Raw genomic sequence first — 72,089 nt, 5'->3', positions numbered from 1 at the left:
CTCCTATTGGTGAAACTGAAACTTAGGAAGTGCGTCTCCTGTGGGTACAATAAACTTAGGAAGTGCGTCTCCTATGGGTACAATAAACTTAGGAAGTGCGTCTCCTATTGGGGATAATTGTTCTTAGGAAGTGTGTCTCCTACTGGGTGAAACTATTCTTAGGAAGTGCGTCTCCTATTGGTACAATGGATCTAGGAAGTGCGTCTCCTATTGGTAAAACTTAGCTTAGGAAGTGCGTCTCCTATTGGTGAAATCAACTTAGGAAGTGCGTCTCCTATTGGTGAACCTATTCTTAGGAAGTGCGTCTCCTAATGGTAAAACTGAACTTAGGAAGTGCGTCTCCTATTGGTAGAACTAAACTTAGGAAGTGCGTCTCCTATGGGTGAAATGAACTTAGGAAGTGCGTCTCCTATGGTGAAACTGAACTTTAGGAAGTGCGTCTCCTATGGTGAAACTGACTTAGGAAGTGCGTCTCCTATTGATGAAACTTGCTTAGGAAGTGCGTCTCCTATGGTGAAACTGAACTTTAGGAAGTGCGTCTCCTATGGTAAAACTGAACTTAGGAAGTGCGTCTCCTATGATAAACTGAACTTAGGAAGTGCATCTCCTATGGTAAAACTGAATTTTAGGAAGTGCGTCTCTTATTGGTACAATGGATCTAGGAAGTGCGTCTCCTATTGGTAAACTTAGGAAGTGCGTCTCCTATTGGGAAAAACTGAACTTTAGGAAGTGCGTCTCCTATGGTGAAACATATCTTAGGAAGTGCGTCTCCTATTGGTGAAACTGAAACTTAGGAAGTGCGTCTTCTGTGGGTACAATAAACTTAGGAAGTGCGTCTCCTATTGGGGATAACTGTTCTTAGGAAGTGCGTCTCCTACTGGGTGAAACTATTCTTAGGAAGTGCGTCTCCTATTGGTACAATGGATCTAGGAAGTGCGTCTCCTATTGGTAAAACTTAGCTTAGGAAGTGCGTCTCCTATTGGTGAAATCAACTTAGGAAGTGCGTCTCCTATTGGTGAACCTATTCTTAGGAAGTGCGTCTCCTAATGGTAAAACTGAACTTAGGAAGTGCGTCTCCTATTGGTAGAACTAAACTTAGGAAGTGCGTCTCCTATGGGTGAAATGAACTTAGGAAGTGCGTCTCCTATGGTGAAACTGAACTTTAGGAAGTGCGTCTCCTATGGTGAAACTGACTTAGGAAGTGCGTCTCCTATTGATGAAACTTGCTTAGGAAGTGCGTCTCCTATGGTAAAACTGAACTTAGGAAGTGCGTCTCCTATGGTAAAACTGAACTTAGGAAGTGCGTCTCCTATGATAAACTGAACTTAGGAAGTGCGTCTCCTATGGTAAAACTGAATTTTAGGAAGTGCGTCTCCTATTGGTACAATGGATCTAGGAAGTGCGTCTCCTATTGGTAAACTTAGGAAGTGCGTCTCCTATTGGGAAAAACTGTTCTTAGGAAGTGCGTCTCCTACTGGGTGAAACTATTCTTAGGAAGCGCGTCTCCTATTGGTGAAGCTGAACTTAGGAAGTGCGTCTCCTATTGGTGAAATAAACTTAGGAAGTGCGTCTCCTATTGGTGAAGCTGAACTTAGGAAGTGCGTCTCCTCAGGAAGTGCGTCTCCTATGGTAAAACTGAATTTTAGGAGGAAATGCATCTTCTATGGGTAAAAATAAACTTTAGGAGGAAATACATCTCCTATAGGTAAAGACGTGGAATGTATGCCTCTGTTATCTGGGCGGGCTCCCAACTTCAACACTTAAAAGTAAAGACTGAATGTATTCCTCTCGTTATTCAGGTGGGTGCCTGTCCAAACTAAAACATAAAAGTATTCCTCTCGTTATTCAGGTGGGTGCCTGTCCAAACTAAAACATAAAAGTATTCCTCTCGTTATTCAGGTGGGTGCCTGTCCAAACTAAAACATAAAAGTATTCCTCTCGTTATTCAGGTGGGCGCCTGGTCTCAACAACAATTTAGAAAATAAAATCCTATTCGAGGGCGGATGAACCCAAAGTATCCTATTCGAGGGCGGATGAACCCAAAATATCCTATTCGAGGGCGGATGAACCCAAAATATCCTATTCGAGGGCGGATGAACCCAAAATATCCTATTCGAGGGCGGATGAACCCAAAATATCCTATTCGAGGGCGGATGAACCCAAAATATCCTATTCGAGGGTGGATGAACCCAAAATATCCTACTCGAGGGCGGATGAACCCAAAATATCCTACTCGAGGGCGGATGAACCCAAAATGTCCCATTCGAGGGCGGATGAACCCAAAATATCCTATTCGAGGGCGGCTGAACCCAAAATATCCTATTCGAGGGCGGATGAACCCATCTTCAAAAGCTTGGAATTGTCTTACCTCCGACTGTCTTTCTTAGAATCGTGTTGTCTTGCTATCTCTTAAAACTTGAATTGATTTCCTCGTTCCTTCGAGAAAATTTTCGACAAATGGCAGGAAATTTTCTGCCCCAATTTTGGTGCTTTTCCTTGTGGCATGTTTTTCGCCATTAACAAGATTTCCTTTTCCTGCTTCAAATCAAAGAAAATTTGTTAGTTTTAACACATTGTGAGTGGTCGTGCCACTCCTGCTGGGGATGGTTTCTCCCTTTCTCTCTTCCTTGCTCTGTGCTCCACAACTTGTTGGGGATGATATTATGCGCTGGGGATAATCCCTTCCTGCTGGGGATATCCCTCTTCTTTTGTGGCATAGCTCGGAAACTGGCATTTTCCCGACCTTTTAGTCTAGTATGGATTTCGCCAAATCATGCTCACTGCTCTCCTTGCTCTGTTCATGGGCCTTGGCCTTTGAGGTTTATAACCTTGGTTTTGGGAAGGATATCTCTCTTGACGCTCGTCAATCCTTTTGTCAATTCCCTTTGCTGGGGATATCTTTTTTGACACTGGCCTCGCGCTTGTTTCTCGCTGACTATACCATTTGGATATACTGGTCAGATCTCACCTTGGAAAGCTGATGGCATATTTTGAAGTCATTTCATACTTGTTCTGACCGGACAGACTCTATTGGGGAAATTTTTATGAAAGGAGAAAAATAACAGAAACAAAATAAAAGACAAAGGAAACGATGACTCTTTTACAAAAGAAACTATAAATAAAAACCTATCAAACGCAGATACCGACTCTAATGGCCATGACATGCATATGGGGCCTATCCTTTACCGTCAATCATCTTTCAAGATCCTCAATTGGTGATTCCCCATCTGATTCTTAATCTTATTCGACTTGCAGTGCCCGAAGGGTTTTCACTATCAAGTCTCTCTCATTTTTGGCTTTTCTCTCAGCTTTCATCGCCTTATGGTGCCTGTGAAGGTTTTCACCGATAAGACTCTCTCATTTGTATCACTTTCCAGCTGGGGATTTGGAGTGTCGCCGGTATGACTCTTTCTGCTGGAGATTAGAGTCCTTTCTGCTGTGGAACAGAATGTTGTGTTCGCCGGTAAGACTCTTCATTTGTCTGACTTGGCATCTTTTGAAGACTGATCAGAAGGTCTTTCTTTGGACCGTAATGTGGGTATTGGATAGGCTAGAAAGAAAGGGTATAAAAGGCTCAAAAATACATTAATTTTTGTGTTATTAGTTACAACCTTCGGAATTAGATTTATTTACAACGACCGCAACCTCTGCCCCAGTTTCTTGCTTGGGGATATCTTAATTGTTTTTTTTTCATTTTTCAAAACTATGACCGAGCCGTGAAGCGCCTACGTATCCTCTTTGAGGAATCAGGTCAAACGTAGTTCCCAATTCCTCTTCTCCATTTGACTTTCTTTTTTCTTTTTTTTTTGAATCACTTTGCTTTTCTTTTCTCTTTTCTTTTCTCATTTCTCCTTTCTTTTTGTCGTTTTTTTTCTTTCTCTCTTTTTCTTTTATTCTTCTTTTTCCATTTTGTTGTTTTCTTTTCTTTCTTTTCTCTTACCCGCCATGCTTGCGTATTTTATTCGTTGCTGCTAATTCCGAACGAGGGGTATGAAAGAAAATAAATAAGGCTCAAAAGGGGTAACGAAGGATAAAGTGTTTGGGTAGCAGAACAAAATGCCTTCGTCATTCCAGTCTTCCAAACATGCCAAGTGCAAACAACACAATTTAAATTTGTACTCTCTTTTGAGGGTGCTGGACTTGACAATTATATTCAACATTTGCTTTTTCATTGGTCCTTTCTAAAGCACCGTTGGGCGATACTCTCATTATCATGAACGCCCCTCATGCCAATTTGGCGAATCTTGCTTTTAACGGTTTTTCTTCATATTTTACTTGCCCCGGTTCCATATGACTCGAGCTCTGAATAATCTCAACCGTCCTTATTTCCTTTAAATGGTCTGATCACCTTTTCGGGGTTTTATAATTTAAGATTAGGCCCAAACTGGGTGCGCATGTCATGTCCCTAGAATCGGCATCGAACAAAAATGGTAAAAGGACTAAACAAAAGGATGACTGGAAATAATAAAAGACCGGACTTTGTATTAGACTACCGGTGAAATGGTTTAAATAACAAAACAAACAAAACAATCCAGAACAAAATCCTAAAAACAAACTGGACAAGACAACATCCGACTCATAACCCTAATAATCCGAACAACAGAAATGACAGCAAAATGAGCCACCACAAGCTTCTCTCTTGCTGACCAAGGAACAAAACGTCCTCCCACTTTATCAAAATTGGCATTTTAGCCACTGAGCTTTGCATCAATACTGCCGAGACCATTACCAGCTTCAACCTCATCAACCTCCGTCGGCAAATTCTCGAGGAGGTTCGAGTGCTCCATGTCACTGTTATTAATCGCAACCCGCCCTTCTCGGATCATTTTCTCTACTTCCCTTCTCCAGCTATGACAGCTCTCAATGTTGTGCCCTATGACATTGGAGTGGTAGGCGCATCGTGCTGCCGGATCAAAGCTCCTTGCAAGCGGATTTATAGTACATGCGGGGAGTGGCTCAATCAGTCCTGAAAGCTTTAGATTTTCAAACAAACTTGCGTAGGACTCCCCAATTGGCGTGAAATTGTTTCCTTGCCTTTGTTTTCCCCCATACCCCTGTTTTCTAGGGTCGTTGGGTGCTTGGAAACGTTGTGAAGGCAAGAATGCATTACGTGGTGCTGGCTCTCGCCAGCGGGGGTGACCTGATGGTTGACCCTGCGACCGGACCTTGTTCGGAGGATAATATTGAGGCGGATTATATGGAGCTCGGGGGCAGGCTTGGGCATGATGGTCTGAAAAGAGTGGCTCTGATGGTGGATAGTAGGGTTGTGGAAGGTTGTATGGAGTGTGGGGCCTGGGCTGGTAGTGAGGGGAAGGACCTCTGAATTTGGACCCAGTACCTGCTTCGACTGATGCGACCTCGAGCACACCTCCCGCGCCGCTCTGAATAGCTTGGGTCGTTGCCTTGAGCGCTGAGTAATTTAGGATTTTGTCAGACCTTAGGCCCTCCTCTATCATGACCCCTATCTTTACCACTTCATTGAAGGATTTCCCAACCGTTGTCACCAAGTGACCAAAGTAAGTTGGATCAAGTGTTTGCAAGAAGTAGTCCACCATTTCTCCCTCTTTCATGGGAGGATCAACTCTGGCCGCTTGTTCTCTCCAGCGGAAACCAAACTCACGAAAACTTTCCCCAGGCTTCTTTCCAGTCCTCAGCAATGTGAGACGGTCAGGGACTATCTCGAGATTGTACTGGAAATGACCTGTGAAAGCCTGCGCCAGATCATCCCAAGTATACCACCTACTGGAATCCTGCCTGGTATACCATTCTAGTGCAGATCCGCTCAGACTCTGGCCGAAATAAGCTATTAGCAGCTCATCCTTGCCGCCTGCCCCTCTCATTTTGCTACAGAATCCCCGCAAATGTGCCATGGGATCACCGTGCCCTTCATATAAATCAAACTTAGGCATCTTGAACCCAGCCGGGAGTTGGACGTCTGGGAAAGGGCATAGATCTTTGTATGCTACGCTGACCTGGTTGCCCAAACCGTGCAGGTTCCTGAAGGACTGCTCCAGGCTTTTGAACTTTCTCAACACCTCATCCTGTTCAGGGGCTTTAACCGGCTTTTCGATCTCTGCCGGTACCTCCAAGTGTGGATTGTAAGCATGTGGTTCGGGGGCATGGACTGTAGGCTCAGGGGGATAGTATTGCGTATCGTGAGCCTGAAACAATGGCTCACTGGTCGTTCTGTGCAAGGGGGCTGATGTGGGTCCCACAAAAGTGGGAATATCGGGTGTGGGGAGAGGTTGATGGGGTGGTGGAGCCTGGGAATCATGAGGGCTTCTTTCTTGATGGTAACGGGGATTTGGGAGGCTTGTTGAAGGGCCGGAGTGAGGGTATTCCGGCATGTGCCCCAATGGCTCAGGGCTCTTTTGTGCTTTGGCTAGAGCTAGCTGCATTGCATTCATCTCTAGTCCCATCCTTTCTATCTTTCCCATCGCTTCCTTTAACAACTGGCTCATCGGCCTTTCTTCCTCGGTACTATTCTCTGAAGTAGTCATGCTTGTTGTTATCGGTCCTTTGGATCTAGTTTGGTAAGGGTGTGTTGCCAGAATTCTTTAACAACTAACTGTTTGAGATTCGGAAAACAACAAACTTGTTAGCGTTTAGAGTTTAAAAGATTTGATAACAACACATTGAGGATGCAATGCCCCTAGGCAGTTAACGGTTCCTAACATGCTTTGCTTCAAACAACATGCGTCATCCCGGCTTGCTTATTTGCCCCTTTGAAGTACTTTGGGAACCCCTGTATTTTATTATATTTTGTATTTTCTTTATCTTTAGATTTTTCATTTTTTTTTCTTTTCTCTTTTTTTCTCTTTTTTCAAAATTTTTTTTCTTATTTTTTTATTTTTTGTTGTGGTCGAATCTTATGGAGATTGCCTACGTATCATGACCCCGCATGAATCAGACCTTGCGTAGTTCGTGCCAATAAAAGATAAACAATAATGAACATTTTTCTTTTCACTTTTCATATTAAAACAAACTGGGTTTCAAAGGTTTAAAGATGACCTACCAACTTGAAAATCAAACAAACCGTATATTCTAGTCAAACTATTTATAAACCTCAAAACAAATGGCCAACTTCCTTCCTCCGTTTGCTAATTTTAACCAAATGGTTATTTTTGCAAATGTGGCCCCTTCCAATTTTCACATGAATTTTGAGGTCGGGGAGGATTATTTTGACACTTTACAAACTTGTCCATTCTTTTACGAAAATAACCTTTCGACAACTGAAAGATACTCTAAGGCTATTTCGGCAAGAACGGTTTAAGACGCGGCCGAAGCTGGCTCGGCTTATTATGACAAATTTTGAACGGTATTCACTTGACCGTCGACTCTTTGTTTTTTTTTTATAATAAAAACTTGGTATTGCAAAACACGGCCCTTCAGCGTCTCGGGGACGAAGCTTTTTAAGGCTGTGTGGGTCCATATCTCAAAATGACCCAAAGGTAGCTGTTTATGCCAAGTCAGCCTTCCGGCGTCCCTTTCGGGAACATTCGGCTATTTATGACAAAACAGCATCACCTGACTTATTTATAACTCTTTTTTTCATCGTTTTTCAAATTAGAAAAGTCAATATTGCAAACACGGCCTTTCAACGTCTCGGGGACGAAGATTTTTAGGCTGTGGGGGTCAACTGGACCAAGTCTTAAAAATGACCCAAAAGTGGCTGTTTATGCAAAGTCAGCCTTCCGGCGTCCCTTTCGGGAACATTCGGCTATGTCTTGATAAAACAGCGTCACCCGACTTCTTTATGAAATTTGACATATATTTTTGCTATTTTTTGTAAAAGGGGAAGTTGGACATCACCCGACTTATTTATGAGAAAAAAAAAATCTTGACCTGTTTTTCATTATTTGTTTGGTTTTGGCTTTTTTAGCAAAAGGTGGGGTTGGACCCGATGAGGGTTGCCTACGTATCTCACATCCGGTGAGAATCAAACCCGCGTAGTTCGGGCAAATAAACTATTTTTGAGAAGACCCTTTTCCATTTTCTATTTTTATTATTATTCTTTTTTTTCACAACAATCAAATAGACTATTATTTTTCACTCATAACAAACAAACAAATTAACGAAAAACATAAAACATTCCTTCTTTTTTGAGAGGGTGGGGTTGGACCCGATGAGGGTTGCCTACGTATCTCACATCCGGTGAGAATCAAACCCGCGTAGTTCGGGCAATCAAGGATAAGTAGATGAACTACTTATTATTATCTTTGTGAAAGAACTACTTTAAAAGAAGAAAGGAAGTATTGATTTTCTTTTTAAAAGAAAGACTTCTAAGATATATTTTTTTTTAATTTTCATTTGTTTTTTCTTATTCTAAAAAGAAAATATTTTTGGAATTCTACTTTTAATAAAAGAAATGCTTCTAAAAAATATTTTTGAATTTTGAATTTTCTTTTCAATATTTAAAGAAGAGGGAAAATATTTTCGGATTTTTTTTTATCATATATATACGTTTTTTTTTAATAATTAAAAAAAACCTTTCTAAAGAAGCCAATAAAGGAAAATATTTTTGGATTTTTGTTTTGAAAACTGGGAGTCTAAAAAAAACTTTTCTAGACTTTGCAAGACAAATATTTTTGCAACAAATAAAGATATATATACATTTTTGGAAATAAAGAAAACTTTTGGATTTTTATATATGTATATTTGCAACAAATAATAAAACCGCTTGCAAAACAAACTATTTTTTTTTTAAACAAACTATTTTATTTATATTTTTTTTGAACAACCAAGACAGAACCACGATTTTTTTTCCTTCTATTTTTCCTTTGCTTTTAATAAAACAAACTAATAAGACGTTCTTTTTTTTATTATTATTTTCTCAAAATATCGGCAGAGTTTTGACAGTATTTGGGTATTAGATTTTTTCAAAAATAAACAATCAATTCCCTACCCGCTATTTCTTTTCTTTTTTTTCAATGTCACAATATTCATAATATTCAAACACCGGTCAGTGAGACAAAATAAATGCACGAAAAACAAATAGGATGCATCAGGATGGTCTTTTTATATCAGGTTGCTAGTCCTAGACGGACCCAACCCCTGTGTTGAGTCCCCTAAGTCAAATGCACATGATGCAAATAAGCGTTCCTACTAGGGATCCGGCATGAAGTTATGTTATACTAAGCTGTAAAACCTAGGTGTTTGTTCTAGACCTGGCTTACCCAAGCGGACAACTCGAGCCAAGGATGGGAGCTGTGTACCGGTAACCAAAAGGCCATCCGATTTTGCAACTCCTCCGAATCCTCGTTCTATTTTGGCATATGACACTAACAGAAAGAAGCCACGACCAGCGTGCACTCCTCAAGAGAGAGAAGAGAGGGGTTTCGGCACAGTTTTATATTTACAGTTCAAATAATATCAAAGCGGTAAAAGCAGCATTTAGCACATTAGGCTCAAAACATGTAATAATCAGATAATAAATAAAGCCAAATAATAACAATTATTCTAAGCTCGAATTCTTAACCCTGAACCAGTGGTTCTGGGTCATGTCCCCAGCAGAGTCGCCAGAGCTGTCACACCTCCTTTTTCCGCACCCGATGGGGCGCAAGGGGAGTTTTTTCCAATTAAAGGACAATCGAAACGGGATTTGTTTATTTATTTCAGAGTCGCCACTTGGGAGATTTAGGGTGTCCCAAGTCACCAATTTTAATCCCGAATCGAGGAAAATAATGACTCTATATTAAAGTCTGCGTACCAGAAATCCGGATAAGGAATTCTGTTAACCCGGGAGAAGGTGTTAGGCATTCCCGAGTTCCGTGGTTCTAGCACGGTCGCTCAACTGTTATATTCGGCTTGATTATCTGATTTTATACAAATGTGAACGTCGCTTAAAACATATCTTTGGACTGTGTCACATGAAATGCACCCACAATCCGAAACATATTTTATTTGATGTTTTAGGATTTGGATTTGGGTCGCATGAAATGCACACCCGAATTTAAGAAAGTAGTTTAATTAAGTCGCGTCTAAAGAGGCTAACGTGTTATTATTTTGGGAAGGCCACGAAATTCGCTAAGCGGCCCTCCTGAATTCTAAGCAAATTTAAAACAAGTATTTACTGAGGGCCCCGTAATTTATATTTTTTATTCGACGAGGCTCATCTCATTTATTATTAAAAGGAATTTACAACGTCGTGGAAATGTATCTCGGGCCACACCATAATCAATATACCCGTGATTAGAGACACATTTCGATTTCGTTGAGATTTGGATTTGGGTCACATAAATGTGCACCCGAGTTTAGGGAGATAACATTATTAAAGGCGCGCCTAAAGCAACTAGCACATTATTATGTTGGGTAGGGCCGTGAATTTTGCTAAACGGCTCATCCCGGAATCTAAGTATTTAATACATGTATTTTGTGAGGGCTCCGCAATCTGTACATTTTTATTTTTTGGCGAAGCTAGTCTCGTTTTTTTTCTTTTTTGTTTATTTATTTATTTGTTTTTTATTTACTTTTTTTTTATTTTAATTTTTTTTTAAAAGGATACCATTTTTACGCCTTTAAGAATACTAAACCTTATAGCCTATTTACAACTGAAATCTCATAACTCGTTACAAATTTAATAAAAGGAATCTAGCAAAATGAGTGTTTTGGAAGTAATAACAACAAGTAATGCTAGTTTTGTCCGAATGAACTAAGCACGGGAAAGGACGAACAAATTGACGTTAAACTGTGTCATAGAACAACTAACCCTACTTAATTAAATGATATCAAATAAACAAAAATACATAACACCACAAATGAACAAAACGCATATGGTGAAAACATAGGCAAGAAATTATCATACCAATTTCTATATTGCATTTTTTTTGAACTTTTGACATAACATCTCCTTATTTAATGCTTGAGGTTTACTAACCTTTGAACCTCGGCAAATTTAGGACGACAAACACGACCCCGACGGAATTCAAGCCAGACCTCACTGGATGCGAAACAACGACGAAACCTCGGACAAACACCTCGACGAACCAAAGACGATCTTGATGGAAGGCTTGGACCCCACAACTGTCGACGCCCCAAGATTGTTGGTTGCTGCTGTATCTCCGACGCAGCAACTGGTACGAGGAGATGGGCAGAAGGGATCGTTTGGACGTGAGGATGGCTGCCTGTTGGTGGCAGTGGGTCGACTGGGCAGCGCGACGCCGGGAAAGGTAACAGCAGTCGCTGCTCGACGGAGGCTGGACACGGTGGTGGTGTTTGGTGGGGGTGACGACAGGATGCGAGGATGGTTTTACGTGAGGGAGATGGTGGTTTTGGGTGTAGGGTTGCTGGTGGTTCTGAGACAGCAGTTTTACGGAGGGAGCTGATGGCGGGCTTTGTTAATGGTGGTCGACGATGGTTATGGCGTTTGGACAGTGGTCGGCGATGGAGGATTTGGGTGGTCGTTCATGGAGGACCTGCAGGCAGTAGGTGGTTTCGTGGGGTGTTGATGGTGGTTTTGGGCGGTGGGGGAGTTAGTCGCGACGACGACGGAGGGAGCTAGTTGGTTGCGGACGTAGGTGGTGATGGCTTGGAGGGGTGACGACGGGGAAGGCGACGGGGTGGTCTACTGGAGGTTTTTGTTCGCTTCTTCTTCTTCTAAGAAGAAGATGATGAACAGTATCCAATCTTCCAAAAAAACAAAAGTCCCCCCTTTCCATATTTCTGTCCGTGTTTTTGTAATGGGTTTGCCCAGAAAAATGAGCCCCACGCGTGGTGGGGTTCAAGGTTTATGTCCCCCACGTGTGGTGGGGTTCCCCATGTGTCCTGGACACGGTTTATTATGGGCTAGGTCCGAAAATTAGGCCTAAGACCGGGTAGTTTGAACCCGAATATTATTCTTTTGCCCTGACCCGAGAAATAGGAACACGTTGCTTAACTAGTCCTGTGTAAGCAAAATAACTACCAAAAATAAGACTAGTATTTAAACAAAATTATATCTTTTTAAATATTTTTCAAGATTTAAAATAGCTACAAAATATTAATAAAACTATTTTTGTAATTTTCGTTTTTTTTAAATATTAAGATAAAATATGAAGCAATATTTTTTTTGTATTTTTCAAAGTTAAAATGACTATAAAATATTAATAAACCTATTTTTTGTAATTTTCGTTTTTTAATAAAGACAAAAATATAAAGTAATATTTTTTGTATTTTTCCAAAGTTAAAATGACGATAAAACCTTAATAGAACTATATTTTTTTTTGTAATTTTCGAAATTATATAGAGTACAAAAATAAAGTGTAATTTTTGTATTTTTCAAGTTTATGAGAGATACATAAACTAAAATTTATATATATATTTTTTTTTGAAATTTTTCTTTTTGCAACGAAATAAAGTAAAAATAGTTAAAATGGCTATACTAGTCCTAAATTAGATATTTAAGCTTAAGAACGTAAAAATTCCCGGGGAGGGTCAAAAATCACGTGCTTACAGCTGCCCCTCTTTGACTGGAAACACGAAGAGTTTTCCGACAAAGAACGACTAGACGTGTTTTTGACCCGACCATTACTTGGACGGACTACACTTAAGGAAAGGGAGGGAATGTGACCGAGCCCTGGTATCTGAGCTGCCTACATATCCTTGGTTATACAGGAATCAGGCCACGTGTAGTTCGGGCATGGGAGAGATAGCGAAGTGTACCGAGGTGGAGAGCCGATCGAGGTGCCGTTCCGTTGAGGTTCCGGTCCGCGGTCCTGTCATTACAACAAAAATGAAAACTGAAAAAGACTAACTAAGCCTACCAGCTACTAGTTACAAGGATTCTTATCTCTTAAGTCTTCTGAAACTTGGTCTTGAGTCTTGAATGGTACTTCATACAGACTTTGGATCTGAACCTTGATACTTGCTAGTTGTAGGTGCTAGTTCTTGAGCAGACCACATTTGTTCTCCACTTCCGTAATTTGGGTTCTTTTTCTTTTTTTCCTTTTTTTCTCTTTTTTCTTCTTGTTTTTTTTTTGTTTTTTTTTTGGTGACCAGCTTCTGTTGATCATCCCAGACTGTTGACTTGCATTCTTGGGGCGAGCTTCTTGTTGCTTCTATCTTGGATTGAGTGCTGGGGATTTTTGTTGTAACCTTCTGCTTTCCAGTGGGTCACTGCTTGATCTTGAAAAATGTTTCCCCGTTCTACAGGCGGACTCCTGACTTCTTCTATCTTCGACACGCAACAACCTCCGTTCTACAGGCGGGTCCCTGACAATCAAAACAAACAAAACAAACAAAATTTCCTAACCCAGTTTGTACTGGGAAGATTTGTGAGTCGTTAGCAAAATCGTAACTTACTTACACTACTGATGCAATGATGAGAGTAAACTAAAGACTAGGCTAGGATGTGCATCTCCTATGAGTAAAACCAAAACTCTTGCTAGCAAATGTGTCTGCTAAAATAAAAACCTCAATGACTCAAACTAGAAAGTGTGTCTTCTATGGTTGAATCGGAATGAGCTAAACTAGGAAGTGCATCTCCTAAGGGTGAAAACTTCAGTGACTAGAACTAGGAAGTGCGTCTCCTATGAACTTGAAAGACCTTGATTAGGAGGTGCGTCTCCTAACGAGTAAACTTCAAAAAACTGGACTAGGAATTGTGTCTCCTATGGTCGAACTTAAAATGAATCAAACTAGGAAGTGCATCTCCTAGGGGTGAAATCTCAATTCCGGAAGTGCGTCTCCTGAAATAAAATATAATCTAAAAAGCCAAACTCGGGAGTGCGTCCCCTAAAGCAAAAGTATAACCTGAGTGAACCAGACTAGGAAGTGTGTCTCCTAAAATAAAATAGTCTTAGGAAGTGCGTCTCCTAGGGGTGAAACCTTAATGATTTTGAACTAGGAAGTGCGTCTCCTATGAATGAGAATATTTTAGGAAGTGCGTCTCCTATAGGGTAAAAGTAAACATAGGAAGTGTGTCTCCTATGGGCAAAACTAAACTTTGAGGAAGTGCGTCTCCTGTGGGTACAATAAACTTAGGAAGTGCGTCTCCTATGGGTACAATAAACTTAGGAAGTGCGTCTCCTATTGGGGATAACTGTTCTTAGGAAGTGCGTCTCCTACTGGGTGAAACTATTCTTAGGAAGTGCGTCTCCTATTGGTACAATGGATCTAGGAAGTGCGTCTCCTATTGGTAAAACTTAGCTTAGGAAGTGCGTCTCCTATTGGTGAAATCAACTTAGGAAGTGCGTCTCCTATTGGTGAACCTATTCTTAGGAAGTGCGTCTCCTAATGGTAAAACTGAACTTAGGAAGTGCGTCTCCTATTGGTAGAACTAAATTTAGGAAGTGCGTCTCCTATGGGTGAAATGAACTTAGGAAGTGCGTCTCCTATGGTGAAACTGAACTTTAGGAAGTGCGTCTCCTATGGTGAAACTGACTTAGGAAGTGCGTCTCCTATTGATGAAACTTGCTTAGGAAGTGCGTCTCCTATGGTGAAACTGAACTTTAGGAAGTGCGTCTCCTATGGTGAAACATATCTTAGGAAGTGCGTCTCCTATTGGTGAAACTGAAACTTAGGAAGTGCGTCTCCTGTGGGTACAATAAACTTAGGAAGTGCGTCTCCTATGGGTACAATAAACTTAGGAAGTGCGTCTCCTATTGGGGATAATTGTTCTTAGGAAGTGCGTCTCCTACTGGGTGAAACTATTCTTAGGAAGTGCGTCTCCTATTGGTACAATGGATCTAGGAAGTGCGTCTCCTATTGGTAAAACTTAGCTTAGGAAGTGCGTCTCCTATTGGTGAAATCAACTTAGGAAGTGCGTCTCCTATTGGTGAACCTATTCTTAGGAAGTGCGTCTCCTAATGGTAAAACTGAACTTAGGAAGTGCGTCTCCTATTGGTAGAACTAAACTTAGGAAGTGCGTCTCCTATGGGTGAAATGAACTTAGGAAGTGCGTCTCCTATGGTGAAACTGAACTTTAGGAAGTGCGTCTCCTATGGTGAAACTGACTTAGGAAGTGCGTCTCCTATTGATGAAACTTGCTTAGGAAGTGCGTCTCCTATGGTGAAACTGAACTTTAGGAAGTGCGTCTCCTATGGTGAAACATGAACTTAGGAAGTGCGTCTCCTATGATAAACTGAACTTAGGAAGTGCATCTCCTATGGTAAAACTGAATTTTAGGAAGTGCGTCTCTTATTGGTACAATGGATCTAGGAAGTGCGTCTCCTATTGGTAAACTTAGGAAGTGCGTCTCCTATTGGGAAAAACTGAACTTTAGGAAGTGCGTCTCCTATGGTGAAACATATCTTAGGAAGTGCGTCTCCTATTGGTGAAACTGAAACTTAGGAAGTGCGTCTTCTGTGGGTACAATAAACTTAGGAAGTGCGTCTCCTATTGGGGATAACTGTTCTTAGGAAGTGCGTCTCCTACTGGGTGAAACTATTCTTAGGAAGTGCGTCTCCTATTGGTACAATGGATCTAGGAAGTGCGTCTCCTATTGGTAAAACTTAGCTTAGGAAGTGCGTCTCCTATTGGTGAAATCAACTTAGGAAGTGCGTCTCCTATTGGTGAACCTATTCTTAGGAAGTGCGTCTCCTAATGGTAAAACTGAACTTAGGAAGTGCGTCTCCTATTGGTAGAACTAAACTTAGGAAGTGCGTCTCCTATGGGTGAAATGAACTTAGGAAGTGCGTCTCCTATGGTGAAACTGAACTTTAGGAAGTGCGTCTCCTATGGTGAAACTGACTTAGGAAGTGCGTCTCCTATTGATGAAACTTGCTTAGGAAGTGCGTCTCCTATGGTGAAAACTGAACTTAGGAAGTGCGTCTCCTATGGTAAAACTGAACTTAGGAAGTGCGTCTCCTATGATAAACTGAACTTAGGAAGTGCGTCTCCTATGGTAAAACTGAATTTTAGGAAGTGCGTCTCCTATTGGTACAATGGATCTAGGAAGTGCGTCTCCTATTGGTAAACTTAGGAAGTGCGTCTCCTATTGGGAAAAACTGTTCTTAGGAAGTGCGTCTCCTACTGGGTGAAACTATTCTTAGGAAGCGCGTCTCCTATTGGTGAAGCTGAACTTAGGAAGTGCGTCTCCTATTGGTGAAATAAACTTAGGAAGTGCGTCTCCTATTGGTGAAGCTGAACTTAGGAAGTGCGTCTCCTCAGGAAGTGCGTCTCCTATGGTAAAACTGAATTTTAGGAGGAAATGCATCTTCTATGGGTAAAAATAAACTTTAGGAGGAAATACATCTCCTATAGGTAAAGACGTGGAATGTATGCCTCTGTTATCTGGGCGGGCTCCCAACTTCAACACTTAAAAGTAAAGACTGAATGTATTCCTCTCATTATTCAGGTGGGTGCCTGTCCAAACTAAAACATAAAAGTATTCCTCTCGTTATTCAGGTGGGTGCCTGTCCAAACTAAAACATAAAAGTATTCCTCTCGTTATTCAGGTGGGTGCCTGTCCAAACTAAAACATAAAAGTATTCCTCTCGTTATTCAGGTGGGCGCCTGGTCTCAACAACAATTTAGAAAATAAAATCTTATTCGAGGGCGGATGAACCCAAAGTATCCTATTCGAGGGCGGATGAACCCAAAATATCCTATTCGAGGGCGGATGAACCCAAAATATCCTATTCGAGGGCGGATGAACCCAAAATATCCTATTCGAGGGCGGATGAACCCAAAATATCCTATTCGAGGGCGGATGAACCCAAAATATCCTATTCGAGGGCGGATGAACCCAAAATATCCTATTCGAGGGTGGATGAACCCAAAATATCCTACTCGAGGGCGGATGAACCCAAAATATCCTACTCGAGGGCGGATGAACCCAAAATGTCCCATTCGAGGGCGGATGAACCCAAAATATCCTATTCGAGGGCGGCTGAACCCAAAATATCCTATTCGAGGGCGGATGAACCCATCTTCAAAAGCTTGGAATTGTCTTACCTCCGACTGTCTTTCTTAGAATCGTGTTGTCTTGCTATCTCTTAAAACTTGAATTGATTTCCTCGTTCCTTCGAGAAAATTTTCGACAAATGGCAGGAAATTTTCTGCCCCAATTTTGGTGCTTTTCCTTGTGGCATGTTTTTCGCCATTAACAAGATTTCCTTTTCCTGCTTCAAATCAAAGAAAATTTGTTAGTTTTAACACATTGTGAGTGGTCGTGCCACTCCTGCTGGGGATGGTTTCTCCCTTTCTCTCTTCCTTGCTCTGTGCTCCACAACTTGTTGGGGATGATATTATGCGCTGGGGATAATCCCTTCCTGCTGGGGATATCCCTCTTCTTTTGTGGCATAGCTCGGAAACTGGCATTTTCCCGACCTTTTAGTCTAGTATGGATTTCGCCAAATCATGCTCACTGCTCTCCTTGCTCTGTTCATGGGCCTTGGCCTTTGAGGTTTATAACCTTGGTTTTGGGAAGGATATCTCTCTTGACGCTCGTCAATCCTTTTGTCAATTCCCTTTGCTGGGGATATCTTTTTTGACACTGGCCTCGCGCTTGTTTCTCGCTGACTATACCATTTGGATATACTGGTCAGATCTCACCTTGGAAAGCTGATGGCATATTTTGAAGTCATTTCATACTTGTTCTGACCGGACAGACTCTATTGGGGAAATTTTTATGAAAGGAGAAAAATAACAGAAACAAAATAAAAGACAAAGGAAACGATGACTCTTTTACAAAAGAAACTATAAATAAAAACCTATCAAACGCAGATACCGACTCTAATGGCCATGACATGCATATGGGGCCTATCCTTTACCGTCAATCATCTTTCAAGATCCTCAATTGGTGATTCCCCATCTGATTCTTAATCTTATTCGACTTGCAGTGCCCGAAGGGTTTTCACTATCAAGTCTCTCTCATTTTTGGCTTTTCTCTCAGCTTTCATCGCCTTATGGTGCCTGTGAAGGTTTTCACCGATAAGACTCTCTCATTTGTATCACTTTCCAGCTGGGGATTTGGAGTGTCGCCGGTATGACTCTTTCTGCTGGAGATTAGAGTCCTTTCTGCTGTGGAACAGAATGTTATGTTCGCCGGTAAGACTCTTCATTTGTCTGACTTGGCATCTTTTGAAGACTGATCAGAAGGTCTTTCTTTGGACCGTAATGTGGGTATTGGATAGGCTAGAAAGAAAGGGTATAAAAGGCTCAAAAATACATTAATTTTTGGGTTATTAGTTACAACCTTCGGAATTAGATTTATTTACAACGACCGCAACCTCTGCCCCAGTTTCTTGCTTGGGGATATCTTAATTGTTTTTTTTTTCATTTTTCAAAACTATGACCGAGCCGTGAAGCGCCTACGTATCCTCTTTGAGGAATCAGGTCAAACGTAGTTCCCAATTCCTCTTCTCCATTTGACTTTCTTTTTTCTTTTTTTTTCTTTTTATCAATTTTCTTTTCTTTTCTCTTTTCTTTTCTCATTTCTCCTTTCTTTTTGTCGTTTTTTTTCTTTCTCTCTTTTTCTTTTATTCTTCTTTTTCCATTTTGTTGTTTTCTTTTCTTTCTTTTCTCTTACCCGCCATGCTTGCGTATTTTATTCGTTGCTGCTAATTCCGAACGAGGGGTATGAAAGAAAATAAATAAGGCTCAAAAGGGGTAACGAAGGATAAAGTGTTTGGGTAGCAGAACAAAATGCCTTCGTCATTCCAGTCTTCCAAACATGCCAAGTGCAAACAACACAATTTAAATTTGTACTCTCTTTTGAGGGTGCTGGACTTGACAATTATATTCAACATTTGCTTTTTCATTGGTCCTTTCTAAAGCACCGTTGGGCGATACTCTCATTATCATGAACGCCCCTCATGCCAATTTGGCGAATCTTGCTTTTAACGGTTTTTCTTCATATTTTACTTGCCCCGGTTCCATATGACTCGAGCTCTGAATAATCTCAACCGTCCTTATTTCCTTTAAATGGTCTGATCACCTTTTCGGGGTTTTATAATTTAAGATTAGGCCCAAACTGGGTGCGCATGTCATGTCCCTAGAATCGGCATCGAACAAAAATGGTAAAAGGACTAAACAAAAGGATGACTGGAAATAATAAAAGACCGGACTTTGTATTAGACTACCGGTGAAATGGTTTAAATAACAAAACAAACAAAACAATCCAGAACAAAATCCTAAAAACAAACTGGACAAGACAACATCCGACTCATAACCCTAATAATCCGAACAACAGAAATGACAGCAAAATGAGCCACCACAAGCTTCTCTCTTGCTGACCCAGGAACAAAACGTCCTCCCACTTTATCAAAATTGGCATTTTAGCCACTGAGCTTTGCATCAATACTGCCGAGACCATTACCAGCTTCAACCTCATCAACCTCCGTCGGCAAATTCTCGAGGAGGTTCGAGTGCTCCATGTCACTGTTATTAATCGCAACCCGCCCTTCTCGGATCATTTTCTCTACTTCCCTTCTCCAGCTATGACAGCTCTCAATGTTGTGCCCTATGACATTGGAGTGGTAGGCGCATCGTGCTGCCGGATCAAAGCTCCTTGCAAGCGGATTTATAGTACATGCGGGGAGTGGCTCAATCAGTCCTGAAAGCTTTAGATTTTCAAACAAACTTGCGTAGGACTCCCCAATTGGCGTGAAATTGTTTCCTTGCCTTTGTTTTCCCCCATACCCCTGTTTTCTAGGGTCGTTGGGTGCTTGGAAACGTTGTGAAGGCAAGAATGCATTACGTGGTGCTGGCTCTCGCCAGCGGGGGTGACCTGATGGTTGACCCTGCGACCGGACCTTGTTCGGAGGATAATATTGAGGCGGATTATATGGAGCTCGGGGGCAGGCTTGGGCATGATGGTCTGAAAAGAGTGGCTCTGATGGTGGATAGTAGGGTTGTGGAAGGTTGTATGGAGTGTGGGGCCTGGGCTGGTAGTGAGGGGAAGGACCTCTGAATTTGGACCCAGTACCTGCTTCGACTGATGCGACCTCGAGCACACCTCCCGCGCCGCTCTGAATAGCTTGGGTCGTTGCCTTGAGCGCTGAGTAATTTAGGATTTTGTCAGACCTTAGGCCCTCCTCTATCATGACCCCTATCTTTACCACTTCATTGAAGGATTTCCCAACCGTTGTCACCAAGTGACCAAAGTAAGTTGGATCAAGTGTTTGCAAGAAGTAGTCCACCATTTCTCCCTCTTTCATGGGAGGATCAACTCTGGCCGCTTGTTCTCTCCAGCGGAAACCAAACTCACGAAAACTTTCCCCAGGCTTCTTTCCAGTCCTCAGCAATGTGAGACGGTCAGGGACTATCTCGAGATTGTACTGGAAATGACCTGTGAAAGCCTGCGCCAGATCATCCCAAGTATACCACCTACTGGAATCCTGCCTGGTATACCATTCTAGTGCAGATCCGCTCAGACTCTGGCCGAAATAAGCTATTAGCAGCTCATCCTTGCCGCCTGCCCCTCTCATTTTGCTACAGAATCCCCGCAAATGTGCCATGGGATCACCGTGCCCTTCATATAAATCAAACTTAGGCATCTTGAACCCAGCCGGGAGTTGGACGTCTGGGAAAGGGCATAGATCTTTGTATGCTACGCTGACCTGGTTGCCCAAACCGTGCAGGTTCCTGAAGGACTGCTCCAGGCTTTTGAACTTTCTCAACACCTCATCCTGTTCAGGGGCTTTAACCGGCTTTTCGATCTCTGCCGGTACCTCCAAGTGTGGATTGTAAGCATGTGGTTCGGGGGCATGGACTGTAGGCTCAGGGGGATAGTATTGCGTATCGTGAGCCTGAAACAATGGCTCACTGGTCGTTCTGTGCAAGGGGGCTGATGTGGGTCCCACAAAAGTGGGAATATCGGGTGTGGGGAGAGGTTGATGGGGTGGTGGAGCCTGGGAATCATGAGGGCTTCTTTCTTGATGGTAACGGGGATTTGGGAGGCTTGTTGAAGGGCCGGAGTGAGGGTATTCCGGCATGTGCCCCAATGGCTCAGGGCTCTTTTGTGCTTTGGCTAGAGCTAGCTGCATTGCATTCATCTCTAGTCCCATCCTTTCTATCTTTCCCATCGCTTCCTTTAACAACTGGCTCATCGGCCTTTCTTCCTCGGTACTATTCTCTGAAGTAGTCATGCTTGTTGTTATCGGTCCTTTGGATCTAGTTTGGTAAGGGTGTGTTGCCAGAATTCTTTAACAACTAACTGTTTGAGATTCGGAAAACAACAAACTTGTTAGCGTTTAGAGTTTAAAAGATTTGATAACAACACATTGAGGATGCAATGCCCCTAGGCAGTTAACGGTTCCTAACATGCTTTGCTTCAAACAACATGCGTCATCCCGGCTTGCTTATTTGCCCCTTTGAAGTACTTTGGGAACCCCTGTATTTTATTATATTTTGTATTTTCTTTATCTTTAGATTTTTCATTTTTTTTTCTTTTCTCTTTTTTTCTCTTTTTTCAAAATTTTTTTTCTTATTTTTTTATTTTTTGTTGTGGTCGAATCTTATGGAGATTGCCTACGTATCATGACCCCGCATGAATCAGACCTTGCGTAGTTCGTGCCAATAAAAGATAAACAATAATGAACATTTTTCTTTTCACTTTTCATATTAAAACAAACTGAGTTTCAAAGGTTTAAAGATGACCTACCAACTTGAAAATCAAACAAACCGTATATTCTAGTCAAACTATTTATAAACCTCAAAACAAATGGCCAACTTCCTTCCTCCGTTTGCTAATTTTAACCAAATGGTTATTTTTGCAAATGTGGCCCCTTCCAATTTTCACATGAATTTTGAGGTCGGGGAGGATTATTTTGACACTTTACAAACTTGTCCATTCTTTTACGAAAATAACCTTTCGACAACTGAAAGATACTCTAAGGCTATTTCGGCAAGAACGGTTTAAGACGCGGCCGAAGCTGGCTCGGCTTATTATGACAAATTTTGAACGGTATTCACTTGACCGTCGACTCTTTGTTTTTTTTTTATAATAAAAACTTGGTATTGCAAAACACGGCCCTTCAGCGTCTCGGGGACGAAGCTTTTTAAGGCTGTGTGGGTCCATATCTCAAAATGACCCAAAGGTAGCTGTTTATGCCAAGTCAGCCTTCCGGCGTCCCTTTCGGGAACATTCGGCTATTTATGACAAAACAGCATCACCTGACTTATTTATAACTCTTTTTTTCATCGTTTTTCAAATTAGAAAAGTCAATATTGCAAACACGGCCTTTCAACGTCTCGGGGACGAAGATTTTTAGGCTGTGGGGGTCAACTGGACCAAGTCTTAAAAATGACCCAAAAGTGGCTGTTTATGCAAAGTCAGCCTTCCGGCGTCCCTTTCGGGAACATTCGGCTATGTCTTGATAAAACAGCGTCACCCGACTTCTTTATGAAATTTGACATATATATTTTTGCTATCTATTTTTTTTGCAAAAGGGGAAGTTGGACATCACCCGACTTATTTATGAGAAAAAAAAATCTTGACCTGTTTTTCATTATTTGTTTGTTTTTGGCTTTTTTAGCAAAAGGTGGGGTTGGACCCGATGAGGGTTGCCTACGTATCTCACATCCGGTGAGAATCAAACCCGCGTAGTTCGGGCAAATAAACTATTCTTGAGAAGACCCTTTTCCATTTTCTATTTTTATTATTATTCTTTTTTTTTTCACAACAATCAAATAGACTATTATTTTTCACTCATAACAAACAAACAAATTAACGAAAAACATAAAACATTCCTTCTTTTTTGAGAGGGTGGGGTTGGACCCGATGAGGGTTGCCTACGTATCTCACATCCGGTGAGAATCAAACCCGCGTAGTTCGGGCAATCAAGGATAAGTAGATGAACTACTTATTATTATCTTTGTGAAAGAACTACTTTAAAAGAAGAAAGGAAGTATTGATTTTCTTTTTAAAAGAAAGACTTCTAAGATATATTTTTTTTTTTTTTTCATTTGTTTTTTCTTATTCTAAAAAGAAAATATTTTTGGAATTCTACTTTTAATAAAAGAAATGCTTCTAAAAAATATTTTTGAATTTTGAATTTTCTTTTCAATATTTAAAGAAGAGGGAAAATATTTTCGGATTTTTTTTATCATATATATACGTTTTTTTTTAATAATTAAAAAAAAACCTTTCTAAAGAAGCCAATAAAGGAAAATATTTTTGGATTTTTTGTTTTGAAAACTGGGAGTCTAAAAAAAACTTTTCTAGACTTTGCAAGACAAATATTTTTGCAACAAATAAAGATATATATACATTTTTGGAAATAAAGAAAACTTTTGGATTTTTATATATGTATATTTGCAACAAATAATAAAACCGCTTGCAAAACAAACTATTTTTTTTTTAAACAAACTATTTTATTTATATTTTTTTTGAACAACCAAGACAGAACCACGATTTTTTTTCCTTCTATTTTTCCTTTGCTTTTAATAAAACAAACTAATAAGACGTTCTTTTTTTTATTATTATTTTCTCAAAATATCGGCAGAGTTTTGACAGTATTTGGGTATTAGATTTTTTCAAAAATAAACAATCAATTCCCTACCCGCTATTTCTTTTCTTTTTTTTCAATGTCACAATATTCATAATATTCAAACACCGGTCAGTGAGACAAAATAAATGCACGAAAAACAAATAGGATGCATCAGGATGGTCTTTTTATATCAGGTTGCTAGTCCTAGACGGACCCAACCCCTGTGTTGAGTCCCCTAAGTCAAATGCACATGATGCAAATAAGCGTTCCTACTAGGGATCCGGCATGAAGTTATGTTATACTAAGCTGTAAAACCTAGGTGTTTGTTCTAGACCTGGCTTACCCAAGCGGACAACTCGAGCCAAGGATGGGAGCTGTGTACCGGTAACCAAAAGGCCATCCGATTTTGCAACTCCTCCGAATCCTCGTTCTATTTTGGCATATGACACTAACAGAAAGAAGCCACGACCAGCGTGCGCTCCTCAAGAGAGAAAAGAGAGGGGTTTCGGCACAGTTTTATATTTACAGTTCAAATAATATCAAAGCGGTAAAAGCAACATTTAGCACATTAGGCTCAAAACATGTAATAATCAGATAATAAATAAAGCCAAATAATAACAATTATTCTAAGCTCGAATTCTTAACCCTGAACCAGTGGTTCTGGGTCATGTCCCCAGCAGAGTCGCCAGAGCTGTCACACCTCCTTTTTCCGCACCTGATGGGGCGCAAGGGGAGTTTTTTCCAATTAAAGGACAATCGAAACGGGATTTGTTTATTTATTTCAGAGTCGCCACTTGGGAGATTTAGGGTGTCCCAAGTCACCAATTTTAATCCCGAATCGAGGAAAATAATGACTCTATATTAAAGTCTGCGTACCAGAAATCCGGATAAGGAATTCTGTTAACCCGGGAGAAGGTGTTAGGCATTCCCGAGTTCCGTGGTTCTAGCACGGTCGCTCAACTGTTATATTCGGCTTGATTATCTGATTTTATACAAATGTGAACGTCGCTTAAAACATATCTTTGGACTGTGTCACATGAAATGCACCCACAATCCGAAACATATTTTATTTGATGTTTTAGGATTTGGATTTGGGTCGCATGAAATGCACACCCGAATTTAAGAAAGTAGTTTAATTAAGTCGCGTCTAAAGAGGCTAACGTGTTATTATTTTGGGAAGGCCACGAAATTCGCTAAGCGGCCCTCCTGAATTCTAAGCAAATTTAAAACAAGTATTTACTGAGGGCCCCGTAATTTATATTTTTTATTCGACGAGGCTCATCTCATTTATTATTAAAAGGAATTTACAACGTCGTGGAAATGTATCTCGGGCCACACCATAATCAATATACCCGTGATTAGAGACACATTTCGATTTCGTTGAGATTTGGATTTGGGTCACATAAATGTGCACCCGAGTTTAGGGAGATAACATTATTAAAGGCGCGCCTAAAGCAACTAGCACATTATTATGTTGGGTAGGGCCGTGAATTTTGCTAAACGGCCCATCCCGGAATCTAAGTATTTAATACATGTATTTTGTGAGGGCTCCGCAATCTGTACATTTTTATTTTTTGGCGAAGCTAGTCTCGTTTTTTTTCTTTTTTGTTTATTTATTTATTTATTTTTTATTTACTTTTTTTTTTATTTTAATTTTTTTTTAAAAGGAAGCCATTTTTACGCCTTTAACAATACTAAACCTTATAGCCTATTTACAACTGAAATCTCATAACTCGTTACAAATTTAATAAAAGGAATCTAGCAAAATGAGTGTTTTGGAAGTAATAACAACAAGTAATGCTAGTTTTGTCCGAATGAACTAAGCACGGGAAAGGACGAACAAATTGACGTTAAACTGTCATAGAACAACTAACCCTACTTAATTAAATGATATCAAATAAACAAAAATACATAACACCACAAATGAACAAAACGCATATGGTGAAAACATAGGCAAGAAATTATCATACCAATTTCTATATTGCATTTTTTTTGAACTTTTGACATAACATCTCCTTATTTAATGCTTGAGGTTTACTAACCTTTGAACCTCGGCAAACTTAGGACGACAAACACGACCCCGACGGAATTCAAGTCAGACCTCACTGGACGCGAAACAACGACGAAACCTTGGACAAACACCTCGACGAACCAAAGACGACCTCGATGGAAGGCTTGGACCCCACAACTGTCGACGCCCCAAGATTGTTGGTTGCTGCTGTATCTCCGACGCAGCAACTGGTACGAGGAGATGGGCAGAAGGGATCGTTTGGACGTGAGGATGGCTGCCTGTTGGTGGCAGTGGGTCGACTGGGCAGCGCGACGCCGGGAAAGGTAACAGCAGTCGCTGCTCGACGGAGGCTGGACACGGTGGTGGTGTTTGGTGGGGGTGACGACGGGATGCGAGGATGGTTTTACGTGAGGGAGATGGTGGTTTTGGGTGTAGGGTTGCTGGTGGTTCTGAGACAGCAGTTTTACGGAGGGAGCTGATGGCGGGCTTTGTTAATGGTGGTCGACGATGGTTATGGCGTTTGGACAGTGGTCGGCGATGGAGGAGTTGGGTGGTCGTTCATGGAGGACCTGCAGGCAGTAGGTGGTTTCGTGGGGTGTTGATGGTGGTTTTGGGCGGTGGGGGAGTTAGTCGCGACGACGACGGAGGGAGCTAGTTGGTTGCGGACGTAGGTGGTGATGGCTTGGAGGGGTGACGACGGGGAAGGCGACGGGGTGGTCTACTGGAGGTTTTGGTTCGCTTCTTCTTCTTCTAAGAAGAAGATGATGAACAGTATCCAATCTTCCAAAAAAACAAAAGTCCCCCCTTTCCATTTTTTTGTCCGTGTTTTTGTAATGGGTTTGCCCAGAAAAATGAGCCCCACGCGTGGTGGGGTTCAAGGTTTATGTCCCCCACGCGTGGTGGGGTTCCCCATGTGTCCTGGACACGGTTTATTATGGGCTAGGTCCGAAAATTAGGCCTAAAACCGGGTAGTTTGAACCCGAATATTATTCTTTTGCCCGGACCCGAGAAATAGGAACACGTTGCTTAACTAGTCCTATGTAAGCAAAATAACTACCAAAAATAAGACTAGTATTTAAACAAAATTATATCTTTTTAAATATTTTTCAAGATTTAAAATAGCTACAAAATATTAATAAAACTATTTTTGTAATTTTCGTTTTTTTAAATATTAAGATAAAATATGAAGCAATATTTTTTTTGTATTTTTCAAAGTTAAAATGACTATAAAATATTAATAAAACTATTTTTTGTAATTTTCGACAAAAATATAAAGTAATATTTTTTGTATTTTTCCAAAGTTAAAATGACAATAAAACCTTAATAGAACTATATTTTTTTTTTGTAATTTTTGAAATTATATAGAGTACAAAAATAAAGTGTAATTTTTGTATTTTTCAAGTTTATGAGAGATACATAAACCAAAATTTATATATATATATTTTTTTTGAAATCTTTCTTTTTGCAACGAAATAAAGTAAAATAGTTAAAATAGCTATATTAGTCCTAAGTTAAATATTTAAGCTTAAGAACGTAAAAATTCCCGGGGAGGGTCAAAAATCACGTGCTTACAACCATGACAACAAAATAGAATAAAATGTATATTTTTGTGATTTTCGCTTTTAAAAACCAAATAATGGTTAATTAATTCCCAAATGTACCATTTTTCCTAAATGCATGCAACATGTATTTTTGTATTTTTAAACTATAGCAAGGCGAGCATTTACGGTCAAAACAATTATCAAAATGTCACACAAATCCTCAAAATTGTACCCGAAGGTAACTTGTTTTATTTCTTTTCCGATTTCTTTTGGAGTAGTTTCCATGAAGCAAAAATCACGCTCTCACACTCCCTATCTCCCTCATCACCCCTAGCACCCTCTCCAGATATTGACGCTGTGGGAGAGGTAGAGTATTCATCCCCACTACCTGCCACTGAGCCCTCAGACGACCCAAAAGAAATGTTGATTGAAGCTTGAGCATCAGGGGAAGAGGGAGGAGTGTCTCTATGTATGGCTCTCTCCGGATACGGGATGTATAGAGGGATTGAATCTGAAGAGATCTCCTGGGAGGGTTCGTACTCACTCCCCGAGTTGTCAATGGCTCTGTCAGCCGCTTTGATTGCTTTCCTCATGTCCTTTATGTTTTTTCTAGCCTGGGGAGTGAGTTTTACCATCCTATGCTTCCCTCCTCGGGAAGAATCACCTTGACCGGGTTGTTTCGAGCTTTTGCCTCGTTGTTTAACCATTATCTGCAAGCACAAACATCCAGCTTTGTTAGTATCAGCACAGGCAGTGAATCAGTTGTGAAAAATGAATTGCAGAACAGAAGCCACAAGCTGCAGAACATGTTGCAGAAACAGTGCACTGCGGCCCGCACGAAAAGGCATGCGGCCGCATTGAGGGCACCATGGACCGCATAAAGGCGACCGCGGTCTGTACTGAGGCAAGGTCTATAACACCACCTCTCTGAATCTAACCATCGCGGCCCGCAAAAAGTAGCACCGCGGCCGTGGTATGCCAGCGCAGACCATACAGAATTCAATGCAGCCGCGCTGGGCAAGAGGTCAACCACTGAAAAATTCTTACCGCGGTCCGCACAAATTGGTACCGCGGACCGCACAAAAACTTCCGCGGTCGCGGTGGGTGCTTGGTCAAGGCACTAAGTTAGGGTTCTTGGTCTTGCATTTTTGTTCAAATTTTCACCTAACTTTGTCCCTACTCAATTTACCCAGTTAATAATACTCCTCAAGCACACAAAACTGAACTGTTAAACTAAACTAACATCAAAATTGAAGAATTACGGGGGACAGAAGCCTACACAGTTAATAGAAAATGACATAAAATGAAATTAAATAATTAAAATAACAAGAAGTGGTTGAATTGTTACCAGATATTGAGAAGAAGTGAAGAAACACAATGCAAACAAGCTAGTACGAAGAAGAGGGAAGATGAACAGTGATTTTTTGGTCTTTGAGAATCAATTTTTCTAAAAGGGTAACCGGTGACCTATGAGGTATATTTATAGAAAAGCACATGGGACCCAGCCTCATCTACCAGCGTGGCCGCACAAAACGGACCACGGACCGCGCTGGATTTGTTCAAAAGAAGCTTGAAACGACAACCTCCGCGGTCTGCACAAAACAGACCGCGGCCGCGGAGGTCCACCGCAGTCCGCACTAAATGGGATACGGCCGGGGTGAAATACTTCAGAGAGTACCTCACTTGGTCTTCACTAGTGCGGACCGCACAAAGTGCAATGCGGCCGCACTAGTGACATCAGAGACTGTTCAATTTTTTCAAAATGTTTTGCATTGTATCAACACAATCCCTGCAATATCTCACAACCAATTAGCTCAAAAATCAGTCCTACACTACAAAGAAAATCAAAGAAAACAAGAAGAAAAAGACATGGGTTGCCTCCCAAGAAGCGCCTGATTTAACGTCGCGGCACGACGCATGTTACCAGCGCATTACTTTAGATGAAGAAGTGCCACCACGTGACTGTCATCAAATTTTCCAAGATAATGCTTGAACCGGTGCCCATTAACTCTGAAAACTTCACCATTTTTGTTCCTTAGATCAAGAGCACCAAATGGGGTCACAAACACAACTTCAAATGGCCCACTCCACTTTGATTTTAGCTTACCCGGAAACAGACGTAACCGGACATTGAACAAGAGCACCATATCTCCAACCTTGAACTCCTTACCCCGAGCATATTTGTCGTGAAGGTACTTCATTTTGTCCTTATACAAGGATGAACTTGAGTAGGCATGGAATCTAAACTCATCGAGCTCATTGAGTTGTTCAACACGAAGATTTGCCGCAACATCCCATTCCAAATTCAACTTCCTCAAAGCCCACATGACCTTGTGCTCTAACTCGACCGGAAGATGATAAGCTTTTCCAAACACCAACTGATACGGAGACATACCAATCAGAGTTTTGTAAGCTGTCCGATAAACCCATAGAGCGTCATCCAACTTTTTCGACCAATCAGTCCTATTAGCATTGACAATTTTTGACAAGATGCTCTTAATTTCTCTGTTGGAGACTTCCTCTTGACCACTAGCTTGAGGATGATAGGGGGTAGAAACCTTATGATTGACACCGTACTTGGAAAGCAATGCGTCGAAAGCCTTGCAAAAGTGAGACCCCCCATCACTAATAATCGCACGAGGAGTGTCAAACCTTGTGAAGATGCTCTTTTTAAGAAACGCAACAATACTCCGGGCTTTATTATTAGGCAAAGCCACGGCTTCAACCCATTTTGAGACATAATCAACCGCCACGAGAATGTAGGTATTCCCACAAGAGCTAACAAAAGGACCCATGAAATCGATGCCCCAAACATCAAAGATATCCACTTCTAGAATCGTATTGAGAGGCATCTCATCTCTTTTTGAAATTCTGCCCGCTCTTTGGCACTCATCACACTTCTTCACCAAATCGCCCGCATCTTTGAACAAGGTGGGCCAATAGAATCCACAACTAAGAACTTTTGAGGCAGTCCTCACCCCACCATGATGGCTACCATAGGGTGAAGAATGGAAAGCCTATAAGATACTCAATTGTTCTTCCTTCGGGACACATCTACGAATCACACCATCCATGCAAATATTGAACAAGTATGGCTCATCCCAATAGAAATCCAAACTATCCCGCTTGAACTTCTTCCTTTGGTTAGAAGAGAGCTCACACGGGATTATTCCGATCACAAGGTAATTGGCAACATTGGCAAACCATGGCATATCCTTCATTGACAACGCAAGGAGTTGTTCGTCGGGAAATGAATCATTGATCTCAAGGCTGTCACAAGGCCTCCCCTCCTCCTCTAAACGGGACAAGTGGTCCGCCACTTGATTCTCACTACCTTTCCGGTCAACAATTTCTAGATCAAACTCTTGAAGAAGTAACACCCATCTCATCAATCTCGCCTTGGAGTCTTTCTTGGTCATCAAATACCTAAGGGCAGCATGATCGGTGTGCACTATAACTTTGGCCGCCATAAGGTAGGGTCGGAATTTTTCCATACCAAATACAATAGCCAACAATTCTTTCTCGATGACTGTGTAGTTCCTTTGAGCCTCATTCATGGTCTTGCTTGCATAGTATACCGGATGAAACATCTTATTGATCCTTTGGCCCAAAACAGCCTCGACCGCAACGTTACTAGCATCACACATGAGCTCGAAAGACAAGCTCCAATTAGGTGCGGTAATGATGGGGGTAGAAGTCAACTTGAGCTTGAGAAGCTCGAATGCTTGCATACAACTCTCATCGAACAAGAACTTTGCATTTTTCTCTAGCAACTTGCACAAAGTGTGTATCACTTTCAAAAAATCTTTTATGAACCTCTGGTAAAAACCCGCGTGCGCAAGGAAACTCCTCACCCCTTTGACAGAAGTAGGGGGAGGAAGCCACAAAATCACCTCTATCTTGGCTTTATCTACTTCAATTCCTAGCTTTGAGATTTTGTGACCCAACACTATATCCTCTTCTACCATGAAATGGCACTTTTCCCAATTGAGAACAAGCTTGTTGTCTTCACACCGGGCCAATACTCTATCCAAATTTTTCAGACACTCATCAAAAGAATCCCCAACCACGCTGAAATCATCCATGAAAACCTCCAAGATATCTTCCACCATGTCGGTAAAAATAGCCATCATGGAACGTTGGAAGGTCGCCGGAGCAAGCGAATGTGCTATAGGGACATGTAAAAGTTGTCTTCTCTTGGTCCTCCAGGGCAATTAAAATTTGATTGTACCCGGAGTAACCATCCAAAAATCAATAGAAAGTACACCCCACAAAACGATCTAGCATTTGGTCAAGGAATGGCAATGGGAAATGGTCTTTTCGGGTCACCACTCGGCCTCTTCTTTACGAGCCTGGGCCAAACGGAGGTCCCTGATCTCCTCTCTTTCTTCACATAGAGGCATTTGAGGGTGTCTCTCTCCTCAGCAAGCTTCTTAAGATCGGCCTCACACCGGTTCAGCTCAACCTAGGACATGGTGAACACTTCCCGATGAAGCATCGCAGCCTATGGAGAAAGGAAAGAAATCGGCAAAAAGGAAATAAAAGCAAACGTAATAACGGGGAATAAAATTTACCTGGTTCAGGATATGATGGGCCTCGTCAAAAAACCATCGTCGCATCTAGGTTGGAAACATCATCGACCCCTGCGAGGCAATCACGAAATATGTCTTCCCCTTCGTGGGCCGTTCCCACATCGGAAGTCTCCGTAGATCGAGCCTCCCGAAATTACCCTTCAGAAAATTCAGGGTCGGGCGGCGAATCATCAATATGGATTGCCCCAAGCAAGTCACTTGTGGCGCTCTTTTCCTTCTGAAGGGCCCCGGAACTGGACCCTTCGGGCACACTCACCGATTTTTCATCACGACGGGAATATCTTGGGCCCCCGATGACTCGGGAACTCTGCTCGGAGTACCTTCCGAGATCTCCTCGGTCCAAGGATGAGTCTCCTCGACCATCACCGGCCCAACTATTTTTGGAGCTTCGACGCTCCCCCTCTTTCGAGGCACCAGATCACAACCAGCATCTTCCCCCTCCTCTTCTTCATCTCGTAGCTGTTGGACTACGTCGGCAGATAGAGTGGCAGAATCGTCCTTCAATTTACGGGCCTTAATCTTCTTGGACTTTGGGGTATCAGAGGGTGAGGCCCTTCTCCTTTTCTTGTCCTTAACCGGTTTGGGATCCACCTCTTCCCCAGGCGAGGTAGGCCTTATTTCAGCAACATCCCCGAGGCCTGCATGAAAAGAGTCAAGTATAAGTAAAAGAAGATGTTTCAAAAAAGGGTGTCGAAAGCATACAAGATGAGCTCACTATGATTCTTAGCCTCCTATCTGCCCCTTGCCATGTCACGCCAGCAGCGCTCGGCATGGGAGGAAGTTGCAGCCAGCTTTCGAACCAGTCTTCGAGGTCGGGGACCACGTGAGGCATCCATGCAACCGCTGCATAACAGATGAATGTGTTACACAAAGCAAAAAATAGAGTACGAAGATTAATGGCTAATACTTACGATCAGGGTTCCACTTCTCGGGGAACAGCAGTTTCTCCTCAGGGATGAGGTCGCAGGTCCTTACCCGCACGAACCGGCTCATCCAACCTCGGTCTTTGTCCTCATCAATGCTTGCAAAAAAGGACTTCGTTGATCGGTGTTGGAGCTTGATTAATCCTCGAAAAAGTCGAGGTCGATATAACCGGATGAGGTGGCTGAGAGTGAATTCCAACCCCTTGGCCTTGACAGAGAAGAAACAGAGCATGATCACTATGCGCCAGAAAGAGGGATGCACCTGGACGAGGGTAACCTGATATGTCTTGCAAAATTCAACGATGATAGGGTCAAGAGGACCCAATGTGAAGAGGTAAGTGTATACACTTAGAAACCCCTCCACGTGAGTGGTGATACTCTCTTTAGGAGCAGGGATTTGAACCACGACCTCGGCCCCCCAGTTGCAGTCCTTCTTCACAATCTCGAGTTGTTTCGCCGTTATCGGGCAGATATATCTCGATACATGTTCGCATCGGCCGGGGACCAAGGGAGGATTCTCGACTTTGAAGTTGGTTTTTAGGATACAAGGGTTGGGAACGTACTCGTGAGGGAGCGGTTCCACCGGCCTTTTGTCACCGGCCGATTGGGAAGAAGAGGGAGAAGTTTTCTCCTTCTACGGGACGGACTTGAAAGTTTTCACCATTGTTTCAGGTAAAAGGAAGCGGAAAGAGTTAAAAATTGGTATTTTTTGCTAACTAAGTTGATTCAATGGGGGGGGGGGGACGTGTGAAACAAAAGAGATGGAGAGAGTAGGGAACTTAGAAAATTTGTGGAGGTGAAAGTAAAATTTGATTTTAACCGAAGAGCCTGAATTTATAGATTCACGACGACGGTTCCGTGGTGCAAGTGGCCGACCGTTACTGGCAAGCATTAATGGTTTGGGGAACTCTACCGACGGGACGTTCCGGTCACATCGACCGCTTACATCACAGGGATGACATCATTCTCGGGGTATCCAAAAAATCGAGGCTCAAGTCATTTCTTATCGTTTTACTCTAAGAAACGAGGGGACTATCTATATACGGTAGAAATCGGGGTTACCCGATTTCACTCTTTGGTCAGGGTAGGAACATCATGTCGAGGAGCTGGGACGTCGAGTCCGGATCGGGGTAGACATCGATTGCAACCAGAAAGAGGCAGACCTCGAGTGGCATCGGCATAGCCTGATAACGGAAAACGCGAGATGTCCGCGATTGGTCGAGGATCGTGGCGTGAATCTCGGAACAGACCAATCTATAGCGGTTAATTAGATGTTAATATGATTTCCTACTATAATTAGAAGTGTACCTTATTTAGGATTCCCCTATTATATAAAGGGGGATCCCGTTCATTTGGAAGCATGACTATTCAGTGAGAAGAATATACACACTCATTACTTTCTTGCAATTTGGCTTACTGTTCATCAGAGTTGCTTTATCGTTTATCGTTCCTACTATCACACCTCGAGACTATCATAGGTCGAGGACAAGATTTGGCTTGTATACTGGTTTGATTCATTTTATTCTTTAATAGTCTATTTAATTCCTTGTTTAGCAATTGATATTGGATTAATCCTTAAAACTACAATATAAGTTTAATTGTTACTCGAATTTTAAGGCAAACACTATGGATATCCTATAAAAAAGACCCTAGTTTGGTTTCTTTGATAGGTTGCAATTTTGAGTACTAATAATGTTGAGGGTCTCAACTTAAGACTTATCAAATCGATAAAATTCGAAAAAAAAAAGGAAGAAGAAGCAAGGATTAACAAATTTGAAAAGAAATAGCAAACAAGTTACAAATATGCCTTCATTCTTAAAAAGTCATTGCGAAGTATCAGCTTAAATGCGTGGGAAAGATTACACTATGTCAAGTTCATGATTTTCTCCTGCTAATTGTACCTTTTGTATGTCAAGTTCTTGATTTGCTTGGTAATTTTCATTCAAAAATTGGTATTATTCCTCAATCATTAAGCCTTCTAAACCCCATTCGTGAGAGAACATTAACAACCCTTTGGTATGAATCTCCTCTTTGTCCAGATTCTTCTATTCCTCTAGAATTGATTCTTTCTTGTCGTCCCACTTTTTCAACCTATACTGAGCTGATTCTACCTGCAATCAAAGGCGAATACAGAATTTATAGTCAGTGGATTCAGAATCACACACACAAGCACAAAAAAAACAAGTATAATTTTTTTTGCTTATGTGCTGGATCAAGCTGAAAACAACGAGTTCAGTAGAACTCATTGAACATGTTTTAAATCCGCCTCTACTCGTATATTCATGTTTAGCTTAAGGAAAGAATGCTTGCGCAATATTTTTGTACCAAGACCAAATTCCTCTGGAATTATTGCATCACTGGTAACAGAAGCAGAGATCCTTTTCAAGAATGGTGTGACACATTCAGGATATCTTCTTATGACTAACTTAAATCTTAACTTCGTTTATTAGTTATACCAAAATTTCCCAGAAATGAACTATAATAGATTGGTAAAAAGACGACTTATCAACAACAACAACCCAGTGAAATCCCACAAGTGAGTCTGGGGAAGTAGTGTGTATGCAGACCTTACCCCTACCTGGGAAGGTAGAGAGGTTGTTTCCGAACTGTACGTTAGAAAGAATGATGTCTATTTCTACCAGGTTAACTACAAGCATTAGAAAATATAAAGAGATTTTAATTACCTCTTTATTCCAATCGGTTCGAGCAGTGATCCATATCAAAATGATTGTCTGCATCACCGTACCTCCCAGCATTCCTGACCATATACCCTGTATACACCAGAATAATATACCCATTTTTCCTTCAATACAAATAGATTGATCTAGCAATTTGGTTTTGAGAACGTTAATGGAATATATTGTGATTACCTTAGCTCCAAGTTTGAAATGGAAGCCGAGGAGAGCACCCAATGGAACTCCGACAATGTAATAGCAGCCAACATTTACATAGGCCACAAAAGTTTGCCATCCACAGCCAACAGCCACACCTGGAAAATTTTAAAGAATAAGTTGCTTTACATGAATAGATCCGATCACAATTCATATAGTGAATTTAAAGGGATCATATAGGAACTTAAATGAAGGGCAGCCCGATGCACTAAGCTCCCGCTAAGTCTGGGGAAGAGCCGAACCACAAGGGTCTATTGTACGTAGTCTTATCCTGCATTTTTGCAAGACGTGACTTTCTGGTCACATGGCAGAAACTTTACCAGTTATGCCAAGGCTCCCCTTCATATAGGAACTTAAATGACAACGTTATATCCGGCCAACAAACACAAGCTGATCTGTTTTCGGTAATCAAACTAGTTAGGAGATCAAAGACATGGCTGCAAAGATAAGATGCTAAATTCTTACCTGACAAGACGGGTTGAATTCCATTGAGTATAAGGGAAATCGCGAGCAATGGACAAAGATCGGAGACAGCTTGAGCAACAACTTCACCACCAGTGAAGGCATAACTGATGAGATTACGCAATGCAAGAACGATGACTGCAGCAATCACCGAGAGAATGAAAGACCACGACGTAACCACAACAACAGAAAAAGCTGCTGATTTTGGATGCCTTGCTCCTAGTTCATTGCTCACTCTCACACTGTTCATCAGCATGTCACATTAAAGGAAATAAAAAAAAAAAGATACTTCATTTCAATCCATAATTATCCTTATAAAATATCAAAAGGAGAAATGAACAACGAGAAAAAGATAAGTTACAACGAAAACTGACCTTGCTGCTGCATTGAATCCAACTGATATCATGAATACCCAACCAGAAATTGTCATGCTTTAGTTATTCCCACCAAACACAAAGCAAAGGACAAAATGGTTAGCTATTGAAAATTTATGACCTACCTTATTCATAATACTAGCAAGTATAAGAGCATAGATTCTATAGTTTACAAATAATTAGACTTACCTCTAAGTAATGAAAGAAGAATCTTTTAAAGTTTACATGTTCATAAGTTAATTTGATTTATAACAGTCAAACACCCTATAAAAGGGTCTATCGGAAACAACCTCTTTGCCTTTTCGGGATAGGGGTAAGGTCCGCGTACACACTACCATTCCCAAACTGCACTTGTGAGATTCACTGGGTTTGTTGTTGTTGTCGTAAACATCCTATAAGCTTTTCAAGTAAGTTTTATTGACTTTTAAGAGTAAATTTTGACTATCCAAACACTGTTTCTGGAAATATAGATTATGGATTTAAAATTTTCAAAATATAAACAGGAAAATGTGAAAAGTATTGGGATTAAAGAAAATAATACTCCCTCCGTCTCAATTTTTTTGATGCACTTTCTTTATTAATCTCTTCCAAAAAGAATGACAGATTTCTATATCTAGAAACAATTTAACTTAACTTTACAATTTACAAATTTTAACCTTAATGAGACGTTTTTACACCATCATACAAATGTTGTGACCCTATAAAGTTTTTACTCATTAAGCTTTTACGAACACAAGTTTTACAAAGCTACTTTTTTCCCTTAAATTCCATGTCGAGTCAAACAAACCTCACACAAATTGGAACGGAGGGAGAAATACTGTAGCAGTACAAATCAGTACACAAATCTAGAAGTTAGCAATGTTTTCAAAACAAGTAATATATAACTTAATCACTAAAATATGCTCTTACTAAATTATTTAAATATCATAACTTTCTTTCTTTGCCACTAATGTTTAACTAAGTGAATTAATACTTTGAAAGTGTTCAGTTACGTATTAGCATCATATTAAATTGGATACACTGAATATGGAAACTTTCCATTTTAAAGCATTATCTCTGGCTTTTTTGTTGGCTCAAAGGGGGAAAAGGTTGAAGTTTCTGCCAACTTGAGAAAGGGACAGTGACATAAGAACAATAAAAGGTAAGATAAAAGTACAAGATAAAATTAGGAATAATTTGGACAAACATTAGTTCTTTTCATACAAATCCAGTGCTACTATGCAAGGTTAACTACCAGAATTTTAGTAGGCTTTTGGACATAAAAATTGTGATTTTTTTTAAAAAAAAATGTAGTATTTGGAGTTAAGTTGAAAAAGGGTATTTGAAATTATATTTGGACATGCATTTCACTTGAAAATTTTTTACAGATTCTGTTGAGCAAAAATGAATTTTTAACCACTTTTCAAACTTGAAACTCATCTGCAAAAAAAAAAAATTCAAAAATTCAATCTAATTTTTGTGAAGAGTGCTAGTACTATCTTGGGAAAATTGGGTCGAAACGAGAAGTCCTGAATGAAAAAGATGAGCTTTGACCTGGGTCCGGGGAAGAGCCGCACCCCAATGGGTGTGTGATGTTAGACAGTCTATCGTAATGCAAACATTAATGACTGACTTCACGGCTCGAAACCATGACCTATAGGTCACATGGAGACAACTTTACCGTTGCTCTCCTCTTCAGAGTTGGATTATAATTACTAAAATATCATAAGTATGAATTGATATCCAACTTTTATGTCGATATCTTCTTTCCTACTGTACACTAGAGGTAGTTAAACAAGAATCAATTGATTGTAAATATACCCTATCTTGTGAACCAAAAAGAATTGGCAGGGGTTTGTGGTCTTACCAAATAGAAAGAGCATCCAAAGACAATTCAGGATTTTCAAGCAATCCAGCGAGCAAAACCACAATTTGAAAGTACCATGTCTCCAAGCACAACATCACCGCAGACGCTGCTGATAACTTGAAAAACACCGGCAAGCCGGAAAACGCCTGCAAACTGAACCCATTCCATGTTTGCTTACACCTCTCACTTTTCACAATATACACAAATTGGCCTATTACGATTATCCACCATGACAAACTCAGTATCAAAGACGCCCCGAGTAGACCAAGCCCAATCTTGTAAATCACAACCCAACTCATCACTAAATGCAACACTAAAGTCGCAGCTGAAATGTATGCACTTGGCGCTACAATACTCTGAGCTTGTAGAAACTTCTGAATTGGGAAATTTAACGCGTAGGCGAAAATTTGGGGAATTAGACCGTACACGAATAAGGCAGCTGCTGAAGCAATTCTTTCCGATTCGCCTAGAAATATTAGAATTGGCTTGCAGAAAATGTACACGAAAGCGAGTAAAATTCCTGTTAGAGTTAGGAGAATTGTTGATCTTTGCAGATAAACTCCTAACATATCATATTTCTTTGCTCCAAATGCTTGCCCACATAGTGTTTCAACTGCACTTCCCATTCCCAACTGCCATTTCCAAACAAAAAAAAAACACATTTAAAGAACTTATTTCACCAAATAATAGCAATTTCACCTATAGGTCACGGGTTCGAGCCATGGAATTAGCCTTGCATCAGGATAAACTGCCTATATCACACCCTCTTTGGGTGCGGGCCTTCCACGGACCCTGCGTAAACGCCGGATGCTTCGTGCACCGAGCTGCTTTTTGTAATGGTATGTAATTTCACCCTTTTTAGCATAACTCCAATTGATCCAAAATTGGTTCAAAACAATTAAAGAACCTATGTCACCTCGTATTGCTAATTTCTTCCTGTTTAAAATTGACCAATTATTCTTAAATTGTTCAGAAAAAAGAAATGAAGTTAAAGCACCTATTTCAACAAACAGTGTCAATTTCTTCCCTTTTCAGAAATTACCTCCAGTTTTCCCATTCAGGTAATATATCAAACAAATATCATACAGTAAAGAACTTTAAAATGTTTCCACTTATTCCTAAATTAAAAAAGGCATGACAGCCTGGTGCACAAAGTATCCCATATTCAAACAGAACCCGGGTAAGGACTGCACCCAAGAAGTGTGATATAAGCAGTCTACCCTGATTCAGAAACGGAACCAAGATTTCAAGTTTATTGGGTTCGGGATTCTAATCGTATTAAGCTACTGGATTCTAGATTAATAATTTACATATATTCAATGAATTTTTTAAGATAAATTATAGGGTTCGAACCAAAACTATTGGGTTCGGTCGAACCTGCTACCGATATTTTAGCTCCGCCCTTGCGTGCAAGGGGGCGGTAGCTGATTCCACGGCTCGAACCCGTGACCTATAAATCATACAGAGACAACTTTACCATAAATTTTAAAGGGTACTAAAGAAATGTTGGGAACCATACCATAAGACCATAAGCAAAAACTTGAATTCCAGTATTTCCAAGTGAAGCAGCAGCCAGCTCAAGATTACCCAAATGACCAGAAAATATTTGAGTTGACATAGACATAATATAATTAATCATATAAACCATAACAGCAGGTGCAGCAAGGTGAAAAAGGAGCTTCATTTCAATCCATGTAGCTAAACGGAGTTTATTCCATAGTGGTATTTCAGTGTCTAAAAGTACAGTTTCTAACTCATTGCTTGATTCAAAATTATGGGTTTCAGAAAACTGAGGTGACAAACTAGAATTTCCATTGTTATCTAAAAATGGCTGGTAAATGTTGTTTTTAGAAGAATCCATGGATTCCAGTGAGTGGAAATTGGAAAGTGGAAAGAGAAAGTTGAAAAGAATGTAAACAGAATTGAAATGCAGACTGCATTCAATTATCTTTACTGTGTATTTATATAGAGATTAAAAATAGTAAAAATAAAAAACAAACGTCAGTGCTTATGTGAGAAATTGAGATTGCGGCCACCACTTAGAAGTTTTCAATTTGGATACATAAAGTCATAAAATAATTGAAGATTAGCGTTCTAATTCGGGCTTAATTCACTTTTACTCACATCAGAAACTATTTATATTTGATTGCCGAAAAAGAGTAAAAAATTTATATATATATATAATTTGACTATTATTTTGAAAGCGACTATACGATATCATTTTCTCTTTTAATTCAGCTAGTCATTTTTTTTATGATTATCGATGTGAATATTTTGGATTTTGTAATTTACTTTTTCAGTTTATATAATAGTACTCTTTATTAATCCATCCTAGAAAAATAATTTATTAAATTTGTATGCAATTTAACTTTAAAAAAGGAACCTTCGATATCCAATTCCACATTGAACTTCTTTAAGAGCATTTTGGAGCCGGTTGTTTTTTATTTTATTATTAATGACAAACTTTCATAATTATACAAATATAATTGACATGTTTAAAATTACAAGTTTTAAAATTTTTATAATCATACAAATGTTATGATATATTTAAGATCATAATTTCGAAAAGAAAAAAAAAATTCTTTCTGAAACTATGTGCTCAATCAAACTATAAATTAAAGTGAAAGAGTAAAAATCAAATTATCGAAGTGAAATAATTTTGTGAAGTTCACGAAATAAATGTTACTTATCTACCAGAAGTGGTCTTACCTACTAATTAATATGCAGTTTAAGTCTACATTGTAATAGATAAATTTGAAATTTGTTTAGGACTAAGTTCTAGTGTATGTCTCTTTCATATTTTACGTCTTGGGTTATCCGTCAATTGTGTCCCATAATATTATCTTCTTAGTTTTTGTTTTAGATGTTTATTCTAAGTTGCAGAGTACATTTTTTTTTAATAATTTAGAATATACTGATTTAATATTTTATAATGTCACCTGCTGGAATCAAACTGGGTTTGTTGTTGTTGTAATATGTCACGACCCGGATTCCCACCCTCGGGAGTCGTGATGGCGCCTACTAGTATGAGCTAGGCAAGCCAATTAATTGCACAATTTACCCTTTTACTCATTTTATATTCATTAACAATTTTGAAATAATAACATTTAAACAGCGGAATTTAACACAAGCGGAAGAAAGAAACAATAAGTTATCTGAACATGAATATCTAATACAACTGGTTGAGTCTCGACTACTCAGAACTGGTGTCACAGTTTCACAGATGGTCTAAGAATACTACAAATAAAGGGTCTGAAAGGAATAAATACAACACTGTCTCTAGAAATGCAAGAAAGAAACAGGAATAGTAGATAGAAGGAGACGCCAAGGCTTGCAGACGCCTGCAAGACTACCTCCGGTCGCCTGATGATCAAGAATCAGCAATCTCACTGCGGTCCGAAGTCCACAACACTGGGGTATGCACAAAAGAGTGCAGAGTGTAGTATCAGCACAACCGACCCCATGTGCTGGTAAGTGCTTAGCCTAACCTCGGCGAAGTAGTGACGAGGCTAGGACCAGACTACCAAATAAACTTGTGCAGTTATATAATATACATCGGAAAGTAAAGCAGGAATAAACAAGAAAAGATGGGAGAGGGAAACATGTTGTGGGGGTATACCGGTAATAATAGTAAATCCAGAGTACCAGTCTAAGGGCATCTTAGGATTCACAGCGAACAAAAGAAATTAATATCCAAAATAAACACACTTGTATCAATAATTGTTGCGGCGCGCAACCCGATCCACATATAATATTGTTGCGGCGTGCAACCCGATCCATATATAATATTGTTGCGGCGTGCAACCCGATCCACATATAATATTGTTTCGGTGTGCAACCCGATCCATATATAAAATTTATAATATTGTTGCAGCGTGCAATCCGATCCATATATAATATTGTTGCGGCGTGCAACCCGATCTACATATAATATTGTTGCGGCGTGCAACCCGATCCATATATAATATTGTCAACAATCATAACAAGAGTCCTGACAAGGGATCAATAAGGTCTACACTATCCCGGCAAGGGAGAAATCGCTATAACCAAACTTGGTACAACACCTAACTACCTCAGCTACAACCAAACTTGTTACAACACCTAATTACCTCAGCTATAACCAAACTTGTTCCAACATCTAACTACCACAGTTATAACCAAACTTGTTACAACACCTAACTACCACAACTATAACCATAATCCTTACCCAACACAAAGTATCATCAACTTAAGCATTCGTAATATCAATTAAAAACACAATGAAAGGGAACCACAACTCAACAATAGCCCGGCAAGGGGGCAACATAATAATCTCTTATCTTTCTCACTTTTACTTCACATTTCATTTCACAACTCGAGCCAATGCTCTAGAGTTTCTATTATCACTTATACTTTCGCAATTCGTTATACAACTGGAGCCAACGCTCTTCAATGTTCATAGGTCACAATTCTTCCACAACTTTACACAATAAATAGAAATCTTCATCAAGGCATGAATAATAGAACGAAATCATGAAAATCACAATATAAGACTCACGGTCATACTTGACACCAACGTATAGATACTCGTCACCATGTCTATACGTCGTACTCAACAAGAAGCAAATAGCAAATAGGACACCACTCCTAATCCCTCAAGCTAAGGTTAGACCCAACACTTACCTCGAACTTCCACGACCAACTCATGCCTCAAACGCCGCCTTCCCTTTCAAATTCGGCTCCAAATCAATTGTATCTGTACATAATCGACTTCATAACATCAATAAACGCTAAACAATCTAATTCTAATGCTTAATTATAGCTTTCTAATCATTCTTCCCAAAAAGTCAAAAATTGACCCTGGGCCCGCTTGGTCAAAACACGAGGTTCGGACCAAAACCCGATCACCCATTCACCCACGATCCCGAATATATAATTTGTTTTCTAATCCTATCTCAAAACGAGGTCAAATTCTCGAATAATCAAAAAGCCCTAACTCTACCCAAATCCCTAATTTTCTACCCTTAATCACATGTTTTAGGCCTAGAAATCTAGTGGGTGTTGATAAAAATGGAAGAAAACAAGTTAAAGATTACTTACCCAAGAGGTTATGGTGAAGAAGTTCTTCAAAAATCGCCCAAGAGGTGTGGAGAAGATGAAGTTTGTGAAAAATAATGAAAATCCCGTAATGTGTTCTGTTTTTGGAATTTAAAATAACTGGGCGAAATTACTCATCGCGTTCGCGACAGGTCCATCGCGTTCGCGCAATACGGCTCGCGTTTGCGGAGAAATGACCTCTCGAGGCTTCGCATTCACGTCCAGGTGGTCGCGTTCGCGTAGATTAAATGCCCCACCCCCTGCCCAGGCTCAATTAGCCTTCGCGTTCGCGTTACCAGGCCCGTGTTCGCGAAGGGAAGACCCCCAACGCCTCGCGTTCGCGACCTAGGTTACATGTTCGTGTAGAAGGAATTTCCTTAAGCATAATTAATACATCGCGTTCGCGAGGGCCATCCCGCGAACGCGAAGAAGAAAGCATCAGTACACCAGATCAGCTGTTTTCTGCAACTTTTCTTAAGTCCAAACTTTCCGAAGCACATCTGAAATACACCCGAGCCCTCGGGGCTCCTAACCAAACATACATACTAACTCAATATCATCATACAAACTTATCTGTGCAATCAAATCGCCAAAATAACCTCAATAACAACGAATTAAACCTCAAAATCAAAGAATTTTTCTCAAATTTCTTAAAACATCAACTTTGGCAATTTAGGTCCGAGTCACATCAAATGACATCCGTTTTTCACCAAATTCCACAGAAATGTCTTAAACCATATATAAGACCTCTACCGGGTGTCGTAACCAAAATACTGGCCCAATACCATCATGTTCTAATCAAATTCATTTCAAATTCCTTTAAACAAATTTCAGAAAATAATTTTCTTTAAAAATTTATTTCTCGGGCTTGGGACATTGTAATTCAATTCTGGGCATAGGCCCAAGTTCCATATTTTCCTATGGACCCTACAGGACCGTCACATGACGAGTCCGAGTCCGTTTACCCAAAACATTGACCAAAGTCAAATTAAATCATTTTATAGTCAAAACTTATTATTTTTCATAGATTTTCATATTTAGGCTTTCCGGCTATGCGCCTGGACTGCGCACGCAAATTGAGGTGATGCTAAATGAGGTTTTCAAGTCCTCGGAACACAGAATTCAATTTTAAAAGCAAGTGATGACCTTTTGGGTCATCACATTCTCCACCTCTAAAACAATTGTTCGTCTTCGAACGGACATAAGAATAAAGTACCTGAGTCAGGGAAAAGATGGGGATAACGGCTCCGTATATCAGACTCGGACTCCCAGGTCGATGCCTTAGGAGGCTGACCTCTCCACTGAACACGAACAGAAGGAAAACTCTTCGACCTCAACTGATGTACCTGCCGGTCTAGAATAGCCACCGGCTCCTCCTCATAAGACAAGTCCTGGTCCAACTGGACAGTGCTGAAATCTAACACGTGGCCATGATACTTCCCAAGCATGCACACTTGAAACACTGGATGCACGGCTGATAAGCTTAGCGGCAATGCAAGTCTATAAGCCACCTCTCCCACTCGATCAAGAATCTCAAACGGACCAATGAACCTAGGGCTAAGCTTGCCCTTCTTCCCAAATCTCATCACGCCCTTCATAGGCGACACTCTGAGCAATACCCGCTCACCAACCATGAAAGCCAAATCTCGAACCTTGCGGTCGGCATAACACTTTTGCCTAGAACTGAGCTGTACGAAGCCTATCCTGAATAATCCTGACCTTGTCCAAGGCATCCTGAACCAGATCTGTACCCAACAACCGAGCCTCTCCCGGCTCAAACCATCCGACTGGAGACCGACACCGCCTACCATATAAAGCCTCACAAGGAGCCATCTGGATACTCGACTGGTAGCTGTTGTTGTAGGCAAACTCTTCTAAAGGCAAAAACTGATCCCACGAGCCTCCAAAGTCAATGACACAAGCTTGGAGCATATCCTCCCAAAATCTGAATAGTCCGCTCGGACCGTCCGTCTGAGGATGAAATGCTATGCTCAACTCAACCTGCGTGCCCAACGCTCGCTGAACTGCTCTCCAGAAATGCGAGGTAAACTGCGCACCTCGGTCCGAAATGATAGACACCGGCACACCATGAAGACAAACAATCTCCCGGATATAGATCTCAGCTAACCTCTCGGATGAATAAGAGACTGCCACAGGAATGAAATGCGCTGGTCAGCCTATCAACAATAACCCACACTGCATCAAACTTCCTCTGAGTCCGCAGGAGTCCAACAATGAAGTCCATAGTGATCCGCTCCCACTTCCACTCAGGAATCTCTATCTTCTGGAACAAACCACCAGGCCTCTGATGCTCGTATTTAACCTGTTGACAATTTAAACACCAAGCCACATATGCAACAATATCCTTCTTCATCCTCCTCCATCAATAATGCTGCCGCAAATCCTGAATAAATCAACTCTCGGAGTCCATCCACATTAGGCATATAAACTCGACCCTGCAATCTCAAAACTCCATCATCACCTAAGGTAACATGCTTGGCACCTCCGTGTTGCATCGTGTCTCTGAGGACACACAAATGGGGATCATCATACTACCAATCACGGATACGCTCCAATAAAGAAGAACGAGCGACCACGCAAGCTAACACTCGACTGGGCTCAAAAATATCCAACCTCACGAACAGATTGGCCAAAGCCTGAGCATCCAAAGCAAGCGGTCTCTCACTGACCGGAATATAAGCAAGACTGCCCATACTGGCTGACTTCCTACTCAAAGCATCGGCCACCACATTGGCCTTTCCCGGATGATATAAGATAGTGATATCATAATCTTTCAATAATTCCAACCACCTCCTCCGTCTCAAATTTAACTCTTTTTGCTTGAACAAATACTGAAGACTTTTGTTATCCATGAACGCCATACAGATAATGTCTCCAAATCTTCAACGCGTGAACAATGGCTGCCAACTCTGAATCATGAAACAGATAGTTCTTCTCATGAATCTTCAACTGCTGCGAAGCATAGGCGATGACCTTGCCATCTTGCATCAACACTGTACCAAGTCCAATACGAGATGCATCACAATAGATTGTATAAGGCCTTGAACCTGTGGGCAAAACCAACACCGGTGTCGTAGTCATGGCTGTCTTGAGCTTCTGAAAGCTCACCTCACACTCGTCCGACCATCTGAACTGGGCACCCTTCTGGGACAACCTGGTCGTCGGGGCTGCGATAGATGAAAACCCCTCTACGAACCAACGATAGTTGCCTGCCAATCCCAAGAAACTCTGAATCTCTATAGCTGATGCTGGTCTAGGCCAGTTCTTGACTGCCTCAATCTTCTTCGGATCAACCTGAATACCCTTTACTGATACAACATGACCCAGGAATGCAACTGAACTCAACCAGAACTCATACTTCGAGAACTTATATAACTGACTATCCCTCAGAGTCTGAAGAACCACTCTGAGATGTTGCTCGTGCTCCTCCTGGCTACGGGAATATATCAAAATATCATCAATGAAGACTATCACGAACGAGTCCAAATAAAGACTGAACACTCGGTTCATCAGATCCATAAAAGCTGCTGGGGCATTTGTCAACCTGAATGACATCACCAAGAACTCATAATGCCCGTACCGAGTGCGAAAAGCTGTCTTAGGGACATCAGATGCCCTAATCCTCAACTGATGGTAGCCAGATCTCAAGTCAATCTTCGAAAATACTTTGGCACCCTGGAGCTGATCAAACAAATCATCAATCCTCGGCAATGGATACTTATTCTTGATTGTAACCTTGTCCAACTGCCGGTAATCAATACACATTCTCATCGATCTGTCCTTCTTCTTAACAAACAACACCGGTGCACCCCAAGGCGAAACACTTGGCCTAATGAAACCCTTCTCAAGCAAGTCTTGCAACTGCTCCTTCAACTCTTTCAACTCAGGCGGGGCCATACGCTACGATGGAATAGAAATGGACTGAGTGCCCGGAGCCAAATCAATGCAGAAATCAATATCCTTGTCGGGTGGCATACCCAGTAGGTCTGAAGGGAATACGTCAGGAAACTCACGAGTAACGGGCACAAAATCAATAGAAGGAACCTCAGCACTCGAATTACGAACATATGCCAAATAGGCCAAACACCCCTTCTCAACCATACGTCGAGCCTTCACATAAGAAATAACACTACGCGTAGAATGATCCGGAGTCCCTCTCCACTCTAAATGGGGTAAACCCGGCAAAGCTAAGGTCACATTCTTGGCATGACAGTCCAAGATAGCGTGGTAAGGTGATAACCAGTCCATCCCCTATATGACATCAAATCAACCATGTCTAGAAGAAGCAAATCTACACAAGTCTCAAGACCTCCAATCACCACTATACATGAACAATGGACACGATCCATTACAATAGAATCACCCACCGGTGTAGACACTTAAACAAGGGCACTCAAAGAATTACTAGGCATAACTAGATACGACACAAAATAAAACTGAAGCTTATCTATCACAAACCAGAACAGTACCTGCACCTCCACCTCTAATACCTTTACCTCCACCTCTAGCATCTCTACCTCCACCTCCACCTAACTGAGTGGGCTGGACGAGTCCCTCAATGAACCTCTTCACTCTCTCTCATAGTGGGAAGTATGATAAGAGCATGACGAGCCAAGTTTGAATCTGATCTCATACTGAGTAACAGTCATAGAACCATGTTGGAGACGCTCAAACTGCCTCCGATAGACCTCTCTTTAACTGATGTAGAGAAACCCCTCCAGAAATAGCTGCATGAACTATTCTCAAGTCAAAGCTGATGACCTAACTGGTATAGCCAATCAATAATCCCTCCAACAGGTCTTGGCGGATCCAGACAAGAGAAAAGTAGCAAAAATCGACCCCATTGGTCTCCACGATCCCTATGTTCCTGAGAACCTCATGATAGCTGCCTAGATAATCTTGGGGATCCTCAGAAGATGCATCGCTGAAAGTAGTGAAGAGCTTGGTGAAACTTATCCAACCTCCACAAAGCCTCCAAAGATGTAGCTGAACTATCACCGGTCTGTGCTGCTGCTCGGCTGAAGAAGCGGTACATGACCTCGCCATTCGCAAAAGGACAAGAGTAGAGGTTTCAATTTAGCATTGAGAGATCAAAATCGCACGACGGGAAAGAATATATGCGAAGTTTTTCCTAACCTTGTAGCCTTTAGGCTGAATACAGACGTCTCCGTACCGATCCCTCAGACTCTATTAAGATTGTCTGTGAACTGTGAGACCTATGTAACCTAGAGCTCTAATACCAACTTGTCACGACCTGGATTCCCACTCTCGGGAGTCGTGATGGCGCCTACTAGTACGAGCTAGGCAAGATAATTAATTGCACAATTTACCATTTTACCCATTTTATATTCATTGACAATTTTGAAATAATAACATTTAAACAGCGAAATTTAACACAAGTGGAAGAAAGAAACAATAAGCTATCTGAACATGAATATCTAATACAACTGGTTGAGTCTCGACTACTCAGAATTGGTTTCATAGTTTCACAGACGGTCTAAGAATACTACAAATAAAGGGTCAGAAAGGAATAAATACAACACTGTCTCTAGAAATGCAAGAAAGAAACAGGAATAGTAGATAGAAGGAGACGCCAAGGCCTGCGGATGCCTGCAGGACTACCTCGGGTCGCCTGATGATCAAGAATTAGCAATCTCAATGCGGTCCAAAGTCCACAACACTGGGGTCTGCACAAAAGAGTGCAGAGTGTAGTATCAGCACAACCGACCCCATATGCTGGTAAGTGCTTAGCCTAACCTCGGCGAAGTAGTGATGAGGCTAGGACTAGACTACCAAATAAACCTGTGTAGTTATATAATATACAGCAAAAAGTAAAGCAGGAATAAACAAGTAAATATGGGAGGGGGAAACATGCTGCGGGGGTATACCAGTAATAACCATAAATCTAGAGTAACAGTCTAAGGGCAACTTAGGATTCACAGCGAACAAAAGAAACTAATATCCAAAATAAACACGCTTGTATCAATAATTGTTGCGGCGCGCAACCCGATCCACATATAATATTGTTGCGGCGTGCAACCCGATCCATATTAATATTGTTGCGGCGTGCAACCCAATCCATATATAACATTGTTGCGGCGTGCAACCCGATCCACATATAATATTGTTACGGCGTGCAACCCGATCCATATATAATGTTGTTGCGATGTGCAACCCGATCCATATATAATATTGTTGCGGCGTGCAACACGATCCACATATAATATTGTTGCGGCATGCAACCCGATCCATATATAATATTGTTGCGGCGTGCAACTCGATCCACATATAATATTGTTGCAGCGTGCAACCCGATCCATATATAATATTGTCAACAATCATAACAAGAGTCCCGACAAGGGATAAATAAGGTCTACACTATCCCGGCAAGGGAGAAACCGCTATAACCAAACTTGTTACAACAACTAACTACCTCAGCTACAACCAAACTTGTTGTAACACCTAACTACCTCAGCTATAACCAAACTTGTTCCAACATCTAACTACCACAGCTATAACCAAACTTGTTACAACACCTAACTACCACAGCTATAACCATAATCCTTACCCAACACAAAGAATCATCAACCCAAGCATCCGTAATATCAATTAATAACACAATACAAGAGAACCACAACTCAACAATAGCCTAGCAAGGGGGCAACATAATGATCTTTTCGCTTTCTCACTTTCACTTCACATTTCATTTCACAACTCGAGCCAATGCTCTAGAGTTTCAATTATCACTTATACTTTCACAATTCGTTATACAACTGGAGCCAACGCTCTTCAATATTCATAGGTCACAATTCTTCCACAACTTTATACAACAAATAGAAATCTTCGCCAAGGCATTAATAATACAACGAAATCATGAAAATCACAATATAAGACTCACAGTCAAGCTTGACACCAACGTATAGATATTCGTGACCATGTCTATACGTTGTACTCAACAAGAAGCAAATAGCAAATAGGACACCACTCCTAATCCCTTAAGCTAAGGTTAGACCAAACACTTTCCTCAAACTTTCACGGCCAACTCAAGCCTCAGACGCCGCCTTCCCTTTCGAATTCGGCTCCAAATCAATTGTATCTATACATAATCGACTTCAGAACATCAATAAACGCTAAACAATCCAATTCTAATGCTTAATTGTAGCTTTCTAATCATTCTTCCCAAAAAGTCAAAAATTGACCCCGGGCCCGCTTGGTCAAAACACGAGGTTCGGACCAAAACCCGATCACCCATTCACCCACGAGCCCAAATATATAATTTATTTTCAAATCCAACGCCAAAACGAGGTCAAATTCCCGAATAATCAAAAAGCCCTAACTCTACCCAAATCCCTAATTTTCTACCCTTAATCACATGTTTTAGGCCTAGAAATCTAGTGGGTGTTGATAAAAATGGAAGAAAACAAGTTAAAGATTACTTACCCAAGAGGTTATGGTGAAGAAGTTCTTCAAAAATCGCCCAAGAGGTGTGGAGAAGATGAAGTTTGTGAAAAATAATGAAAATCCCGTAATGTGTTCTGTTTTTGGAACTTAAAATAAGTGGGCAAAATTACTCATCACGTTTGCGACAGGTCCATCGCGTTCGCGATGGGTTAGGCATGCTAGGCCTTCGAGTTCGCGGAATACGGCTCGCATTCGCGGAAAAATGACCCATCGAGCCTTCGCGTTCGCATTACCAGACCCGCGTTCGCGAAGGGCATTCGCATAGGTTAAATGCCCCACCCCCTGCCCAGCTCAATTAGCCTTCGCGTTCGTGTTACCAGACCCGCTTTCGCGAAGGCAAGACTCCCCAATGCATCGCGTTCGCGACCTGGGTTACGCGTTCATGTAGAAGGAATTTCCTTCAGCATAATTAACACATCGCGTTCGCGAGGTCCATCCAGCGAACGCGAAGAAGAAAGCATCAATACACCATATCAGCTGTTTTCTGCAACTTTTCTTAAGTCCAAACTTTCTGAAACACACCCGAGCCCTCGGGGCTCCTAACCAAACATATGTACTAACTCAATAACATCATCATACGAACTTATCCGTGCGATCAAATCACCAAAATAACCTCAATAACAACGAATTAAACCTCAAAATCAAAGAATTTTTCTCAAACTTCTTAAAACATCATCTTTGGCAATTTGGGTCCGAATCACGTCAAATGACATTCGTTTTTCACCAAATTCCACAGAACTGTCTTAAACCATATATAAGACCTGTACCTGGCACCATAACCAAAATACGGGCCCGATACCAACACGTTCTAATCAAATTCATTTCAAATTCCTTTAAACAAATTTCAGAAAATAATTTTCTTTAAAAATTCATTTTTTGGGCTTGGGACCTCGGAATTCGATTCCAGGCATACGCCCAAGTCCCATATTTTTCTACAGACCCTCTGGGACCGTCACATCACAGGTCCGAGTCCGTTTACCCAAACCGTTGACCAAAGTCAAATTAACTCATTTTATAGTCAAAACTTATTATTTTTCATAGATTTTCATATTTAGGCTTTCCGGCTATGCGTACGGACTACGCACGCAAATTGAGGTGATGCTAATTGAGGTTTTCAAGGCCTCGGAACACAGAATTCAATTTTAAAAGCAAGTGATGACCTTTTGGGTCATCACATAATGTAAATTGGTTATTTTACTTAGATATTTTAATGAATATGGATCTTTTATTATTAAGATTCATATTATTCACTTAAAAATGGATAACCAATAGATTTTATCTGCCGATTAATCAATTTTTTATCCATGTTAAATATGATCATGTCGAATAATTTATCCATTTTTGTATTACTCATTTTCGATCCGCTTATATTCAACCCGACCCACCCGTTTTCTATCCCTACATCTGGTGTTTGGATAACCATTGTATTGGGAAAAATTAAGTTTATTTATGGAATTTATTATAAGATGACACGTCATGACACGTGGACTAGTCAAAGGAGGATAGTTGACGAAGAATAATCAAAGAGGCACGAGCTTCAACATGCACGGGTAGATATTCAAGAAAAAGTAAGAGAGATAGATGCTCGATCCTCTTTATGATGGAAGGGAATGAATCTGATAGTAAATAAGGTATAGATACGTACTACTGGGCATTAAATACTGAAAACGTTAAGGAATCTATATTAAATCAAATATGATTACTGATAGTAACGTTACAATAAATGTCATTAAATGTCATTAATTATCAATAATGGCACTATTATGGTAAAAACAAAACGTATTACCTAGAAATAGCTATAAAAGGAGAAGATTGATCATTTGTAAGGACACGAAATACTATTGGAATACATTGATTTACTTTGCGTTCAACTATTATTTCTCAATTATTCTTATTTCTATTTGATTATCAGTAACCAGAGTTCTTCTAACATAAGCTTTGACCAAAATCCCTATTTTTGGTTAAATAAATTGGTTCCGTTACAAGGAATCTGATAATCGTTTACTTTCTTAATCAATTCTTTCATCCAAAAACCTACCATGTCGAATAACAACAACAACAACCAACAAGATCCTCAACATCAGGAGAATAATGCGGGTGACAAGACCCCACTTCCCTTACCGCATGATTTACAACGTCAGTCGCGAGAAGGAACTCTAGATGGCTCTGAAACAAATAATGGGATTGCGAACCAAAATGGATTTGAGGTAAATCAAAATACTGGATTTGCGAACGAGCAAGCACTCGATGGTGCTCTGAAGAATCTAACTGCTCAACAAGTTAGTAATGCTCTTCGGGTTTTTACCAACCAGTTGCCAGTTGCGCCATCAACGCCAACTCCGAATCAGAATACTTTGGAAAACCCACGTTCTAGGCTGGTTCATTCAGGCACTGGTGGAACTCCAAGCGAGTCTCGTGATGGCGAACCAGGTAACATAGTTAATTCTGATTTACAAAGTTTAGTTCTAACCCTGCAGAAGCAGCTCAAGGATTAAAGCGACCACATAGAACAAATACCTGGAGTACCACCTGTAATCAAAGGAATTGACATGGATAAATACTCACAACAACCATGGAAGCCTAGTTCTGCTCTGGTGTCAATACCAAAGAAGTTCAAGATGCCCGATATTCCAAAGTATGATGGCACAACTAATCCACGAGACCACGTGACTGCATTCACAACTGGTGTGAAAGGCAATGATTTAACCAAACAAGAAATCGAATCAGTATTGGTCAAGAAATTTGGTGAAACACTCACCAAGGGAGCATTGATATGGTATTCTCTCTTACCCGAAAATTCTATAAATTCTTTTGCTGAGCTTGCAGACTCATTTATTAAAGCGCATTCGGGAGCTCAAAAAGTCAAAAAAAGAATGGAAGATATTTTCAAAATCAAGCAAGGAGATTTAGAGTTGCTTAGAGAGTTCGTGGATAGGTTCCAGCGTGAAAGAATGACGCTACCACGCGTACCTGATAACTGGGCAGCTATGGCTTTCATCAGTAATTTGAATGAGAAAAGCTCAGAAACCACGAGACTACTCAAGGAAAGTCTGCGTGAATTTCCAGCAACAACCTGGAATGACGTTTACAACAGATACAGCACGAAGCTAAGGATAGAAGAAGATACTATCTCCCGATCTCAAAAAGAGGAGAAGGTGAGTTCAAGACGTGTAGAAATCGAAAAAAGGTCCGGTAAAAATAGATACGAACCATATATGGGCCCAGCAGATAAAGACTCACGATTAAAGTAGGACAATTCAAGGTATGATCATAGATCAAGGAATAGAGAGTCAGGCTCATCATCGAGGTTTGGAAACGATCGAAACACGCGAGAGACGCGAGATGATGATAGAAACTTGAAGGCAAGATTTGGCGATTACAATTTTAATGTCAGCATTTCAGAGTTAGTAGTCGTATTAAGAAGCATGGGTGATAAGGTGCGGTGACCAAAAGAAATGAGATCAAATCCAAATAGACTGGTGTGAATTTCACAACGATCATGGTCATAAAATAGCAGATTGTAGATTGCTACAAGGAGAAGTCGACCATCTATTGAAACAAGGGTATCTTACTGAATTATTTAGTGAAAAAGGTAAGCAAGCATACATGAAGAATAGGCAGGATCCCCCTAAACCTCCTTCTCCAAAACGGACCATTAATGTTATAAGCGGGGGCGAGGAAATCAATGGCGTAACATATACGACGACCAATAAAGTTTCTAAAGTTACAATTATCCACGGGAAACGGGTCGGACATGTTCTGGAGGAAGAAAGTATTATATATGATGATGCAGATGCGGACGACGTGTTAACTCCACACAATTATGCACTGGTAATCTCTCTACTTGTACATGATACTAATGTGAAACGAGTTTTGATTGATCCAGGTAGTTCTGTGAACATTATTTTGCTAAAAGTACTAAGCAAGATGCAAGCTGAAGATAAGCTAGTACCTAAGGCACATACAAGGGGAGGTAACACTTATAACATTCGCAGAAAGGGTGGTCAAAGATATGAAATTTCAAGTGGTAGAGATGGAAATGGCTTACAATATGATTCTCGAGAGACCGTGGATCCACGAAATGGATGTTGTTCCATCTATCTTACATCAAGTTATTAAATTCCCATCACCATGGGGAATACGTCAAATCCATGGGGATCAACAGACTTCTAGGAGCATCAATTCTGTAGCAGTCAAGTACAAAAAAGGAAGAAAGTTAGCAATTACATAATCCAGTTGAGGATACCACGGCACAAGCCTCAACTGAACAAGGACAGACAGATGTGGACTCAAGACTTGATTCCATTCAAGAACCAGAAAAAAATAAAAATATTAAAATAACAATTGAAGAACTGGAGGATATAGAGTTATTTGCACAATGGCCTGAAAGGAAAGTCTACATTGGGGCCAACTTAAGCCACGACAGAAAGGTGAGTTGAATGAATTTTTAAAAACTAACGTGGATTGTTTCGCCTGGTCCATTCTGATATGACAAGAACACTCCCGGAAGTAATGACTCACAAGTTAAATGAATATCCATCGTATCCGCCAGTCAAGCAAAAGAAGAGAAAGCAGGGGACTTTCAAAAATCAGGTGATTCAAGATGAGGTTCAAAAACTATTAAAAATCGGGTCTATCCACGAGGTAAAGTATCCTAATTGGTTAGCCAATATTGTGGTAGTACCGAAAAAGAACGGCAAATGGCGAGTTTTTGTAGATTACACCGACCTTAACAAAACATGTCCTAAAGATTCTTTTCCATTACCACATATAGATCAACTGATTGATGCTACTGCAGGACATGAATTGTTAAGCTTTTTAGATGCGCATTCAGGTTACAATCAGATCAAAATGGATCCTCTAGATGAAGAAAAAATTTCATTTATAACAGATAGGGGGACTTACTATTATAAAGTAATGCCCTTTGGTCTCAAAAATGCCGGTGCCACATATCAAAGATTGGTGACCAAAATGTTCCAAGCATTTAGGAAAAACTATGGAAGTCTACATAGATGATATGCTTGTCAAATCTCAACAATCAGGAGATCATATATCGCATTTGACTGATACATTTCAGATCTTATGAAAATTCAATATGAAGTTAAATCCCGAGAAATGTGCATTCGGCGTTTCATCAGGTAAGCTTTTGGGTTTCCTTGTTTCTAACCGTGGTATTAAAGTAAATCCCGCATAGATTAAAGCTATTGAAGAAATTCCTGACATGCTTACAAATAAGAAAGAGGTGCAGAAACTAACGGGAAGAATTGCAGCCTTGGGAAGATTTATTTCCAAGTCATCAGAAAAATATTTTAAATTCTTTTCGGCTCTTAAAAAGCAAGACCAGTTCGAATGGTCAGAAGAGTGACAACAAGTGCTCAAAAACCTAAAGGCATACCTGTCAAACCCACCGTTTCTTGCAAAACCAAAGGTCGGAGAAAGGTTACTTATTTATTTAGTTGTTTTAGAAGTAGCGGTAAGTGCTATTTTAGTTCGTGAAGACCAAGGTAAATAGTCTCCAATTTATTATTTTAGCAAATCATTATTAGATGTGGATACGCGGTATCCCTAATTAGAAAAGCTTGCACTTGTATTGATCATGGCATCTAGAAAACTAAGGCCTTATTTTCAATGGCACCCTATTTCTGTAGTAACTGCTTATCCATTGCGTAATATATTACATAAACATGAGTTATCAGGTAGGTTAGCCAAGTGGACCATAGAATTGAGTGAATACGACATCACATATCAATCTAGAACTGCTATAAAATCTCAGGTGTTAGCAGATATTTTGGTTGATTTTAGCCATGGGATACAATTAGAAGCTGAAAAGGAACTACATGTGTTTAATGGGTCTAATTCGGGAATTTGGACCTTATTTACTGATGGCTCGTCTAATGTGAAGGGGCAGATTTAGGAATTGTTTTGGTATCACCTACGGGTGAAACCATTCGACAAGCCATAAATGTCATCCTATAACTAACAATGAGGCAGAGTATGAAGCTGTGATTGTAGGTTTAGAACTGGCATGTGAACTTGGTATTAATCAGATTATAATCAAAAGCTATTCGCAGCTCGTATTTAATCAAATGCTGGGGACTTATACAGCCAGGGAAGCACGAATGCAACAGTACTTAGAGAAGGTACGAGATCTGATTAGGCAATTTCAAACCTGGAAAGTTACGTAGATACCAAGAGATGAAAATGTCGAGGTAGACGCCCTAGCCAATCTCACATCCGCGACGGACGTGACGAGCAATGAAAATGCTTCTGTAATCTATTTATTTCATTCAGTTCTTGATCCTGACAAAAATGAGGTAAATTTCAATAACATAACCTGGGATTGGAGGAACGAGATTGTCACTTTATTGCAGTATGGAACCATCCCTGAAGACAAGAAAAAGGCTCTCGCACTTCATAAAAAGGCTGCTCGGTACTGTTTAAAGCAAGGCAACCTTTATCAAAAAAATGTTTGGTGGTCCCTTAGCAAGATGCCTCGGGACTTCTCAAACGGAATATGTAATGAGAGAGATACACGAGGGGCATTGTAGAAATCACGCAGGAGGAAGATCACTGGTAAGAACCATGATTAGAGCAGGCTATTATTGGCCTAAAATGGAAGAAGAAGCGGAAAATTTCATTGCTAAATGTGATAAGTGCCAAAGATATGGTAATAACATGCATAGACCTACGGAGTTGCTACATCCGGTCATTGCACTGTGGCCTTTTATATAATGGGGGATGGACATTGTGGGTCCACTACCACAAGCAAAAGGCAAGGTAAAAGTTTTTCTTGTACTCACTGACTACTTTACTAAATCGGTAGAAGCAGGAGAATTTAAACAGGTACAAGAAAAAGAAGTCAGAGATTTCATTTGGCAAAATACTATATGTCGATTCGGTGTACCAAAGGAAATCGTGTGTGATAATGGCCCGCAATTTATAGGCGCACAAATCACAGAATTTTTTCAAAGTTGGCAGATTAAAAGGTTACCTCAACACCTTATCATCCGGTGGGTAATGGGCAAGCTGAATCGACAAATAAAGTCATTATCAACAATTTGAAGAAACGATTGGAAGAATCCAAAGGTAATTGGTCAGAATTGCTACCTGGTGTTTTATGGGCATACCGCACTACAGAAAAAACAAGTACGGGTGAAACACCATTCTTATTGGTGTACGGAGCTGAAGCCCTAATTCCAGTTGAGATAGGGGAGCCAAGAACGAGGTATACACAAGCGTCAGAGGAATCCAATGAAGAAGAAATGCGCATAAACCTTGATTTACTTGAAGGAAAACGAAGCTGCATTAATAAGACGGGTTAAGCAAGGCAAATAGATGATAGGCAAAAAGCTAACCCGTACTAAATGATGAATCACGACCTGCAAGGCACGTGAAATAAATTAAATTTTTGGTCTAGGGTTACAATTATTCTGATAGAAATTGAGACGGGTTAAGCAATCTACATCCATAATCGTATCTCCGAGTCTCGTATGTTTTATTCCTTTTCAGGAAAAGGACCAAATAAGAGGAGTAATCAAGTGCTCGAGACTTCATACTTCAAAGCTCAAACACTTGGGGGCTATATAATATACATAGACATATGTATAAAGAAGGCAAAGAAGATTGGGAAATAATCAAAGTTCAAGCCTGAAAAGTTTACTCATGGAATGAGTCAAGTGCAGAGCAAAGTTACGAGCTAATGCCAAAGAACAACCTTATCATAGTTAGGTTAAAGGCAATGTACTAAAACGGGTTATAAATAAAAACCTTGTATTTTATTCTTTTTTTAAATCTGTTGTAAGGGAAACAGTTACGAAAAAGTTATAGAAGTTATTTAAACACATGTAACGTGTTATTTAAAACTTGCCAAAATTATTTCAAGAAACATGTGTATTCTTATTTCTTTTGTCGTATATTTACACCATTATGAAGTTGACACGTCTTCTTCATTAAGTGTCGAATATAAAAAGGGTCCTCTTTTATAAAATTCATGATTGATTTAAACATTCATGAAGTTAAAAATGCATTTTGCAAAATAAAAGTACAAATTATTGAATAAGTCCTTAAATATAAAGGCAAGAATGAGCGAAACAGAAATTCAAAAATAACTACGAAAACTTCTTAATATTAGAAAGTTTAGACCAAGTATGAACTTAGTCATAAACTAAGAGTTATTTATACAAAACGCCCCGAAAAAGGTCTGGGGACTTGATGTTTTCAACAAACCCTCAAATGAGACCAAGGGTTATAACCACATTCCACTAAAGAAAGATAAAAAGAGGAGTCACATATCATAAACTTGTCACTGAGGAGTTGAAAAAGGAACCAAAGCAGGGTCATCAGCAGCAGTAGGCTCAACTTGACTTGAAGGAATTGGAACACTCAGTACCTAGATCATCTTCAAGATTTCTAGAAGTTTCAGCCACGGGAGAGGGAAAGTCTTGGCTCTGCTGAGTCTTTTCAATGATTTCTCTTATTTTAACTAACTCAGCTTCCAAATTAAAATTCTCTTGGCTAACTTATACAAGGGTATCATGGCGAGTATTTAAAAACGCCCAACTCACTTCAATTGCGGTTTTATCCTCAAGAATCTCGTAATATTTCTCCCATTCAGTAATTTCACTTTTGAGCTTCTCATTCTCAGCCAAGGCAGAATCGTAAGAAGTTTGAAGAGAAGCATGTGAACTTTCTAAGGAACAAAACTTATTAGAAGATTCCCGGAGGTCTTCTTGAGTCTGAGTCATAGTTTACACAAGTTCACCGGCATACGCTTCTTTCACACTTAAGAGAGCCTTCAACTCTCTGATTTCTTCACTAGCCTTGGAGAGTTGCTCAGAAAAAGAAGTTTCGAGAAGATTCTTGTCTTTACCAGCTTGATTTGAGGAAGCTCTTTCAACCGCCAATTTCGAAGTTAAAACCCTCAACTGTTGCTCTAAGGTGCACTTGTTCTCTTCTAACATTTCTATATCAATTTGAAAGCTTTCATATTGTTCTCTCCAGTTGTCTGCTTCAACTTGATACTCATGCATTAATTGCTCCGTGTGATAAACCCTCTTCATCATTTCCGTACCAACGAGGTTGATCTAAAAAAAGGAAAAGGTAAGAACCTTAATAAAAAGGAGTAGCAGATCCTTAAAAAGAAATACCTTTAAAGATAATTGTATTATGTCGTTCATACAAGTTAAAGAGTTGTGGCTCTCAAGCTTGGCTCTATCAATTGGACCAATCAGGGGTTTCTCAAAAGATTACCATCGGCAGGGACCTTGATGATGACCTATTTCATAGCTCCACTTCCACTTGAGGAACCAACTTCAGTGTGTTGCATAGTTATGGGAAGAACTGTATAAGGAGTCAAAATAACCTGGGGCGGAGCAGCAACGATAACAGTCACGGAAGATAGAGAAGATGTCATAGGGATAGACATGGGAAAAGAAGCAAGGGGCACTTCATCAGAAACTGGACCCAAATTTTCATTATCGGACCCAAAAGCAAAAAGTTGATCAACGAAATCATGAGCAGCCGCGGGAGTATCATCATCGGAAATCACCAACGAGGCTTCAACAGGCTCGGTGGAAGGAATCGAACGAGGGGAAGATGCTTCATCATCTGAAATAATGCATCTTCTAGCTCGTGGCCTTTTTATCAGAGAACCCCCATCTTGTTCTTCCTCCTCCTCAGAGTCTTGATCAACAATAGCTTTCCTTTTCGATGAAGAACCCAAAATTATATCTTGGGCTCTTTCCAAAGAAATTCTGGAAACTACAACGGCCTCAGCACTCATGCCTCGAATAGGAAACCTAAGGGTCAAGGTAATATTCAAAAGAAAGAAGTAAACAGAAATGCAAAAGATATAAGTGAAAGAAGCACTTACCGTAAGTTTTCACTTTCCAACCAAACCGATGAGAAAGGTTTTTCCAGGGCCTATCGCCCATTGGAGCAACATTTAATAGCTTTCCTACCCAACCACGGAAGTTGGGAATTTCATCAACAACTCCCTTGGTTGCTGAAAAAGAAAAGGAAGTTAAAATGATGGCCATCAAAATTGAGAAAAATGTACGAGAAAGTTATTAAGAAGAAAACTTACGTGCAAAATTCCACTTCTCAAGGAAGGGAACATTCTCTTTACCCACTAATCCAACAGTGGGGGCAGCAACGAACCTGGCATACCGGCCATGGTCTTTATCGCCTTTTGGACTGACCAGAACTCTTTTGCTTCTTGCCACTAAAGTAAAGATTCCTTGGCGAAAGAGTTTGGGAGAATAGAGATGGATTAAATGAAAAAATGTAAAAGGTATACCAGCCATGTTGGCCAAATGCCTCAAGCAAGCAACATCCCTCCACACGATGGGGCCAATTTGTCCCAAGCAAACATTGAAAAAGCGACAAAATTCAAGGATAACAGGGTCAATAGCAGGTTTGAAACCCAACGTGAAAGAGTATGTATAAACAAAAGAAAACCCAGTTAAGTAAGAAGTGATTCTTTGGTTCGCATTAGGATTATAATGGGGAAGTCATGACTCCAATGGCAATCTCTACGAACTACAGAAATCAAACCTTCAGTTATCTGAGTCGGGTAGATGTCAGCACGATTTAATGAAAACAGTTTGTTTCTGATGGATTCTCTATCATTGTAGAAAGATAATTCCACAGGAACAATTTCATCCACTAAAGGTTCACGAGGAGGTTCAGTGGGTTCTTTAGTTCTAGAACCCCTAGTCCTAGAAGGTGGAGTAGAGCTCGATGAAGGAATATAGGGACCTCTTGATGAAGAAGACCCTAAGCTACGATGCCTTCCCCTTCTTCTACTTCTAATAGGAGCAAGAAGAAGGTTGCCAACAATGGGGACTCTCCGAGGGTTAGGGTTTGAAGAAGACATAGTAGTACGAGGAAGAAGAAAATTAGAATTGAATACTCTAAACTTTTGTGAAAAAGACAAAGGTAAAAAGTTATATTTATAATCAGAAGCAACCTTCAAAGGAAAAGGCGCAATGATGGAAACGTCATAATGAGAACTATCGTTTCGCAATTGGTGAAGTCGTAAAAAAGCCTTAAAAGACGCTGAAAGGTTACAGAACGAACCAGGAGACGCCACGTGTCAAGGACATTAAATAGAAGTGACAGATGAAGCATCAGTTCCAGGGAAGAATTAATGGCGGCAAATATTTCCGCTTTAATGAGATACACTTCCCAGATATTCTATTGATGAATAAATGGCAAGTTGAGGGACTATCTGTATTGGGAAAAATTAAGTTTATATATGGAATTTATTATAAGATGACACGTTATGACACGTGGACCAGTCAAAGGAGGATAGGAGACGAAGAATAATCAAAAAGGCACGAGCTTCAACAAGCACGAGTAGATATTCAGGAAAAAGCAAGAGAGATAGACGCTCGAACCTCTTTATGATGGAAGAGAATAAATCTGATAGTAAATAAGGTATAGATACGTACTACTGGGCATTAAATACGGAAACGTTAAGGAATCTATATTAAATCAAATATGATTACTGATTGTAACGTTACAATAAATGTCATTAAATATCATTAATTATCAACAATGACACTATTATGGTAAAAACAAAACGTATTACCTAGAAATAGCTATAAAAGGAGAAGATTGATCATTTGTAAGGACACGAAATACTATTGGAATACATTGATTTACTTTGCGTTCAACTATTATTTCTCAATTATTCTTATTTTTATTTGATTATCAGTAATCCGAGTTCTTCTAACATAAGCTTTGACCGAAATCCCTACTTTTTGTTAAACAACCATGCCATACTATAGGTAAACGATTCCACCTCACCCTCTCCACACATACAAAAAGAAAAAACAGACAGCAATTGGAATCTCAAAATTTGGTGGTTATTGCCTGAATTGGATGGTTCGGAATCTTTAAATTGTTGCTACACCTTTTAAAGAAAGACCAGGGATATATTACTTAAATTTGTTACTCAACTTTTTGTAGAAATAAAACGAAGGTTCCATTATTAGTTAATTTCATAGTATTGATTTTGACCTAATAGAATAAGGTCTACAGTGTATAATTCATATTTTGAAGTACAAATCAAAATCTTAAACTAGCATTTGGATATATATATAAAACTTGGAAAAAAAATTGAAGTTGTATTTGGACATGCATTTTACGTGAAAAATGTTGAAATTTTGTGAGAAGAAGAAAAAATTTCACCCAAAAATTGGCTCAAACAAATTTTTGAAACTTGAAAAAAACATTCAAATTTTGTTTCAAAACTGATCAATTCCACGAACAAATAATTTTTTTAATTTAAAAGTAACCAAAATCTATGTCCAAGAGGAACTAAAGAAATTAAAGATGGTTAACAACTCTCTTAACAAGGACGAGAACATTTTCTTTCTTTCTTTTTTTCCAGAAACGTCACACTTACGAATTATTGGGTTTGGCTATTGACAGGGTTATCCCACGGAATACCTTATGGTAATAGTTATTCGAGCTTTTATGTGGTATAGTTAATCCCACTATTTTGATATAAAATTTATTCTATATGAGAAATATATATATAATCTCATATTATATTCCGGAATTATTATCCTTATTCCTGTAACCAAACAATACCGATAGTTTTATTCATGATCATGGGACAGTTCCGTGTTTAAGAGCCAAAATCAGTGTCACAAATTCGAAAACTACGTTTTACTAATCGGAAAAGGTAGTACTAGTTATTTTTTCTTATTTGGCGTCTGATACTTTTATTGGCGTCTGATAATTTTATTGGAGTCTGATTAAATTTGGATTCACACCAAAAAATCTCACACTAAAAGATAAAACGTGTCCTAATAAAGACGGATCCATACTTAATAAACTCGAACCCAAAATTTCTAATTAAAGATAGAAAAATAACTAATCCACCAAAAATCTTAATGGTTTTCGAAAAAGATGGTTGATGTGAACGTTATAATAAATGAAGATAGTAGTTATCTCTCTTTCCGCACGACAACACCACTTCCTCTGATTTAGGCAAAATACATGGTTTGCCCCCGGAACTTAGGACCAAATTCCTCTGACACACCTTCTGAGCACGGACAACTTTTTACACACTCAACCTTTTCAAAGTGTGCCTAATACACACTTTTTTTGTCGACATGGCTAGTGCGTGTTTTACCAATAAAATAAGGCGCGTGAACAGTAAAAAAATTATTTTCTTTCTTTATTTTATTTTTTTCCATTTTCCTAAACTAATTCACTGGCTATCCTCCGCCAAATCCAACACCCACCTTCCACCATCGTTTTTCCATAATTTCTCCACCATCCTAACCAACACCCACCTGCCAAGAACCACCATACCTTCACCATTGAAGCCCGTCTCTTTTCTCTTTTTTTTTTTTCTTCTCAAAACCCAGTTGTTGGTAGCAACCATGGAAGCCCTTACCTTCTGCATACAAAATAGAGCAGTTTGAGTTAAACCCAGAAGCTAAGATCTTCAAGCCATACCATTTCTGGATTCCATCTTTGAGTTTAAACAAATATTATGCAGTTTGATGTTCTTGAGTTATAATAAAGACTTGTAATTTCTTCATTTAAAAGTGTTTTGGTGGATCTAATTATGTCAGGTTTTATGTTATGTGGGTTTTTTCTTTTATTTTGTGAGTTTGAGTTGAATTCTCATTCTATGTAAAAAAAAAATTACTCCTAATTAAAGTTTTTAGAAGCGCAGAGACATACTTTAATGGTGTGATTTTTTTTTATTTCTAAGTGTTTTTCTCTTTAAAATAGACTGTATTTGTTGAATTCTTGTTATTAGCTATTGCTCATGTTTTTAAAGTAAACAAGGGGGAGGAATTGGAGCCTTACAGGAGTAAGCCGATGGGAAGGGAGCTCGGAGAAGAGGGTAGACGGTGGAGGAGGAGGAAGCTGATGACGGAGGGGAGGCTTGGGGAAGATTTTTTTTTGGGGGTTTTTTTGGGGGGAGGGGGGATAAGGTGATATAATATTTAATTTTATTGGAAAAAGTTTAATCAATTAAGGTTTATTTTAAGTATGTATTTATTTATAGTTGAGTTATGACATGTGTCGCATTTTGACTGGTACGTGGATGCAGTCTCCAAACAAAAAATTGGTCAATAAAAAAGTAGTGTGTCTTATACACACTTTGAAAAGGTTAGGCGTGTAAAAAGTTATCCGTTCTTAGAAAGTGTGTCACAGGGATTTGGTCCTAAGTTCCGGGGTCAAACTATGTATTTTGCCTCTGATTTACGCAGTTAAAGGAACCATCTTAATCATAAATTAAGAGGATTTTATCATACTTGCATTATTATCTCTTATATTAATTTAGTGAAAGAAATAATATGCTTTAGTTTTGAATTTTTAAATCAAGATTATTTGTTTTAAGGGGATTTGAGTTGTTCCTTAAGAAAAATTTCTCTTAGTGCATTTTGTAAGTTCATTTGACAGAAAAATTATAACCAAGAAAAATTCTCTATCACTAAACTTTAATCTGTTATATATAAATAAATACATTGTATAGATTAATGAGTCGCCATTAGCCCATTACTGTATCCACTTACATATAGCTAGTTGCCTAGTTTTATATGACCTAATCGTGTAATTTTTTTTCTATACAGCGTGCTTAAAACCTAAACTTGTTACTTGTTAGTATGTAATTTTAAAAAAAAAATCGTTAGTAGAACTACTTTAGAGTTTGAACACATCAATAACTTGAACTTAGGACTGTGCTATAATTTAACTTTTGAACTCATAATATTTAAATTCTAAATCTGTCTTTGATTCGCTTGGCAAATTTCTTGAGAAACAATAACTAACATAATAATTTTACTACATCACTCCTAATTATTATTATTGAAATACTAATTTTGACTAATATAAATTCAAAATTTTGGAAAACGATAAGGGTAAAATAGTACAAAATGGTAAATTATCCATTGTTTTTTCAAACTAAACAAGTAAACATGGATATTTATTTTTAGTAAGGTGGATAAATAAACTTGGACAGAGAAAGTATGTTGTACTAGTAGGTATTCCTGAAATAGAAGCATAGACCTATCTCATATGAAACGAGATACCGAGAAAACCTAATAGCCTTCGTACTTATTCTTATGCCTACACTAAGCAGTGCGACCTTGTTTTGCGGCCGCATAGTTAGTGTGCGGACCGCACTTCTCCAAATATCCTCTGGGTTTCAGGTATCAGATCTGCAGCCGCAGAGGTATTTCTGCAGTCCGCACTTTCTTCTGCGGCCGCAAAATTTCTTTTGCGGACCGCACTTTGTCATGTTGCACTCCTTCTTACTTTTGTGAGCTGGAACATTCCTTTTTGAGTTAGATTTCTTCGTTGAGGTTCAATTCTCCAATGTGCCTGTAATTTGCAGAATTTTATTAGTATTGGGTACAAAAATTAATACTTTCGGACTAAAACTAAAGCAAGAAGGTACTAGTAAATGGTTAAAATTCTTACTTATCAACAGTTGGTATGATTCGGTCTAATAATACCAGTTGTTCCACGATTCTCCACCGGATGATGTTGGCCTAGCTACCTGGATCAATTAATACACGCTTGACTCGAGATTTATTAATAAGTACAGATATTATCAATGCGTCGTTATGAGGTTGAATTCCCTCGGCGTCCTCGTCACTGAGCGAGATGGATCCCTCTAGGACGTAGTCCCGAGTACGTTTTCCCCTTGTGATAGAAACATTGGTGTGCTTAATCATCGGCCCTAGTGGGACATGCACTCCCCCAATTATTATGTTAATCACGTGTTGAGGTTCTTCCTGCTCAATTTGTTTGTTGGCGTCCCTGTTTCTGAAATAATTTTTGACTTGCTCACTTAGGAATTCCTGAAGATGTCCATTGTTGAAAAGACGAGCCACTTCCTACCTTAGCTGTCGACAATCTCGGTCTTGTGATAATGAGTGTCGTGGTATTTACATATCAAGTTGGGATCCCACCGTGCGGGATCGGACTAGATCTACCTAGGCCATTTGGTCTCCTTGATGCAGCTGATGGCCGAAACTATACTCGTTGCATCAACGTTGAAGTTATATTCCGATAGTCTTAGGGCTTCTCTGCCCCCCAAGTGATCTGTCAAAATTGTTCTTACTTATCACACCTCGGTTGCTAGGAACACGATCGATTCTCTTGTCGCTCCTGGTCGAGTGGTGATCGGGTTCGTTTTCTCATCTATCCGAGTTCTATGACTGATACCAATCTCACGTCGGGCTTGGCTCCTAATCCACAATATTTTAGACATGTCGTTCATCTGTTAGGGTAAACGGATCCTGAAGGGGCCCCTAGCTGGTCGTCCTCGACTCTGATCTTTGACTGGTACCTGTTATGAACATCGGCCCAAGTGATTGTGGGGTACTCACCAAGTTTTGCTTCAATTGTTGAGAAGCAACGGGACTTCGGGGGTTGAGTCCATGAGTAAACGCTTGAACGGCCCAATCATCTGCAACCGGGGGTAGGTCCATTAGTTCCATATGGAACCTCGACACGAACTCCCTGAGCATCTCGTTGTCCATTTGCTTGACTTTGAAGAGGTCTAATTTCCTCGTCTCGACCTTAATAGCGTCGGCATGGGCTTTAATGAAGGCATCTGTAAGTATAGCAAATGAATAGATATAATTTGGAGGTAAGTTATGGTACCATATCATTGCTCATTTGGACAAGGTCTCCCCAAATTTCTTCAGCAACACCGATTAGATCTCGTCATCCTGTAGGTCATTACCTTTTATTGCGCATGTGTAGGAGGTTACATGCTCATTTGGATCTATGGTCCCGTTATACTTGGTGATATCGGGCATTCGGAACATCTTCAAAATTTGCTTCGGTGTCGTGCTCGGGGGGGGGGGAAGGTTTTTGAATGAACATTTTGGTATCCGGTCCTTTTAATATTAGAGGCGCTCTCGGGATCTGATCTACCCTTGAATTGTAAGTCTCCATCTACTTGTCATTTGCCTCTATCTTCCTTTCGCCAGACTCCACCTGTTTTGTTAGTGCTTCGAGCATTTTCATCACCTCGGAAGTCTCTACGGGCCCAAACTCATCTGGTTTTATAGAAATCCATTCGTCTCTCCAAACGTTTTCCCTAACCCGCTCGGGTTCCTCCTTATTCTGTGCATGATTTTGACTTTGTAGTTGTGCTATTTCCACTTGCTGAGCTTGGAGCATTTCAAAAATCAATCGTAAGCTTACTCATTCACTTTCCCCTTCGGGCGCTTCTCGAGTTGACGGCTGGGGTACTCCACGAACGTTATTTTAGGGATTAGATGGCAGGTTGATGTTGATGGCAACTTGTGAGTTGGCGTCGATCGGGTCAATAGTTTGGAAACCATTAGATCAACAATGGGTATGTCATTGCATGGCATCATGTTACTGTTTTCGATGTGGTAGCCTGACTCGGTGTCGATGCTCAAGTGAGAAGAATGAGAATTTGACATTCAATAAAATTGCAAAGAGCAAGTGTAAAATAAGGTGTGTTATGGAGATTCATATTAAATTACTACTATTATCCTTGGCCCCACGGTGGGCTCCAAATTGTTTACCCTTAAAATAAATAACAATTGAATTTATACGCAGTTTAAAGGATACATGATACAATTTAAGACGAACAATCTAAGAACAACAATACGATCAAACCAAACACGATAGATGAATAAGTCTGGCTTTACGATGAACACCACAAGTTGGTCCTGATTAAGTCCTCAAAATGGGATCGATTACAATTAAATAAATAAGCAGTAGAAGAACCCTTTGATTAGTAACTAGAGAAAAAAAATTGATTTTATTGCTTGTCGTGATAACGCTGGACACCGCTATCAAGCAAGCCAATTATAATTACTTAATTAAATTCTCATTTTAATAATTTTGAAAACTATGATTTTCCTTCAATTTTACTAGTAAAATATAATCATTACAAAATGAATGAAAATATTTAAAAGTTAATACAAAATACCCCATAATCATTCCAGAACCCGGTGTCACGAGTGCATGAGCAATTTCTAGGAAATAAAGTACAATACAATAACCGTCCGGAATACAATTGGATAGAAAAGAACTACTATACTCTGAGAGAGACTCTGCTGGTTGCGGGTCATCTCGAGAGATGCATCTCACCTAAGTCTCTGTATCAACCAATGCCGCTGCGCCCAATGAGGCCACTAGACGTGCATGTACCTGTGCAACCAAAATGCACAGAAAGTGTAGCATAAGTACGAAAACAACATGTACCCAGTGAGTATCCCGTCTAATCTCGAAGAAGTAGAGAGAAGAGGTCGACTTCGACACTTGCTATTGGCCCAATAATAATATACCAATAATATAGTAAATCAAAGATTTTCATAAAGATGGCGGTAACTCAATAGCATGAAGCAAGTAAGCAATTCTTTTATTAATAGGAATTTCCAAATTCATTTTCCTCATTTATACATTTATCTCTAAGCCAGAGAGAACAAATACCAACATCTATAAATCTCAAGGCAAGCAATACAAGCATGCGCATATCATGCCGAGGTCGTACGGCCCGATCCAACAATATTTAAACTGTGCACTGCTAGAGGGTCGAATGGCGCAAACCATAGATTCATCTTTACCCCGCTTGCGAATCATACATGCGACGTAGTCAAATATAAATAAACACAACAAACAGTCAATCAAGAATCCATCAAGGAGCAATTATTCAAAGAAGAGCAATTTCTCTTTTACAAATCAAGAAACAATGTCTAGTCTTTTAGAAATTCATTTTACGCGTTCGATATGTTTTAAACATTTTAAATTGACAACAAGATTTCAAATATTGCAAGTAAAGCATGCTTTTGGGTCCTAAACTACCCGAACTTAAGCATAATAGTAGCTACGCACGGACTCTCATCACCTCGTACCTACGTAGCCCCCACAAATAGAAGCACAAATCTAATTAATTCACCTATGGGGACAATTCCCTCTTACAAGGTTAGAAAGGAGACTCACCTCGCTCCGAAATTCCATAATCGGCATTCCACGCCCTTCCAAAGACTCAAATCGATGCACAATGCTCCAAAACTTGCCAACAATTATGTAAACCTATTAATATATGTTCAATTACTCATATTAACCCAATTTATAACAATTTCTAACCCCGATCGAGAAGTTGACAAAATCGCCCTCGGGCCGCGTGCCCGGATTCCAAATTTTTTTGAAGATAAAGTTTACCCGCACCCTCACGTACTCAAATATATAATTTTCTCTCAATTTCATGCCCAAAATCGTGGTCAAAATCCAAAAATACCAATTTTCTAGGTTTTCCCCTCAAACCCCAAGTTCTACCAATTTCCATGTTAAAATCTATACATAATCAATGTATTTAACTCAAAGCTAGCATAAACCACTTACCTCAAGCTTGGTGGTCAAAATAGCACTCCCAAGTTGCTCCAAATCGGCTCCCATGGAGGAAAAATGGTGAAAATGAGCCAAACCCTCGCTTTTAAAAGAACACACTGCTCAGCCCGCTCCTCACACCTGCGGTCTACCTACCGCTTCTGCAGCTCCGCACCTGCGAAAATTTCCCTCGCAGGTGCGGTCTCAGCTAACTCGCCCACGACCGCTTCTGCGGTCTCACTTCTGCGGAAGCTGTGTCGCACCTGCGCCCCCAGCAAGGCCCAGCCATTTTCGCTAATGCGACACCAAGGTCGCTTCTGCGGCTCCGCACCTACGGCCAAAACCTCGCAGGTGCGATTACACCAGATACCAGCTGCTTCAATTCTTCTTCAAATTCAAAATTTGATCAGTTAACCATCCGGAATCCACCCGAGGCCTTCGGGACCCCAACCAATCATACCAACCAGTCCCAAAATACAATGCGGACCTGCTCGAGGCCCCAAATCACATCAAACAATGTCGAAATCACGAATCACACTCCAATTCGAGCTTAATGAACTTTAGAATTTCAAACTTCTACTTTCGATGTCTAAACCTATCAAATCACGTCCGATTGACCTCAAATTCTGCACGCAAGTCATATTTGACATTACTGGCCTACTCCAACTTTTGGAACCAGACTCCGACCTCAATATCAAAAAGTCCACTTCCGGTCAAACTCCTCAAAAACCTTCAAATTTATATCTTTAGTCAAATGACTCCAAAATGATCCACGAACCTCCGAATTCACTTCCGATCGTGCTCCCAACACCAGAATCGCTATACGGAGCTATTCCCAGGCTCGGAATTCCAAACGGACCTCGATAACACTAAAATGCACTTCAGCCCAAACTTATGAAATTCTTCAAAAATGCCAACTTCCACAATAGGTGTCGAAACGTTCCCGGGTCTTCCAAAACTCGATTCGGACATACGCCCAAGTCTGAAATCATCATATGAACCTGTTGAAACCTTCAAATCTTGATTTCGATGTCGTTTAGTCAAAAAACCGATCTTAGCTAATTCTTTCAACTTAAAGCTTCCAAATGAGAATTTCCTTTCCAAATAAACTCCACGTTTCCCAAAATTAAATCCCGACCACGCGTACAAGTCATAATACCGAAAGTGAAGCTGCTCATGGCCTTAAACTACCGAACGACGTGCTAGAGCTCGAAATGATCGGTCGGGTCGTTACATTCTCTCCCACTTAAACATACATTAGTCCTCGAACGTGCTGAGAACTGCACTGAAGTTGTCTGAAATCATTACTTAACACCTCGAGCACCTACCCGTGCTACCACAACTCAGTTGAGCACATGAACTCGATCAAATCGGAAGATATTCTCTTTTATTTAGGCAAATAAGCCTTAGAGCCTAGTTTCAACATCTAGAATTCTCTGCCAGGCCTGTTTCCAACATATGAACATCATATCAATCGCCACATGATGTACCCAAACATGACTGTATACCTTTACTGAATTCACACCATGCACTGTATAATTCACAGGACCATGATAACACTCTCTGATCATAATAGCCGACATTCCCACGATTTTGATGCTCTCATTGCACCTCATGGCGTACATAGGTCTTGCCATAACTCTTACAATACCACCATGACGGAAGATAAGCGTAGAAATTCGTAACCAACTGCCGAATCAACAAATCATTGGGTCGATACCCTTGACAGGAACCATCACCTCTTCCCGAACCAAATAATGGTGTTTGCTTTTTAATATACTTCATATAATCCAACTGTACTAATCCTAGATCCAGTAATCTCGTCTCACCCAGTACGAACTGCTCATGCAATAAGCCACCCCGGTCATGATCAAAAGTCTAATATGATGCCATAACGCGCCAACAGGCTACCAACTCGAACGTGATACCTAAGGAAAACAAACTCTGGAAGGGACTACTCAACTCACGCGACTAATATGAACTTTCCCCAGAAAGTGGGAAACAAAACACACAAAAAGAGGTATAGGGAACTGTACTAAAAATCACACTGTTACGGTGTGTAACCCGATCCAAACAACATACCCATGGCGGCGTGCCGCCCGATCCACACATAAAATATACATAAGGAGATACACACCGAGATAAATTGCTCATTACAACAAAATACCGAATATCAGTCACAAG

The 72,089-nt window shown here is 40.1% G+C and overlaps 2 protein-coding genes across 2 annotated transcripts; one reads left to right on the top strand and one right to left on the bottom strand.

Annotated features, from left to right (window-relative positions):
* Positions 1–34,202: 34,202 nt before the first annotated feature.
* On the bottom strand, positions 34,203–39,931 carry LOC104219486 (protein DETOXIFICATION 40-like). Its single transcript, XM_009770175.2, has 7 exons — positions 39,511–39,931; positions 37,992–38,623; positions 36,146–36,202; positions 35,775–36,013; positions 35,289–35,407; positions 35,103–35,189; positions 34,203–34,529 (listed from the first exon to the last, which is right to left on the bottom strand). The coding sequence occupies exons 1-7, from the start codon at positions 39,850–39,852 to the stop codon at positions 34,464–34,466; spliced, it is 1,542 nt and encodes a 513-aa protein (XP_009768477.1). The 5' UTR covers positions 39,853–39,931; the 3' UTR covers positions 34,203–34,463.
* A 13,167-nt stretch (positions 39,932–53,098) lies between these two features.
* Positions 53,099–54,668, top strand: LOC138870342 (uncharacterized). Its single transcript, XM_070148139.1, has 2 exons — positions 53,099–53,741; positions 54,067–54,668. Exons 1-2 carry the CDS (start codon positions 53,099–53,101, stop codon positions 54,666–54,668), a joined length of 1,245 nt encoding a protein of 414 aa, XP_070004240.1.
* The last annotated feature ends 17,421 nt before the right edge of the window (positions 54,669–72,089 follow it).

This window comes from Nicotiana sylvestris, chromosome 6, assembly GCF_000393655.2.
Source record: "Nicotiana sylvestris chromosome 6, ASM39365v2, whole genome shotgun sequence".
NCBI lineage: Eukaryota > Viridiplantae > Streptophyta > Magnoliopsida > Solanales > Solanaceae > Nicotiana > Nicotiana sylvestris.
The sequence above is the reverse complement of the archived record's forward strand: the minus strand, read 5'-3'. Positions and strand labels throughout refer to the sequence as shown.

What these genes read in the sequence shown, in the direction of transcription:
- LOC104219486 (XM_009770175.2), bottom strand. Translation starts at nt 39,852, where the DNA reads ATGGATTCTTCTAAAAACAACATTTACCAGCCATTTTTAGATAACAAT. An exon ending in TTGGATGCTCTTTCTATTTG is followed by an intron (nt 36,203 to 37,991) that starts GTAAGACCACAA and finishes GAATAACTAAAG; the next exon opens with CATGACAATTTCTGGTTGGG. An exon ending in GAACCGATTGGAATAAAGAG is followed by an intron (nt 34,530 to 35,102) that starts GTAATTAAAATC and finishes CTTTGATTGCAG; the next exon opens with GTAGAATCAGCTCAGTATAG.
- LOC138870342 (XM_070148139.1), top strand. Translation starts at nt 53,099, where the DNA reads ATGGATAAATACTCACAACAACCATGGAAGCCTAGTTCTGCTCTGGTG. An exon ending in AGAAATCGAAAAAAGGTCCG is followed by an intron (nt 53,742 to 54,066) that starts GTAAAAATAGAT and finishes ATAAAATAGCAG; the next exon opens with ATTGTAGATTGCTACAAGGA.